The sequence below is a fragment of the Coenobita brevimanus genome, chromosome 109 (assembly GCF_032717465.1).
Source record: "Coenobita brevimanus isolate Jiangsu-jjx chromosome 109, ASM3271746v2, whole genome shotgun sequence".
NCBI lineage: Eukaryota > Metazoa > Arthropoda > Malacostraca > Decapoda > Coenobitidae > Coenobita > Coenobita brevimanus.
The window spans coordinates 29192387-29264475 of record NC_137062.1 but is presented as its reverse complement, the minus strand read 5'-3'; the positions used below and the strand labels follow the sequence as shown (position 1 = coordinate 29264475).

At 42.6% G+C, this 72089-nt stretch overlaps 1 protein-coding gene across 1 annotated transcript; it reads left to right on the top strand.

The window, feature by feature from the left end:
• The first annotated feature begins 23995 nt into the window (after positions 1 to 23995).
• LOC145417107 (programmed cell death protein 6-like) lies at positions 23996 to 36152 on the top strand. The gene is made up of 2 exons (XM_080285893.1): positions 23996 to 24031; positions 35829 to 36152. The coding sequence occupies exons 1-2, from the start codon at positions 23996 to 23998 to the stop codon at positions 36150 to 36152; spliced, it is 360 nt and encodes a 119-aa protein (XP_080142019.1).
• The last annotated feature ends 35937 nt before the right edge of the window (positions 36153 to 72089 follow it).

Genomic DNA, 72089 nt, shown 5'->3' with positions numbered 1-72089 from the left:
TACATAAATATAGATAGATAGATAGATAGATATACATGTATGTATGTATATATATATAAAATGTCTATAAATATATATAAACATATATATATATATATATATATATGTATATATATATGTATGTATGTATATGTCTCTATCTATCTATAGCCCGACGCCCTAATCCCGCAAAGGGTGGCCGCAGACAAAACGCCTCAAGTCACTCTGTCACCCACCATTTGACTCCCCTCCCCCAACTCACCCCCTCCCTCATATACCTCTCAACTCCATCCCTCCACCTCATCCTCAGTCTACCCTCCTCTCTCCTCCCTCCACCTCACCTCTACACCCTCTTAGTCAGTCTTTCATTCTCCATCCTCTCCACATGTCCAAACCACCTCAGTGTATTTCTCCCTAATCTTTTCAACCACATCCACATCTACCCCACAACGTTCCTTCACTTCTTCATTCGTCAACCTGTCCCTCCATGTCACTCCACATGCTCCTCTCAAGTAACTCATTTCCACTGTATATGTATATTTATATATACATATATATATATATATATATATATATATATATATATATATATATATATATATATATATATATATATATATATATATATATATATATATATATATATATGTATGTATATATATACATATATACAGTATATATATATATATCTATCTATCTATCTATATATATATAGATATATATATATATATACATATATAATGTCTAGAGTGGAGCTGTTTGCGGAATCGTTTAATCTCACCCAGCTGGTAAAGCAATCAACCAGAATACCTGATAATCCTGACCATAATGCCCATCTCTTGGATTTATTCTTGACAAATAATCCAGATCAATACAGGATAGAGGAACTGTCACCACTTGGATCATCTGACCACAATCTCATCAAAGCCTCATTAGTTAACTCCCCCACACCTCCTTGTTCTGAAAATCTCAGGATGACCCGATGGCACTTTGATAGGGCAAACTGGGATGGATTTAGGAATTATCTTGCTGACATTCCATGGCAGTCTTTCTTCTCTAGTGATCCTAATTCTACCTAGTCCTACACCTGCGACTTAATACTAGCTGGTATGGATTTATTCTTACCAAGTCAACAGCTCACTAAAAGATCGAACTCTCCAAAATGGTTTGATGGCAACTGTGCCAAAGCAACAGCCCAAAAGTCATTAGCATATACCTCTTACTTAAAATCAAAAACATCTGAATCACTCTCCCAATTTAAAATTGCTAGAAATCATGCAAAAGCTATATTAAATCTATCTAAATAAAACTTTCTTCAAAAGCAAGCATCAAAACTACTTAACAACCCTAATGACAATAGAATATTCTGGTTAACTCTTAATTCTTTCAATAATAACTTTAATAAGTCATCTTCCATTCCCCCACTAAAATCTTCAGATGGCAATATTACAAATGACCCACGTGGGAAAGCAGATATCTTTGCCAGTACCTTTGCCAGAAACTCTACCAGAGACGATAGCAGCCAGAATGTCCCAGTACTGGAACTTGATTCTCCCGAAATTGCCCCACTTAAAATACAGACAAGATACGTAAAATCCATCCTAGACAATTTACCTACCAACAAAGCTCCAGGCCCAGATGGAATTCCGCCAATTGTTTTGAAAAAGTGTTCCCTTGAACTTGCCTCTGCCCTAGCTAAATTATTCAGACTATGCATACGTACTTCTTTATTCCCAAATACATGGAAAGAAGCGAATATCCACACAATTCCTAAGAAAGGAAGTTCGTCTGACCCCTCCAATTACAGACCAATAGCTGTCACATCTTCTCTTGGTAAGATATTTGAAACTTTAATAAGCACATTGTTAAACATCTTGAATCCAACAACTTAATTAGTGATAGACAATACGGTTTTCGCCACGAAAGATCCACCATTGACATACTCAATCTCTTAACTCATACCATCCATCAATCAGTTGATCTTTTTGGAGAAACTCATGCAGTAGCTCTTGATATCTCTAAAGCTTTCGACAGAGTATGGCACCTTTCCCTGCTGTCCAAACTCCCTTGCTATGGACTAACGTCTTTTGTTCCTTTGATTTCTTCATATCTTAGTGACAGGAAAATAAGAGTAAAAGAAGATGATGCATATTCCAATTTCCACTCAATTAACGCCGGCGTGCCACAGGGATCAGTTGTGGCGCCAACCCTATTTCTGGTTCATATCAATAATCTCTTATCTGTCACCCACAATCCCATTCACTCATATGCAGATGACTCAACACTACATAGTTCATTCACACTCAGACATCCATTTACAAAGTCTAATATCTCCACCTCTCAACTAAGTACAGCCATCTCCATAAATCAAGATCTATCTACAATCAGTGGATGGGGACAAAACAACCTTGTCTCTCAATGCTAGTAAAACTAAATATATACAGTTTACTAATAGACAGATATTACCAGATTCGTACATTACTTTCAGTGCTACTAACATTCCCATCTCCAAAAGTATTGAAATTCTTGGTGTCTCACATAACAGTGCCCTCAGCTGGACCTCTTATGTCAGATCACTTGCTAAAACCGCCTCAAAGAAACTTGGATTATTGTACAGAGTCCGTAACTTCTTCGCCGATGAGCAGTTAGCTATAATTTATAAGAGTCATGTGCACTCTCAGCTTGAATATTGCTCACCCTTGTGGAATGGTTGTGGAGAGGTTTGCATAAGACAACTAGACAAAATTCAGAACAAAGCTGTTAGAATCATTAACAACCCTGCCATTACATATAAACTACCTCCCCTGCAAGTAAGAAGGAATGTTGCCTCCCTTGCATTATTTTACAGATATTATTTTGGCAAATGCTCAGACGAAGTTGCGTCCATGGTGCCACCTCTCCAAGCCTTCCATCGTGCTACAGGGGCATCTGGTAGCGATCATGACTGGAATGTCACTCAGCCATATTGCAGAATTTCTGACTATCAGAATTCTTTCATTCCTCGAACTGCATCTCTCTGGAACTCGCTTCCCCAGAGTTGTTTCCCTCCAAATTTCAACCCACAACTGTTTAAGTCTAATTATTACAGATATTTTATGAACAGAGGACACCAGTAATCTGGTGTATGGATTATTATTTTTATTTTACTCATTTGTTTTTCCTTCCTCTGTTCTGTTATTCAGAATATATATATATATATATATATATATATATATATATATATATATATATATATATATATATATATATATATATAATGTATAAAAAAATATATATATATATATATATATATATATATATATATATATATATATATATATATATATATATATATATATATATATATATATATATATATATATATATATATATATATACATATATATATATATATATATATATATATATATATATATATATATATATATATATATATATATATATATATATATATATATATATATATATATATTATATATATATATATATATATATATATATATATATATATATATATATATATATATATATATATATATATGTGTGTGTGTGTAACTTGCAATACTTTGGTGATAGAAACTCCGTGTACAAACAGCTAGATAAGGAGTTTATTACAAGCTCACAGTAAAACAGTCTGCCCTTCTCGGCTGTCTGCTAAGAACTGATGCAATAACGCCGTCTTCAGGCGTGGGAAAGGGTGCTGACCTAGCAAGATTAGTGGGGGCATGTATGCATTGGGGGGGAACATATATACATCGGGGGTAGACATATTGTGGAGGGGGTACACTACTCCCCCGGGTAGCTGAGATAGTGTCTCCTGACACCGGGAGTTAAATGGTGTTTGATTATAGGAGTAAGGCAGGACCGGGAGGGTTGTACAAGGGATAAGTATGATACAGGGGCAGTAGGGGAGACATGGCCATGGTGAGGGGAGGGAATTAGAACGATATATACAGATGAGATATACAAGGATTAATAGGTACAAATCCAGTAAGGGTCGAAGGTATATATAAACATAATGGGAATTACACAATAATAGGTTGATACATGATAAACAAAGAGTAGATATGAGAGTTCTATTGTTGTTCTTCCTTCATTTTTTTTTTTTTTTTTATTTTCTGTAGGATACACTGTCACTCAGTAATGTATGAAAGAAATACCATCATTTTCTAGTAGGCAGAGTGCTGTTCACAGTTTGGTTAATTGTTAGATGGCAATGGTAGTCACGGAATGTGAGGGCACTAAGTACGGGGAGTTTCTACGTCGTGTGTAGGGCGTACTATGCCGGTAGCGACTCTGATTTCCTGGAGTCGACGTTCCATTTTTCTGACACAACAATGCACTGCACAGATGATGAGTAGAAAACCTATGAAAGCGATAACCACAGGGGGAAACACAACTGTTGGATGAACCCATGAACGGCTGAAGGCCAGAGAAAATTGATCCATAATGAAATCACTGTCATTGAGGAAGGTGAGCATGCGCAAGTGAGGGGAGGTGATGGTAATGTTGGCAGAAGGTAGGGTTGAAGGCATGTCGATTGGTTGCAAGATGTCATAGGAGTGTTTACGAACAGCTTGGTGATAGCGAGTGGTGTAAGTGATGACGGACTCTGATTTGACGGTACAATAGTCAGGTGCTTTGTAGAGACCACTAGCGGGGACGGAGCGAATGGAAGAACCAGGACACATGATTGTGACAGAGATGGGAACAGCAAAGAAGAAATACTGGACATGGTTGAGGTGAGCATGGTGGACCGGGAGGTCAGGAGCTGGGACAAAAGAAAAGGCCGAGTAGATGGAATGGTTGCGAACTAAAGCAGACTCACAGGGTGTAGCACTGCTAGGGAAGATAGCGAAAAGGTGGGCAGCACAGAGACGAGAGGTCGGAGTAAGGGAGGAACATTGCTGGAGGTCTGTGGAAGAAAGGAAGGCAATGGAAAGATGATCATGGGAGAGGAGGAAATATTCTGAAGGAACAGATACCTGTAACAAGGAGTTGTTGAGGCAGAAAGGGAAGGGAATGATGTGGAAAAGGTTAAAGGTTATGGCAGAACGGAGAGGAATATGGACGACGACGTATGTAGTGAGAAGAGTGGCTTCGAGAACAGGATAATAATATTCAAGGGAGGAGTAAGGGAGGACTGGGGAGAGACCGAAGGTGGAGGGAGCCCATTCCAGGACAGAATGGAGAGCTGAGACAGGTACTAAGTCGGCAGTGACACGTCCATTGATAGCATCGACCAGGATACGAACCAAGGTAGAGACTTGAGACAGGAGAGAGTCAACGGCCAGTTGGAGATTATCCATGTTGAGTTTGAGGTAGAAGAACTGAGAGATAATGTTGAGATCTGAAAGGTGGCATTGTAAGATATCAGCGAAATTGTTTAGAGTGGACGTGACTTCATTGAGTTGGGTTGTGAGCTTCTGTAACATAGTGTGTTGGATTTTAATAACTCGGCATTGTGATTCTAGGGCTGAAGCTAAATGAGTGAGATCAGATTTGAAGCCAGAAATGTCACGGGCTGTAGCAACGCCAAACAAGCCACGCAGAATCTCACCGCCGAAGTCGAAGAGACCTCGTTTCACACGAGAACGACCCACGGGTGTCTGAATGGAAAATGTGTCATTGAGCTCAGTGAATCTGTTACTTATGTATTGCAATTGCCAGGAGAGTGGGAGGAAAAGGTTATAGAGATACTCATTCGGGTTGTGTGTCCCCATGAGGGCCGTGAGATGGTTCCTGATTCCTTGGAGCTGGTGCGCATAGGCAGGTAGGGCAATGGCTACGTCGGCCAGGGGCGCAAGATCGTAGCGCAAAGAGGCGATGTCGTCGATAAGCATTACCTCGCCTCCCGAGCCGACCAAGGCCCCGGGACGTGCTCCACCATCGTCCTGACCCGACCCAGACCCCAGGAGGGTCAGCACTGCCAGCAGGGAGATCGCTAACACCGTACCTAGAAAATCAGGGTAGAGTTAATGGGGGAGGTCGTGAAGAGGTTGATGGGCAGAGCGCAGTTTGGACCGATATTGATTGATTGATGAATGAGCAGGTGGAGATGGAGATGAAGGAGACTGAGGGATAGGTGGAGACAAAGTAGACTGAGGGATGGGAGGAGGGGAAGAGGGGGCAGGAGGTTGTGGAAGTGACTCTTCCAACACGAGACCAAGGGGTGCTCGCTTTAAGTCATTGACATGGACCCATCTGGTGTCCTTAGTGGACAGGTCCTGGAGGTGAAATTTGTTGCCTTGTTGAGTGAGGACTCGGTGGGGCCCTGTAAATTTGTCATCCAACTTGGAGGAACGCGTATGGGAATGAGCAAAGACAAGATCGCCTACATTGATAGTGATAGGAGAGGCGGACTTATGTTGGCACTGCAGCATGTCCTCCTGAGAGGAAGCCAAAGTGGATTTTTTTTTTTTTTTTTCATAATAATCATGGCGGCGCAACTGCCAGGGTCATATGCTGCCGTATAACAAAGTAGTAAAAAGCAAAAAACAAAAAATAGAGGATAAGCCACACAATAAAAAAGGAGAAATTCTAAATATCCTTAAGAAATCCTGCCTCCTTCACAAAGGAGAGGGTTGCCCCTCCCAAGGCACAGGCATCCTCCCCAAGCACGGAGGGAAGATGATACACACCTCCATCCGTTTGGTGGTCAGAGAGGAACCGACGCCGCAAATCCTCAAGACTAGGACACTCCACCAACAGGTGCCGAACAGTCAAGGGAACCATACAGTCATCACAGAATGGAGGAGGAGCCCTCTCCATTAAAAAACCGTGAGAGAAACGGGTGTGGCCAATGCGGAGGCGGCACAGAGCAGTCTCCCATTGACGAGGGAAGCCCTGGTAACTGAATGAGCCCACCTTCTGGCAAATCGAGCGCAACTTATTGGCACCCACAGCATCCCAATGCTCCTGCCAACAGCACCAAACCTTGAAGGCAATAAAGGAGCGCATATCTGCAGCAGGCAGACGATACAGAGGGGACTGTGCAAGAGGGGGACGAGCCGCTGCCGCCTTGGCCAGCTGATCAGCTCGTTCATTCCCTGCCACTCCTACATGAGCTGGAACCCAACAGAAATCTATACGACGTCCACGACGCCCTAAAAGGAAAAGCCACTCTAAAATGGATAAAACCAAAGGATGAGAGGGATTAACCCGCCCCATCCCGGCCACTTTTCGACCACTGGTACCCCCCAATCCCGGGCAATTTTTGACCTTTTTTTTTTTGCTAAAACTTTCGCTTTTGGTGAGAAACATCGAAAATTCATAAAGAAATCGCTCACCTGAGGTTTAAAATACTCATTACAGGTAGGAGAGCCTCCTTACCTTACTGGGTTTTCTATCAGGCTGGCACCAAAGAAAACGAGTTCTATGGGAGGATAACTATTTCACACCACTCATAAACGGTATTTATTTATTTACTGTTACGAATTTATATGTAGTACAAGAGTATATTGGTTTTCAAGCAGTAATATAGGCATTATAAGCATTGGTTCACTCACTAATACCTGACCTTTTTTTGCCACATTACCTGATCACCATTTCTAACTGTTACTTCCTCTAATGCTATGTAAAGTTTGTCCTCCACATTGTCATTGATTGGGGAATCACTCTGGCCCTGAATTTCGTACCGTGGCATGACATGGTTATACTGGCCAGGTCACTGATAACAGGTGAATTGCTGAGAAAAGGGCATGCAGGGGGGGGGAGGAGGTCATGCTGGGTAAGGCATTGTCTCTGCCTGGCTTCTTGTTGAGGAAGGTGTCCCGTGTATACGTACCAAAAATGACTCGCGAAAATTGAAAATTGTGGAAATTATGAACCTTGCAATTGCAGGACGTTGAAGTACGTCCTCGGGATTAGCTGTGACAAAACGTGAGGACGTGGAAGTACGTCCTCGGGACGGCGCGGGTTAAAAGACTCCATTGCGGAAAGAGCACTTCGTGAGTCACTAAAAACGGTAAAAGCAGTGTGGGGGAGAGTGAAGAGAATCTGAAGGGCAAATAAAATAGCAGTCAACTCAGCCGTAAAAACAGAAGCAGTCACAGGGAGGCTCCCCCCTCGACAGAAGGTGGGAAACACCACACCAAAGCCCACACCCACATCAGACTTAGATCCATCAGTATAAACTGGTATGGAGTCCCCATGAGAAGAGGCATGCTCTAAAAACAGAGAAAATAAAACCTGAGAAGGAAGGGAGGCCTTACTGGATGAGAAGAAACGACAAAATGTCACCCTGGGGAGAAGCCAGTAGCCCACCCTCGGGACACGGTGGGGAGTGATCGGCACAGAAGGAACAGAGAAGCTAGACATAATCGACTGCACCCTGAAACCAAAGGGCTTTGGAATGGATGGCCGAGTGGCAAAAATAGGTGACCGAGAATCTTGAGAGACCTTGAGAAAGGGCACGGAGTCTGGGAGACGAGATAAGCGATACCAACATCTCATCAAAAGGGAAGAGCGGAGCAAGTCTAGAGGAAGGACACCAGAATCAGCCAACAAACTCGAAATCGGGGAAGATCGGAATGCCCCAGTGGCGAGAGGAACACCAGCATGATGTATGGAATCTAAAATACGAAGCCGGGCTTCTGAGGCAGAGGAATAAACTTCACATCCATAATGAAGTTTGGATAAAATCAGAGACTGATGCAAGAGGAGGGTCTTGCGATCAGCTCCCCAGTATGTGTGCGCTAAAACTTTCAAGAGACCCAGTGCTCTGAGACACTCAGCTTTTACGTACCTCAAGTGAGGGACCCAAGTCAACCGGCTGTCAAAAATCAGCCCTAAAAACCGGGTTTCCTTTAAACACGAAATATGACGCCCATCTAAAAAAAGGTTTGGGTCAGGGTGGACTCCACGAACGCGGCAAAAATGCATGGCAACGGTCTTCTTGAAGGAAAATCGAAAACCTCGTTCATCAGCCCATCTAGAGACATGGTTGAGAGCCATCTGCATCCTCCTTTCTGCCATTGACATCCGTGAGGCAGTGACAGAGATTGATAAATCGTCAATATAGAGAGAGCCACGAACACCATCAGGGAGCACAGAAATAACACTGTTAATTGCCACTGCGAAAAGGGTAACACTTAGTATGCTCCCTTGTGGCACACCATCCTCAAGGGGACATGCAGTAGACAGCTCACTCCCGACTCGGACCCGAATGAAACGATTAGATAAAAACTCCTGGATAAAAGTGGGGAGTTGCCCATGGAGATCAAACTCATAAAGAGATTGCAATATACCATGACGCCAGGAAGTGTCGTACGCCTTCTCCAAATCAAAGAACACTGTGATATGATGCTGGTTAGTTGCAAAAGCCTGGCAGATGGAAGATTCTAAAGAAAGGAGAGCATCTGTGGTTGACCACATCTTCCGAAACCCAAACTGGACTGGAGACAAGTAACCACCCTTCTCTAAGTACCACATGAGCCGACTATTCACCATCTTTTCGAGGACCTTACGAAGGCAAGATGTCAGCGAGATAGGGCGATAATTAGTGGCCTGCAAGTGATCCTTACCCGGCTTAGGGATGGGGAGAACCACAGCAACACCCCATGAGGTCGGAAACCCACCATTGCACCAAATTCTGTTATACAGTGACAACAGAAAATGAAGAGCTGCATCAGGCAAGTGGTGTAAGAAGGCATATGGGACATCATCCAAGCCTGGAGATGAGTCGCGACACTGCGACAATGCCGTCTGAAGTTCAGAAGCAGAAAAAGCAACATTATACGACTCCTCTGCAGTAGATGGAAAACTAATGCCCAAAGATTCCAGGTGCCGTCGGCAGCGTGCCGACGGGGATGAGGTGTCCTTCCTAGAGACATTAGCAAAATGAGCTGCAAATATCTCGGCAACAGACGAAGAATGAGCCACCACCACACCTGCATGAGATAAAACAGGAGGAGAGGGAAGAGGAAATTTCCCTGAAATCTTCCTCACCCGTTTCCACACTTTTGTGAGAGGAGTCTGTGAAGAAATTGAAGAAACAAATGATGCCCAAGACTTCCTCCTAGCCTCCTTCATAACCCGCCGGGCATGAGCTCGGGCCCTCCTATATGCCGCTAAGTAACCAGGGTCACCTCGGTGATGACGAAGTCGGGAGAAAGCAGCACGTTTAGCCCGAACAGCAGAAGCACACTCATCAGTCCACCAGGGAACTGGACGGCAAGGAAAGTGACCAGCTGTTCTCGGAATACTCTGCAGTGCCGCCGAGTGTAGTAAGTCTGTGAAATACTCAACAGTAGCATCAGTGCTGACAAAATCCTCCACACATCGGTTCGGGGAACACAGCCTCTCAAAAACCGGCCAGACCGCCCTATCCAAGTGCCAGCGGGGAAGACGACGCCGAGGCGCACTCTGTGTCGATCTTAATAAAATAGGGAAGTGGTCACTGCCATGTAAGTCTGGTAACACAGCCCATGTAAAATTCAGGGCTACCCCTGCAGAGCACAGAGACAAATCAATAGAAGTAAATATACCCATTTGACTATGGAAGTAAGTAACTTCACCAGAATTTAAAATGTACAGGTCCACATCCTCCACAATGGAGGCTAACATAGTACCTCTAGCATCAGCTGTGGAGCCACCCCACAGGGGATGATGACTATTCATATCAGCCAGCAAGAAATAGGGTGAGGGAAGTGCACGAATAAGATTTTCAAGATCAACCCTCTCAATAGTGGCACTAGGAGGGAGGTACAAAGAGCATACAGTATAACGACGGGGAAGGAAAATCTGGAGAGCAACAGCCTGCAGTGGAGTGTTAAGATTCACAGCAGTGAAAGGTATGTCACTGCGTACTAGAATAGCCACACCCCCACCATGACCCTGTCCAGGAAGAGGATCTGAATAAAAAACCTGGTAACCAGGTGGACTGGGAGGCGCAGCATCACCAACCATTGTCTCTTGTAGGCAAACACACACAGGTGAATACTCAGCCAGAAGCCAACGGAGTTCCTCCCAGTTGGCTCGTAAACCACGGCAGTTCCATTGAATAAAATTAGCCATTAAAACTATTGAAATAAAAAGGGGCAGGGGAGAGGGACAAACAGAAAACCATAAAAAAATACTAAAAATATTAAAATGGAGGAACTATATATACAAAAGAAAGGGTCACCTAGTGGAAACCACTGAGCGACCCTGGGAGACAATCTTCTTGGGAATGCGGATACGCCCACTAAGGGGCTTGCCACGGGCAGCAGCATGGCTAGAACGAGGGCCTGGGGTCTGCAAAGTGTTGGGAGACTTCACAGACACCCGTCGCTGCCCAGCAGGAGAGGAAGAGCTACTCCGAACCCTGCCCAGGGCCCCCAGTGAACCAAGAGGTCGAGCAGGAGGGATTGGGGTCCTGGCCTCCAAACGTGGAGGGGGCAGGACAGGATCCTCAGAGGTAACCGGAGGAGGAACATCCGATTCCCCGGAGGAAGAGGTGCCAGACTGACCTGACACCCCAGAAGCCCTCGAAGACCCAGAAGCAGGGTCAGAGGGCTGTTGCACAGATGGACTAACTACAGAGGATGTGGACTCCACGACCGACACCTTGCTTGGAGGATCTTCAAGACTCAAAGACTCTGAGGAACCACGATGACGTTTAGCATATGAAGAATGTGCACCATGACTACTAGGGGATACCATAGATGTAGAGGTCGAGTCTTGAACTGTAGCGGCAACCGTCGCAAGTGTGGGAGATTGTTGCACTGGCATGGGATCAACAGATGAAGGCATAGGAGCTGACACAACAGGAGGAACTCGAGTCTGCTGCTGGACAGGACGATGAGGACGGCTATGACCGGACAAAACTGACGCATAAGACACTCCGTTACGGAAAACAAATGACATGGCTCTACTCCTGGCCTCAGAAAAGCTTATTTTATCATGATTACGGATGAGGAGGATCTCCTTCTCCAAGCAAAACCGGGCACAGTCTTTAGATGAAGCAGGATGTGCCTCGCCACAGTGCAAACAACAAACAGGTCCAGGACAGTCCTGTCCTGCATGAGTGCATTCTCCACAACTGACACACACCACTGGGAGGCCCTGTTGCAAACGACGACAGACTCGCCCAACATGCCCGTACATCTGACAATGGTAGCAGCGTCGTGGGTTTGGTACAAAGGGTTTGACCCTAAGGGACAACCAAGCCACCTTGATGGATGAAGGGAGAACATTACAGTCGAACGTCAGCAACAAGGATGGAGTTGGGGTAAGTACACCATCAACCTTCTTCCGAAACCTCTCCACTTTAACCACCCTGTGGACCTGGAGTTCTTCAAGGAGCTTCTCTTCACTGTATCGGAGTAAGTCTTTTGAGAAAACAACACCTCGACTCTGATTGAAAAAAGCATGAGGGACACAAGTAAATAGCGCATCCGGGTCATTACTCGTACACTGGGCAGCCAGCCGGGAACCCTCTTCAGGGGATGTAACCTCCACTAGGAGGCTACCATCCCCCTGAGGTGAAATCTTTGGCTCTCTCTGACAGATTGATACAATGTGCCGATGAACAGTAAAAATGTCCAGATTCCCAACAGGCTGACCATCCAAAGTACGAATGGTGTAGTACCTTGGGAAATCAACCCTCTCATAGACACCTGGCAGGACCTCACGGGCATGTCCACAAGATGTTGTTGTCTGTTGCCGGCTCTTCTTCTTTGTAGTGGCCACTGACCGGAAACCACTGGAACCAGGCAGGTATGATTCCAAGGTGGCAATGTGGGCCTCACCAGCCAGAGGCACATGAGGCGCACAGGAAGGAGACTCTGCAGGATGGTCAGGGACGGAACCAGGGTCGTCAGCTGAAAAAATGTTAGAAGCCATAATCAAACATAACTACCTTCATTCCCCCACCCCTCCACCCACCATGGAGCCCAACAAGGGGAGGCCATATGCCAGGGAAAGCACCACTGGCGACCCCAGAGGTAGTGGGGAAGTATACGCAGGTAACCACCAAGGGACCCTGACAAGGGTGACTCAAGGACGATAGGAGCCACCAGGTCCCCCAGTGCCCGCTTGACCCTAAAGCCACTAGGTGACTAGCCTGGATGGCTAGCCTGTGACCAGCCGATTGACCTGGTCGGGCCCAACCAGGCCACCCGTCTAGCCAGAATAAGGGACCAAAGAGGTGTATTGCTAGCTGCAGGGCGCACCGTGCAGCATCGCTCAACCACCAGGACTCCCGTCTCCCAGCATTACGGGACGCCACGCACGCAAACACGTGGGGAGGCAACAGTCCCGCCCTAGATGACAGATGGGCAGGGACTGACATCACCAGTAGGCCTCCTCTACCAGTGATGTAGGGGGTGCTTGGTCCACAAGGCCGACAAATGCCAAACCCCACAAAGGTAGGCTTGCCTCCCAAGTAGGTGGCACTGCCAACCATGCTTCAAGCCCCACCACCACGTCAAGGTGACCCCCTACAGTGGGGCCAAAGTGGATTGGACATACTGGTGGATTGTCTGGAAGATGGCCAATTTTAGTTTAACATAATCATCCATGTTGTAAATGGGTTCTGGCTTTGAGGATAAGAGAGAGTATGGGAGGTCCTTGTCAAAACCAAAGAGGACGAAGAAGGGAGATTCAGCAATGGATGCATTGATGGAGCTATTGATGGAAGATGCCACTTGGGGAATCCAGTCATCCCAGGACGAACTATGGGAGCCTAGATGTCTGAGGCACTCTAAGATTTTTCGGTTGTGGCGTTCTTCAAGGCCATTGGAAGCCGGATGGTTAGGCACGACATTGCACTTACTGATATGAAAGTGGCGACAGATCTCATCTAGAAGGCTATTGTTGAATTCTGTACCGTTTGTCATTAAGAATGGTATGAGGGGTACTGAACGGGCAAATTACGTGATCTACAAGGGCATGTGCAACGCTCTTCGCAGTCTTGTCGGAGAGGGGTACGAGGACACAGTAGCGGGAGAAGTGGTCGACCGCTATGAACAAGTACTCAGCGCCAGATTCTGTGAGAGGTAGTTTTAAGAGATCGATTGAGACGGTTTCCCATGGTCGTGATGGGATTGGGTATTGTAAGAGAGGTGCTGGTAAGCCGGTTGATCCTTTGTGGCGGTGGCAGGAGAGGCAAGAGTCACAGTGGACATTGATATCGCGGTGCATGGTTGGCCAATAGTATTTGAGACGTGCTTGGCACAAGCATCGGTCTTTACCTGGATGGGAAGCTTGAGGAGTATTATGAACAATATGAAGAACCTTTGGTATCAGGGCAGTGGGGACAACAAGTTGGCGTACTTCGCGATTGGGCATATCTTTGCCTGTTAGCAGTGTTTTCCTGTACAAGAGATCATCATCTAGCATGAACTCATCTAGTGATACTGGCAGGGTAGGTAAGGTCGAGGCATCGCCAGATTCTAGGAAATAAATGACTTTGGACCACATGGGGTCTTGGCGTTGAAAGTTTCGAACAACTTCTGACGTTAGTGTAGTATTTTCAGTTACTTCAGGCTGCAGTGATGTTATAGCTGCTGCTACGTGACGTGAGAGTGCGTCTGCGACTACATTCAACTTGCCTGGTACATATTGAAAAGTGGGATTAAAGTCCTGGATGATGACAGACCATCTAGCTAACCTACCTGTTAGGTTGCGATTCTTGAACAAATCACATAGTGGAAGGTGGTCTGTTTGGATATGCACTGGATAACCATAGACAATATCTCTGAAATGTTTCAAGGACCAGATTACCGCTAGCGCTTCGAGATCTGTGACACTGTAGTTATGTTCAGCAGTTGTAAGGGTGCGACTAGCATACGCTATTACGCGCTTCCTTGATGCTTCATCGAGTTGCATCAAAACGGCACCAAGTCCAGTGCCTGAGGCGTCTGTGCAGAGAAGGAATGGTGTGGTATAATCAGGGAACGCTAGAACAGGGGCATTTACAAGAGCTGTCTTTAGCTTTTGGAAAGCCTGTGACTGGTCGTTAGTCCAAACAAAGGGCACATTCTGCTCGAGTAAGTGGGTCAGAGGAGCAGCGATCTTCGCGTAATTCCAGATGAAGCGACGATAATAGCCACTGAGGCCCAGGAAACTTCGTACAGCGTCGGTAGTGGTAGGTTCTGGGAAGTTAATGATCGCCTTAGTTTTATCCTCATTAGTATGAATGCCTTGTGCATCTACGACATGGCCTAGGAATTTGATTTTCTTTCGCAGGAAGTCACATTTACTGAGATTGATTTTCAGGCCTGCGAGCTGGAGGCGTTCAAAGACTTGCTGGAGTTTGGTAAAATGATCAGGGATGGATTTACTCACAACAATGATATCATCTAGGTAAGCAAAAAGAGAGTGTCCCATCATACCGCTGAGGACTGAATGGATAAGTCGCATGAACACGGAAGGAGCATTTCTCAGACCAAAAGGGAGTCTCTTAAACTGAAAATGTCCGGAAGGGGTGCTAAAGGCTGTGACTGGGCGAGAGGACTCTTCCATTTCGACCTGCCTGTACCCGCTGAGGAGGTCTAAAGATGAAAAGACTACGTTATTGTCACCAAGGGATTCTAGCAAATCAGTGAGGACAGGTAACGGGAAACGGTCTGGAACAGTGACAGAATTGACCTTACGATAGTCGACTACTGGTCTAAAGTTGCCGTCCTTCTTTGGTACTAAGAAAAGTGGGCTATTCCATGGACTGACGGAGGGTTCAGTAATGTCTAGGTCTAACATGTTTTGTACCATTTGATCTGTCTGCTTTCTCTGGCTGTGAGGCAATTGATACACTGGTATGTAAATCGGCTGAGTTCCTGGGAGTAGTTCAATCGTATGTTTGACAAGGTCTGTTCTACCCATCGGTTCACCGGGTAAGGCAACCACGTTTCTGTACGAGATCAGAAGGTCGAGGAGTTGAGGCGTATTTTCTGGGAAATCTGTGCAAGTGAGATGTGAGAGCATATCGGGTGAATGCGTCGGCGCAGATCCCGTAGAGTTAATAGTACATACACCGATTGGCATATCATCAGTCTGAATAGTAGGAATTGAGGAATCCTGGCACACCTTTATGGCTGCTGGGTATACTAGGAAGTCTCCAATCTTTACACCACTTTTAAGTTTTAGTAGAGCATTTGTGACATTGAGCAAGTACAGGTAGCATAAACTGTCCTCTAAGACTGTACACCACGCTGACTCATAAGTCAAGCCATTCACACAACACGTCTCAGGTAGGGTTAGTACATCCACTCCTTCTTTCACACCGGCAACACAAACAGAGACTTTGGTGAACTCATGCGGTAACAAAATTGTGCACGTATTCGTTACTGCACGTTTCGTCTCTGCGTGTTGGAGAAGATCATGCAGACTGTGTGAGGTAGGTAACTGAGACATGTCTGAGTCAACGATAGTGTTGTCGGGAGAGGATGTAAGAGCCATGTTTGAAGGATGAGATGATGTTTCAGGAGACATTGAGGAATTTATGTCCTTGCTCGCAGTCAGTAAGGGAATGATCTCTGTATTCTCAGATGATGATAGTGGTGGTTTGGGCTGGGTTGGACTTTTTGGTAGTGATAGGGACAGAGGTAATTGAAGGACTGATTTGATCGGAAGAACAGGACGGGGACATTCCATAGTGTAAACCGGGAATCCAGAAATGTCTATACTACCACAAGCAGGTAATAATGCAATGGAATGTTGTGCCATGGTGGAGAAACCAATAAGGGCATCTGCGGGATACTGCAAGTCATTAGTGACATGAAATTCAATGAGGATAGGGGGCAAGTCTCTGTGGAGTTTGACTTCAAGGGTGACTCTTCCCTTAACCTTAAACTCTGAGCCGTTGACACCACATAGGCGAATGTCTGGTGGTTCTAGGAAACTGACGTGGCTGTGATGGCGATGAATAATTTGTAAGGAATTTTCGGAGATGAGATTTACTATAGATCCTGTGTCCAAGAAGAATGACGTTCGTATGTCATGACTGCTTCCGAGAATGACTAAACCCGAGGATGTTATGGGACCTACATGGCGGATGGGGAGTTGGGTTTCTGGTTCTACGTGATATTGGTCCGATACGGGCGCGGCGCTTCCCCCGACTGTGGGCAGTTGAGGTAACGACATTCCTCAGTGGTGTGAGTCGTGCTTGATTTGTGGTATTTGCAGTGTGGACGACGTGAGCGGGAAGGCGTACGCTGTCTGGTTTGGGAGTGAGGACGTCTGTATGTACGGTCGCAACTGGATGCTCGATGTCCAGGATGACCACAGTACCAGCAAAGAATCGAAGATTGTCTGTTTCATCGGGCGCTAGATTGATCACGACCTGCGGTAGGAGAGCGATGTGTGGCAGGTCTGCTGCGTGTGGTGGGACGGGAGCGAGATTGGTTTGGGGTAGTGGAGGTGTGACAGACTGAGGAGGCCAAGGGTTGGGTGGTGCCCTGACGCGTGTAGTTCGAACCTGTTCTTTCATGAATGGCTTTAGTGACCTGAATAATTTTATCTCCTGGATTGAAACCGATTTCCAAGGCTAGCTCTCGCTGTTTAGGAGTAAGCCAGTGAAGGAATCTGAGGTAACCCATTAAGTCAGCAAAGTTGGTGAGTGAAAGCATTGGAACACCATTCTTGTGCCTACCAGTAATTGGAGCATCTCGCTACTAATTGCTTTCATGGCGGCGGCAGCTTCGCGGAGCTTGGCATATTGCGTTGGGACGCGCAAGTCCTCATCTAGTTGGTTTAGGAGATTAATGAATCCCATGAGAGACGTGGTATTCGAATGCTGGTAACAAAGACTGATGAGTTCCGTGCGAAAATCAGCAAAGGTACGAATGCTATCGAAATGTCCTGCACGGATCGCGGATCCGATGTCTGATTTACCGTGGTGCAAGTGACCGAGGAGGTAAGCTACTTTGAGCGATTCCTCGGTAATTTGTCTATTGTTTATTTCTGTTTCGACTTGTCTGAGGAAATCATAGACAGACCAAGTTGGGTCCTGGCCGGTAAATTTGGGACTATTGGCATCGTCGAGATAGATAGACTGTGGAGGGTTGGTCATGGCTGGAAGTGTAGAAGTGGCGGCAGGAGAGGTGTGCGAGAGAGAGAAGGTATTGGCAGTTAAGGGCGAGCAAGACAGGGTATGAAGGGAGGCAGGAGAGGGAAGGACAGGGGAAGGAGTAGAGGAAGAAGAAGGGAGTGTAGAGGCAGGAGTAGAGGAGGAGGTATCCGGATTTACGAGGGTAGGACGGGTAGTAAGTGATTCTGCGGGAAGTGAAACGGGAGTCTCAGGTACAGGGCGGTGGTACTCTTTGCCACTTCGTAAATGAGTGATTGTGTTAGAGTCGGCGGACGGGGTATGAGCAGGTGATGTTTCCGGGTCGAGAGGGCGGGTGGTAAGCGGTTGACGTGGAAAGTATGACATTTAATGCGGCAATGGAAGATGAAAGGATGAAGATGGATACGTAGGTGGAAATGTATAAATAACAATGAGAGAACGGAATACACGAGGTGTGAAAATGAATGAAGGTGCGGGCATGGATGGTTTAAATAAAATGCGAAGGATGAGATGGAGTATAAATAAAGTAGGTGAAGATGAAAACGGGGTAATGAAAATGAGATGGAATATTGACAATAACCAATCTGTAGAGAAAATCGAGGATAATCTCTATAGAAAGGAAAGATATACTATAGTTACACAGTAGAAACGGGAGTGTCGAGATGTATGACGTGCAGGGTGGCTGGACGTAGCTGGGCTGGGGCAGGGCGGGGCGGGGCGGGGCGACGGGGCGGGGCAGGGCGGGGCGACAGGGTGGGGTGGCGGTGGAGAGACAGCTGGGTGGAGAGGAGAAGAGACGCCGCGATGAATCACCGGCAGGGAGTGGCGGTCTTAGGAGGCTCCGTAATGCAGACCAGATGCGGGCGATGGCGGAGGCTGGTGGTGGGTGGGGAGGGCAGATGTCGGCGCAAGGCAGGTGTAGAGCTGGTGAATTGCAAAGGCAGGGAATGGTGGTGGGCAGGCAGCGGGCAGACAGTGATAAGTGGCACCGTGGGGGCAGGAGCTATGATGAGTTCGGAACAGGTGCTGGGAACAGGTGCAACAGGTGCGTAGGTCGGCGACGGTGACACGTGCGGTCAGGAACAAGGCTTATGGGTGCGGTTGTTTGAGAGGTGAGCACTGGTGAGAAAAATGGTACACTCGAAAAGCACAGCCAAGGTATAGAGGCACGGAGGAGGGGCGAGGCTGGCAGATGCGAGTCGTCGTGTATCTTGTTGTAGCACTAAAAATCCAAGGAGGCAGTCAGAATGTGAGGGATCGAAACACCGCTGCTACCAAATGTAACTTGCAATACTTTGGGGATAGAAACTCCGTGTACAAACAGCTAGATAAGGAGTTTATTACAAGCTCACAGTAAAACAGTCTGCCCTTCTCGGCTGTCTGCTAAGAACTGATGCAATAACGCCGTCTTCAGGCGTGGGAAAGGGTGCTGACCTAGCAAGATTAGTGGGGGCACGTATGCATTGGGGGGAAACATATATACATCGGGGGTAGACATATTGTGGAGGGGGTACATATGTGTGTGTGTGTGTGTACTGTATATATATACATATACTGGATGTTTCAAAAGTCCTTCATTATTTTTTAAAATTTATTAAAATTGCAATTACAAAAGGAACCATATGAGAATTTGGTTGCTGAGTCTACGTTTCTTCAGAATTTTGGTGGCATCAAACTTGGCTTCATAAGTTTAGTGGAAAGTCACTGGTACACCTGAACGTGGGCACCATCTTTTTCGAAACGATCAAGCCACTTTTTTAAGCATTCTTGGCCGACATTGGACAACATTTCGGGAATAACAGCACATGCATTCCTGATCCGTTCTTCTAGCTGGGGGAGATCTCGCGACTTGGTGGCGTACACTTTGCTCTTAATGCAGCCTCACAAAAAGAAGTAGCATGGTGTAAGATACGGCGAGTGAGCAGCCCATTTGATGGGACCACGGCGACCAATCCACTGATCTGGGAGCTGCTTATCCAGAAATGAGCAAACCTCATGCGTGTAATGGGCGAGGGTATCGTCTTACTGGAAAATGACTTCTTGCATGTCGGCTACAGCTGACAGTTCGGGGATGCAGAACTCCTGAAGCATACGAAGGTAATTGTCTCCACTGAAGTTCACGGAATTTCCATGTTTGTCCAGGAAGAAGAACAGACCGATCAGCACAACTGAGAGATGGCACACCAGACGACCAATTTCTGCTGTCCCTTTCATGTTCACAGATTTCCACAGAATTGTGAGTTCCCCAGATGCATTTGTTGTGCCAATTGACGCAACCAGAAAGGTGGAAGAGAGCTTTGTCACTGAACCAAATGTGCTCCAGGATCAATGGGTCTCTTTCGTAATGATGCAGCAGTTTCTCACACATGTCCACTCAGCAATCGTAGTCCTGAGGTTCCAGCTTCTGAACCACCTGGATCTTGTGTGGATTCAGCTCGAGATCACGCCGCAAAATCCATTGGATAGATGTCATGCTCATGTTCAGTTCTGGAGCTGCTTGCCGAATGGACTTTCCTTGACTCTGAGCAAAAGCCTCACTGACAGTTTTGACATTCCCCTCATTCTGCCTACTTTGAGGTCTTCCTGATTGGTGTTCGTCCTTATTGGATCCAGTTTCCTTAAACTTCTGCTGGGTGGCAACGATGGTGTTCCTATCGGGTGCATAATGCTCTCTGTAGACTGCCCGGATTGTTGCTGCACTTCAACAACAGATTCCAAAACCTCTTGCCATGCAGTGATTTTACACCTCTGCTCTAGAGTCAGCATGGTAGCAGAAGAAAACGGTGCAAAACTTCAAATGTAGACTCAAAAAAATTCTCAACTACTGAGTAAAAGTTTACCCCAAGATGAAAGTCGTTGGTCGATTACCTGCAAAGAAAACTGAAAATCAAATTAGTGAGGGACTTTTGAAACACCCAGTATATATATTGTTACTGGCGTAGTTAACCCCAGTAGCGAATGGTTGAAATAGAAAATAAGTGATAACGTAAGGAGACAGATGAGCCACCAAGAATATAAATTCTTTTCCATATCAGTTTTGTAGGTTGTAAGGGTCCCCAGCTGCATTTATTTAGCTGTCACTGGACTGATAACACACCATGTTTTTCTCACAAAATACACAGAAAATCCCTCTTGTCTTTGAACTGTGGATATAACTTATAGTGTGGGAGGAGCTAAAAGAGAGTATTTGCCAAAAGAAGCTTAAATAACTTGGCTCTGCCTTCTTAATGGCAAGTCAGTGGTAATTTGTGTAACTTCGCCATTGGCTCCCCTTGGTAGCAGGTGCCTCTGTACTTGGTGAGTGGGTGTAGATATTCCATAAGACAGCCTAGTAGTTAATTAGCTGAAAGAGGCAGAGTGAGTCTGCTTTATAAGGTCGAGGAAAATGTGAAGAGACACATTTTGTCTCTTTTTGTACAGACACACATTTTTGTCACATTTTGTACACACATCCCTGTACACATTTTTGTCTTATTTTGCACACACATCCCTGTACACATTTTTGGCTAATTTCTTGTACACACATTTTTATACACATTTTGTCTCATTTACTGTCACGTTACACTTTTGTCACATTGTGTTGCACTTTTCCCCAACACTACTCAGTATATGACTTTGATTACAAAACACACTGTTTGTGCACCATTTCCCAGTTTTGGTTCACTCCTCCATTTACACTAGTGTGTGATTTATATCTGGATTATTTCACTGAAGTCTCCACGTTTCCTCAAGCTTTGTGAGTACATAGCCTCCACTGAGTGTATTCTGGTTAGGTAAGAAATAACTAGTTTTATATTTGTATTCTGAGGCCTATATGAATCCTCCTTTTGTAAAATGAATCCTGGTTTCTTCTTTGGTTGTGTATGTTATAGTGTACAGTAAAGTTAAGTTTGTTTTCTTGTAAGCTTTACCTTATCCCTTTTGGTGATTAAGGGCTAAGAGTGCATGAGTGCACCATAAATATACACCCCCATAACAATATATATATATATATATATATATATATATATATATATATATATATATATATATATATATATATATATATATATATATATATATATATATATATATATAAAACTTTTCTCAGTTAAAACTGCCCTTGCACTGGCTGTATTTGCCTCCTCTGTACAATGACAGCAGACGTATTTGGTGGGGGTAGGTTTGGGGTACGATCTTCTGCTGGTTGTAGAGATGGGGAAGACGGTGTGGTGGTGGGGATATGATTTAGATGGCATTTGTGGTTAAGAGAGGAAACGTTGTATTGGTATTGATAGTGGTGGTAGTAATGGCGGCAGGGATGGTGGTATTTGTGAAGATAACAGCGGCTCTATTAGTGACTTTAGTCGTGTTGCTGGAAGGGATGACAGTCGTAATGGTTTTCATAGTAATAGTGATAGTAATGGTGGCGGTAATGGCAGCAACAGAAGTGGTCATGTTTGAAGTTATAATATTAGTAATAAAAGTTGTTCGGGTGGTTGTAGTAGCAGTGATGATAAGGGTGGAAGTAGTGTGATGGCAAGTCTGGTGGTAGTGGCGATAATGTTAATGACGGTGGTTGCAAGTGCGATAATAACTACAGTAATGAAGGAAGTTTTGATGTTAATGACAGTGATGTCAGTGCTGTGTTATGATAGAACTCAGTTACGAAAAAGTGATGATAGTCGTGACAGTGATGGTGAAAGTTATGGTGAGGGTGGAAGAAGTAAAAGTAGTGCTGTTGGAGTGGCATTTATGGTGTTTGTTGTGGTTTTTGAACGGATGATGAATTTGGTTCTATCTTATCTTATATTCTTTCGTGGAGGGAACAATCTTGCCGGCTTCCAGCCTTTGGTTCCTCCTTCCTTGTATAAAAAAAATAAATAAATAAAGTTTGTGAGGGTGGCAGTAGTGCCTGTAGTGGTGGCGGTAGTACTTGTAATGGTGTCAGTGATAGTTGCGTTGATGTGGTAGTGTGAAAGTGGTTGTAGTTGTGTCATCATTATCAGGTTTGGTGGAAGTTCCTTATGTAATGTTAATTAGGTCTAATGCAGTTCTTTCTCCTCCTCGACGTCCTCCTTTTCCATCTTTTCTTTTTACCTGCTCTGCTTTATCTCCATTTCCTTCCTTAGCTCTTCTCTTCCCCCTTCATCTACTTTAAGCATGATCTGTCTCTTCCTTCTCCTCCTAAGCCTCCTTCTTTTCTTCTTCCTTATCGTCGTCTTCCTCCCTTGTCTTGCCTCATCTCTTGCTTTTATCATTCTCTGCATCTTCCTCCTGCTTCTGCTTCTTTCTCCTACATTTTCAATCTCATCCTTTCCCCTCCTCCTCCTCCTCCTCCTCCTCCTCTTCCCCAGTCTGTAGAAGGTTAAGGCGATTATTCGCAATTAGGTGGAAGGAAAGAGTATTATAGACTCCCTTGCCTCCTCCTCTATTTTCTCCTCCTTCTCCTCCTCCTTTGTTCTCTTTCTCCTCCTCCTTCTCCTCCTCCTCCTCCTCCTCTTCCTCCTTCCCCTTTTTCTTCTTCTTCCTGACTATTCATGCTCTTCTTCTCCTTCTCCCCCTTTCTCCTCTCTTACGTTTATTGTCAAACGCTACATGATAATAAAAAGTAAAAAGAGAGGAGGAGGGGCGAGAAGAAGAAGAAGACTATGAATAGTCATGAAGAAGAAGAAGAAGAAGAAGAAGAAGGAGGAGGAGGAGGAGGAGGAGGAGGAGGAGGAGGAGAAAAAGAAGAAAGGAGGAGGAGGAGGAAGAGGAGGAGGACTGGAGAAGTAGAAGCAGGAGGAGGAGGAGATGAAAGGAAGAGGAGGAGGAGGAGGAGAAAATACATGAAACAAGGAGGCCTATAATATTCTCTCCTTCCACCTTATTCATGTGCCCCCCTCCACAGACACACCCATACACACACATCTAAATACGTCTCTGACTTATACATGCATTGGTCTCACTTCAGATTTCCCTTACCGATTTTTTTTGTTTTACTAGCATAGGGAAGTGCTAACTCTGTCACTCCCCCTCAGAGAAGGCTTGTTCTGAAGATTCATCATGGAAACTGATGCAAACACAGGTATAAAACACAAGGTATGTGATTAGGTAATTCTTCGTCCCCAGCGTGCAAAATTTAGTCAATATGCAATTATTCCTGCCTTATATTTCTTCATTTAATTTTCATGGAAAGGCATGTTATGCATATGCCCTTCCCGGAATCTTTTAGCCTCAGCTTTCTCATATACTTTCTTATAACCTCCACCCTTGAATGTGTGAGTATAAGTGGTTGTGAATTTGGGTGTAGGTGTTTTTTTTTTTTTTTTTTTTTTTTTTTTAAATAACAGAACGGAGGAAGGAAAAACAAATGGGGGAAAAAAAAAATCCATACACCAGATTACTGGTGTCCTCTGTTCATAAAATATCTGTAACAGTTAGACTTGAACAGCTGTAGGTTGAAATTTGGAGGGAAACAACTCTGGGGAAGCGAGTTCCAGAGAGATGCAGTTCGGGGAATGAAAGAATTCTGATAGGCAGAAGTTCTGCAATATGGTTGAGTGACATTCCAGTCATGAGCGCTACCAGATGCCCGAGTAGCACGAGGGAAGGCATGGAGAGGTGGCACCATGGATGCAACTTCGTCTGAGCATTTGCCAAAAAAATATCTGTAAAATAATGCAAGGGAGGCAACATTCCTTCTTACTTGCAGGGGAGGTAGTTTATATGTAATGGCAGGGTTGTTAATGATTCTAACAGCTTTATTCTGAATTTTGTCTAGTTGTCTTAATGCAACCTCTCCACAACCATTCCACAAGGGTGAGCAATATTCAAGCTGAGAGCGCACATGACTCTTATAAATTATAGCTAACTGCTCATCAGCAAGAAGTTACGGACTCTGTACAATAATCCAAGTTTCTTTGAGGCGGTTTTAGCAAGTGATCTGACATGAGAGGTCCAGCTGAGGGCACTGTTAAGTGAGACACTAAGAATTTCAATACTTTTGGAGATGGGAATATTAGTAGCATTGAAGGTAATGTACGAATCTGGTAATATCTGTCTATTAGTAAACTGTATATATTTAATTTTACTAGCAATAAAAGAGACAAGGTTGTTTTGTCCCCATTCACTGATTGTAGATAGATCTTGATTTATGGAGATGGCTGTATTGAGTTGAGAGGTGGAGATATTAGACTTTGTAAATGGATGTCTGAGTGTGAATGAACTATGTAGTGTTGAGTCATCTGCATATGAGTGAACGGGATTGTGAGTGACAGATAAGAGATCATTAATATGAACCAGAAATAGGGTTGGCGCCAGAACTGATCCTTGCGGCACGCCGGCGTTAATTGAGTGGAAATTCGAATATACATCATCTACTTTTACTCTTATTTTCCTGTCACTAAGATATGAAGAAATCAAAGGAACAAAAGACGTTAGTCCATAGCAAGGGAGTTTGGACAGCAGGGAACGGTGCCATACTCTGTCGAAAGCTTTAGAGATATCAAGAGCTACTGCATGAGTTTCTCCAAAAAGATCAATTGATTGATGGATGGTATGAGTTAAGAGATTGAGTATGTCAATGGTGGATCTTTCGTGGCGAAAACCGTATTGTCTATCACTAATTAAGTTGTTGGATTCAAGATGTTTAACAATGTGCTTATTAAAGTTTCAAATATCTTACCAAGAGAAGATGTGACAGCTATTGGTCTGTAATTGGAGGGGTCAGACGAACTTCCTTTCTTCGGAACTGGGTGGATATTGGCTTCTTCCCATGAATTTGGGAATAAAGAAGTACGTATGCATAGTCTGAATAATTTAGCTAGGACAGAGGCAAGCTCAGGGGAACACTTTTTCAAAACAATTGGCGGAATTCCATCTGGGCTTGGAGCTTTGTTGGTAGGTAAATTGTCTAGGATGGATTTTACGAATCTTGTCTGTATTTTAAGTGGGGCAATTTCGGGAGAATCAAGTTCCAGTACTGAGACATTCTGGCTGGTATCATCTATGGTAGAGTTTCTTGCAAAGGTACTAGCAAAGATATCTGCTTTCCCACGTGGGTCATTTGTAATATTGCCATCTGAAGATTTTAGTGGGGGAATGGAAGATGACTTGTTAAAGTTATTATTGAAAGAATTAAGAGTTAACCAGAATATTCTATTGTCATTAGGGTTGTTAAGTAGTTTTGATGCTTGCTTTTGAAGAAAGTTTGATTTAGATAGATTTAATACAGCTTTTGCATGATTTCTAGCAATTTTAAATTGGGAGAGTGATTCAGATGTTTTTGATTTTAAGTAAGAGTTATATGCTAATGACTTTTGGGCTGTTGCTCTGGCACAATTGCCATCAAACCATTTTGGAGAGTTTGATCTTTTAGTGAATTGTTGACTTGGTATGAATAAATCCATACCAGCTAGTATTAAGTCGCAAATGTGGGACTGGGTAGAATTGGGATCACTAGAGAAGAAAGACTGCCATGGAATGTCAGCAAGATAATTTCTAAAGCCATCCCAGTCTGCCCTATCAAAGTGCCATCGGGTCACCCTGACAGGTTCGGAATGGGGAGGTGTAGGAGGGTTAACTAATGAGGCTTTGATGAGATTGTGGTCAGAGGATCCAAGTGGTGACAGTACCTCTATCCTGTATTGATCTGGATTATTTGTCAAGAATAAATCCAAGAGATGGGTATTATGGTCAGGATTATCAGGTGTTCTGGTTGGTTGCTTTACCAACTGGGTGAGATTAAACGATTCCGCAAACAGCTCGCACTCTAGACCAGCGTTGTCAGTCCGGGCAGAATGCAATAACCATTCAACATTGTGTATGTTAAAATCACCCAAAATGGTAATTTCATTGCCAAGGGCAAGGTCAAGGTTACTCAACTGAGTGGATATGGAATCAAATACACTGGGTTCCGAAGAAGCAATGGGGGAACGATAAACTACACAGATATATTTGGTAATGTTTTGGCAATTTAATTTATATAATGAGTAATCAAAACTGGATGAAGTGAAGTTTAAAATAGTATCAACTGCATATTGGGATTTGATATAACAACAGGTGCCGCCCTTGTTTCGAAAGTTTGTAAGGAGATGGTAACCGGGAAAACAAAATGGAGATATATCGGTAGAGGGTGAGATTTGTGGTTCTGTGAGGAAAAGGGCCAAAGGGGATATGGACTGAAGGAAAAAATGAACTGAGTTTAAATTTGTGGTAAGGTCGCGGATGTTGGTAAAGAATAAGGCCGCACCGTCACCTCTTCGCCGATGAGCATTCCCGGAAATAGCAACAGTGTGAATGAATATGAGTTTAGGTGTAAGTGGGGTGGGGGGTGCAGGTGAGTGTAGGTATAATTGGTTGTTGCAGGACCGTGCGCAGGATTTTTTATGGGGGAGGGGGGGGAAACGCTTTTTTTCATAAAATAGTTTATTCCCTTTTTTTCATTCATTCATTCATTCATTCAATCATTCATTCATCATCTAATCCTGTTTTGCCCCATGAGGAGCGGAGGAGCCCGGGGCTAGGCAAGTTGGTCCTGACATTTAGGATGAGAATCATGAGCCTCACTCATCTCTGAGTGGCGTTACGTGAGCAATAAACCCCAACCACCCCTGGGATATAACTTGCACAGGCTCAATCTGGACCCATTAAACTAAGCACGGTAAATTTAGGTACTGTAACTGGCTGAAGTACTGAAAGGGTACAAACTCAGGATAATTTACATACTGAACTCTATTGATCCTTGGAAGTAAAACAAAGAATTCGGTCGTTTACTTAACGTCTGTCACTAAAAAAAAAAAAAAAAAAAAAAAAAGGGGAAAAACAAGAGACATCACTTCTCCACTCGCTGATTTCTGACCGCAAATTAACTCCCTCTGCACAGAAGTACCGTTTATATAACCTCATTAAACATTCTAGATATTTCCACTACCAGTACGTTCTACAAACGTCTATTTTTTCAATAGCCTTCCATGACCTTCCATTCATTCACTTTGGTAAAATAGCATTCTAGGACCTTCTTGAAACTTCTTAATTCGTTCAAGCTTATATTATGCAGAACGTTTTAACTCTTTTCTATAACTTTTTCTATCTTGTAACATTCTTAAAATGATTTATTTGATTTGATAAGTTGCATTTTTTGTATTATTTTCATTCGAATTTTCATACTTTCCAAATGGGAGGGTTAACCCCCCCCCCCTTGTGAGCATGGCCTTGGGTTGTTGCTGTCACGATCTAGGTGGATATGGATATGAGTGTGGGTCCAGGTCGGTTTGGATGAGGGTTGGTGTAGGTGTAAGTGTTGGTGAGGTGTGGGTATAGATATGGGTAAGAGGGTGAGTGTAAGTATATGGGTGAGTGTTTCATGGAGAGAAAGTGCGAAATGTGGTTGTGGGGGTGTAAGTAAGATGCAGGAGTGTAAGGGAGAGAAACAGAAGATTTTACTGAGTTATCGAAGAAAAAAATAAATTTTAGAAAATTGCTCAATGATCAGCCGAGAGAAATAAATTTGCTTCGTTTGTATATCATTAAATTATATTGCATCCTTGGGTGCGAAGAAGAGGTCGTGATGATGGTAATGATGATGATGATAATGATGATGATCTCTTTTCATCTTTTCTCCTGAATGGTTGTGAATGTGGAAAGAGGGTATAATTATGTGAGGCGTGTGTAGGTGTGGCTGTAGACTGCAGGGTGAGATGTTTTGTGTTTTGGTAGGAAGTATGAGTGTAAATGTGGGACAACAATTGGAGGTTGTGTGTGTGTGTGTGTGTGTGTGTGTGTGTGTGTGTGTGTGTGTGTGTGTGTGTGTGTGTGTGTGTGTGTGTGAGAGAGAGAGAGAAAGAGAGAGAGAGAGAGAGAGAGGCGGAACGGGAGGGGAGAAATAGAAACTCTACACCCAGGCATAGTCACATCCTTTGTTGTATTATTTTATTCCACTTAGTAACAAACGGTATCATTCAGCTGAAATTGAGTCACTGTGTAAAAAGTGATCTCCATTAACTATTTCATACTGTGTGACATCTCCAGAACTCTTTTGTAGCTAACATCAAAGGATTTTAATGTGCTGAGAGTAAGTCATAGGAGCCAAAATGTAAATACGGTCCTCATAACACAGTCTTGGTTGGAGACATCACTGCTTTTCTCGGCTTAAGTCAACGATTTTTTTCCCAGCTGAGAGGGAGTCGTAGGAACGTAACTCTTAAACAAAACATACGGTACATTAAGACAGAAACTCAGACCTCCCCTCCAACTCCTACGAGGAAGATGAAAAATGGTGAACTTGACGAGGGAGGGCTCAGATAGCTGGTAATAGCCTCCTGTACAGCGATGATTTCTTTGTCTGGTTTGTTCTAGCTATTCCAGACGATTTTATACATAATAGGAGAGGTATTTCCTCTGGATGTATTAGCTATAGCCTTCATTAACCTCTCCAGTATAAGATGATTTTCCTGAGCTGAATAAAATCATTTGAGGGTGAATAAAAAATGAAACGGGAGGCTTCAGTGGTTTACAGGATTCGAAGCAGTATGATGAACTGGGGGAGGAAAGGTCCAAGCAGTCGTTATAAATATTCCCACTGTGATTACTTCTTCTGTCTCGTTTATATTCACTCTATTCTTACTTTTTTTTTTACATTCACTTATTCATTTTAATTCATCACATCATATTTCTTATCCATTTTTTCTCCCTCTCCCATCTTCCTCTACTTCCCTGTACACTCACGATCACTATTTTCTGCCCAGGGGTGCCAGCTTCCTGCCCCTGTATACCTAGGGAAGAGGGGAGAGGGGGACGAAGTGAGCTCCACCCGTCACTACCCCAGCTCCCGACCCTCCCCCATAACCCTACCCAACCCCCCATTCCACCCGACATTCTTAACTGGCAGTTACATCTCAAGCTGATTTCACGCTTAACACTCTTGGTCCCACTATTAATACAAACTTAAAACACTAGGAAATGTTAAAAGTATATACCGGATAACTATCAATACGTTGCAGCAAGAAATTAGTACAATATGACGACAGTATAACAAAAAAGTTCACAACAGCCACCTCAGGCCTCATGTGTTGGGTGCATTGCTTTGCAAACACACACACACACACACACACACACACACACACACACACACACACACACACACACACACACACACACACACACACACACACGCAGCCACAAACACGCAAGCACGCAAGCACCCACCGCATAAGACCTGGGATGGCCGTTGTTAACACTTTTGTTTTACTGTCAATGTTATAATTCATTAATTTCTTGCTGCAGCGTGTTCAGTGTTATGTTATATACTTTTTACATATCCTAGTGTTTTGTTTGTGTATTAGTAATGTGACTATGAGGTTAGGTTGAGATGGACAGTACCTGCCAGTTAAGAATAACGAGTGGGATGTTGGGAGAGGTAGGGATATGGGAAAGTGTTGGGAGCTGGGGTAGACGCGGGTGGAGCTTGTTTTGTCTCCCTCCCCCCTTCCCTTCTCCCTGGGTAGGAAGGGGCACCCCTGAGCAGAAATTAGTGATCGTGAGTGTACATCATTCCTTCGCTTGCCTCCCTCTAACTTTTTCTCACCTCACCATCCCTCCCCTTATGGCTTCTCCCTTTCCGCCTTCTGTCTAGTCTTATCACCTCCTCATCTTCACTTTCAATCATTCCCTTTCCTCTATAGTCATACCAATCTCTCTCTCTCTCTCTCTCTCTCTCTCTCTCTCTCTCACACACACACACACACACACACACACACACACACACACACACACACACACACACACACACACACACCTTTTCTCTTACATTCTCTCCATCTACTCCTCCGTTCCCCCATGTAACCTTCTCTCCCCGATCGTTCCCAGTACCATTCTGCCTCTTCCCCTCTCTCTTCTCTCACTCCTCCTACTGTTGAGTTTTTTATCCTCTCGCCTATCCTTCCATCACCCTCTCTCCCTTTTCTTCCTTCTCCCCTTCCATTTCCCCTCCCGTTATCTCTCTCAGTCCTTCCTTCCTTTCAACCCCCTCCGTCCCTCCTCTTTCTCCTCCCTGCTTTTCCCTAACCCCTCTCGCCTCTCCAGCTCTTCTGAAAACCATTAAAACTTTCTATTGAAGACAACGTCGAAAAAATCGCCTGAAATTGCCACAGTTATCTTGTGTTTGTTGTTTTTGTGCCTCTGCTTGTCTTTCCAGAACGGCCGCGTGTGGCAGGCCGCAACAGAGGGGAATTTTTTTCTGTACATTTTATATATATATATATATATATATATATATATATATATATATATATATATATATATATATATGTGTGTGTGTGTGTGTGTGTGTGTGTGTGTGTGTTTTCATTTATATGATATGTTAGTTTTAATTCATATTTACTACTCTGAATTTAGCTCAAACTATTTGTTCCCTGAGGGACACTTTTCTATCAGATTTGTCACCATTTTAGTGTTAATAAACACCATACATACTGAAAACTTGCCACTGTTGTAACATTCAGGATTGGTGTGGTGGTTCTAGCAAGGGAGCTTTAATGACATTTCAGTGTTCTTGTGGGAGATCAGTTAAAATTTTTTAACGAAGTTTAAGTCGGAAGCCTTTTACCTGGGTCAGGCTGGGAATACTGCCTTTAGGGCTTACTCAATAGTGGCACGGCACATATTAGTAACATGATTATCTTTTGTTTTTAACATACTCGTTCGATTTTACTGACTCAGGCGGTTAGAGCTGGAAAACAGAAGAAAGTAACCCATTAATACAGTCGGGTGGTTATCATAACCCCTGTTAAGTGATAACATGGGAATGGTGTTTGTCCAAAGGCCTGGTTAGTGGCCTTAGTACTGCCTCTTCAACATAAACACTATCTATTCCCTGGAGATAGGGAGAAGAGGAATTACACCAGTGATATCCCTGTGGCAGCTTGGGACTGGATATCCTTCTGACCTTGAAATATGACATTTCACACACACACACACACACGCACACATATATATATATATATATAAAGTATATCTATCTATCTATCTATATCTATATCTATTTATCTATCTATCTATCTATCTATATATAATAGATTTTTAGTTCTTTATGACAGGAGAAGATTGTAGTGCTACTTACTGGTACCAATGCTGAATGATATTCTCTACGCTAGGAAATCATTTACTATTTCTTTGCCACGATATTAATTCTCGCACCTCATTATTATTGCAATCCCCAGATGATTCAGTTGAACTTATAAGAGTCCTCTCTCAGTAAATGGGTTTCAGTCAAACATAAACCGTCTAACACCCACATGTCTCCACCTAACCGAATGTTATCATCTGGTGATCGTATTACTAAAACAAATACACAACATCATACAGAAAGGGAATTGTGTTGTAAATGGCTGGCCTGTACCCATTGCGATTATGATGAACCCCTTCCAGTCCAACGTGTCACTGACGTTCCCTTGCTGATAACAGATAATACTACTCAGTTTAGAAGAACGCACTGGTAGAAAGAGAGAGGATTAAGGAAGGATCTGTCCAACCTCTTCAGTCCAAGCTTTGTTTTCCGAACGGAGTAAAATCATGTGGCAGCAATAACAATGAAATGAGAACAAATGACTGCTTCGTGCGAGAGTCGTTAATGAATGCTATGTGTAACCCGTCAAGTTGGAGAAAGTAAATGGCATGGCAGCACCACGCATAAAACACGCATAAAACACTTATGGATTAGAATTGATGCACATGACCCGTGCCCTTCACCCCGACGGATTACGGTGTGTGTGTTCTTACTTAACTGGATCTTTACAGCAATGAGTCAAGCTTGTACTGTCCCGTGTTTTGAAACATTTTTATCATACATGTCATTAAATTTATGAATTTCTTGACACACACTATTTCATTCGGTAGTGCATTCCACTGATCAACTGCTTTATTTGGGAAACTGAATTTCCTTACATCTTTATCATCTCTTATTACATACAGTCTTCTGCAGTGTCCCTTTAATGTTGCTTACCCATAGGTTACGTAGTCATTTTCGTCTGTTTTCTCTTTTCCTGTGATGTATTTATTTAACATAATCATGTCTCTTCTTTTCCATCTCTCCTGTAATGTTGCCAAGTTTAATTTTTCGAGTCTTTCATCATAGCTTAGGTCTCTGAATCTTTGTGCCCATCTTGTAGCAGCCCTTTATGCCTTTTCCATTTTATCTATGTGTTTTTTGAGATGCGGATTCCAGACTACTGATCCATACTCCAGAGTAGGTCTGATGAATGATGTTATTACCTTTCTCAGCATGTCTTCATTTATATATGTGAATGCTACCCTCATATCAGCAAGCAGTGTGTACATGTTCCTTACTTTTTCATTTATGTGGTCAGTCGGTGATAGTCTGTTATTGATAATAACTCCTAAATCCTTTTCCCTTTCTGATGTTTGTAGGGATGAACTTCCTAATTATAGTCCTAGTCTGGTCTTTTTTTCACTTACCAATTTTGTCCACACTGAATTTCATTTGCCATCTATTGCTCTATTCATGAAGCTTATTTAATTCCTCTTGTAGCTCTGTGCAAGACTCTGTGTTTGTAATTTCCATTTGTATTTTTGCATCATCAGCAAACCTATTTAGGTAGCTTCCATTTCCAGTGTTGCTGTCTACGTCATTTATATGTACTAAAAACATAACTGGCGCCAGTACAGAGCAACTCCACTTGTCACTTCTTTCCATGATGAGTAATTTCCCCTTAGCACTGTTCTCATTCCCCGTTTACTGAGAGAATCTTGCACCCAATCGAACAGACTACCTTGGATTCGTCCTTGATTTTGTGTGTGTATGTGTGTGTGTGTGCGTGTGTGTGTGTGTGTGTGTGTGTGTGTGTGTGTGTGTGTGTGTGTGTACTTACCTTGCCTGTTGACGTATTTTTAAAACCGTGTGCATGCCAGACACTTCCGTGTAGAGGAGGGAGGAGAAGAGAGAATGAAGAAGACGGAGAGTGCTCAAGGACAAAGGAAGGATGAACGGAAGGAGAGAGAGAGAGAGAGAGAGAGAGAGAGAGAGAGAGAGAGAGAGAGATTAGAGGCAGGGGGTATGAGCTTCAACAAACACTACTTCCCAAATTAGACCCCTGTCGCCGGCTACAGTATGTGATATAAGTCATCACTGATCTGATTTATAGCAGTATGATTCTTCTTTAGGATCTGAACATAATTCTTGCATTTGAAAATAAACAAAAGCATTCTGGGGGGAATTCTAATCGCCCGCCAAAATATGTTGGTGGATAAGGTACAAATGACCTACAAAGCATAAATTTGAAAAATAGAAAAACTCGAAGTTATTCAGTCACCGCATTTCGCAAAAAGCTCTATTGAAATACATGGCGGCTGATATTTGGTCGTCTTTGATCAAATTCTCGCCAAACGTAATTGGCTTCTGCACATCCACATAGATGCTGTTTCCTGAAGGTTGGTGGTAATTTGTCCACAACTTTTCGAAATATTTTGGCATCTCTCTCTCTCTCTCTCTCTCTCTCTCTCTCTCTCTCTCACACACACACACACACACACACACACACACACACACAAACAAACAAACAAACTATATCTCATGGCCTTGCTAAAGCTGGCGATAGTTAGCCTGGGATTAGCGTCCGTCAGTAACATAAGTGTATGAGAGCTAGAGCTGAGATTGGTGAGAGTGAGTGATGTTAGAGAAATGTTGCAGAATATTTCCTGCAACCATCCTAGCTGTCCACTCACTTCAAGTATATCAGCTGAAAAGAATACAGAAGAAAAACAGCGGCAGTCTTAATGTTGCTTTTTGCAGTACATAGGAAACACAGACAAAAGGAAGCCTATTGGCCCATAACGAGGTTATCTGTTTGGAAACAAGTACTTCTACAAATAATCTAACCAACGCGTGAAGAAAGATAGAAGAGAGTAGGGCTCTCATTCGCTCACCATACTCCGTAGTAAACCGGCAGGGAAAAGGCAAAAAACACCATGATCGTTGGAAAAAAATATGGAAGTTTTCACAGGAAAGAAAAAAAATGGAAATATTATGCACTGCTCAACTTCTAATCTACAGTTCTGTCAATAAGGAAACATATGCAACCCTAGAATGCTTTTATAATTAACTAGCCGTCTCATTGTCGGTAGGATACATGTCAAAATGGAGATTAATACAATTAGATACTGCTTAAAATCTCGAAATACTTATAAGTATTAAATGTGTCTTTGGCACGGGAATTAACAACTACTTTATTTGCTTGGTCTTCTATGCATATATCTGAGTATTTTTCATGTTAGTGGTACATCGCTTACCTTTCAGTTTCATCCCTTTATATCTAGTCACAGTAGTATTTGGCATGTCGAACAAATTTTGATAACTGATGTCTTCCAATTTGTTGAGTATTTGAATAACTTCAATTAAATTGCCACGAAGTTGGATTTGTTTTCTGTGAAAACCTATGTACTTTCTATAGTCGTTCCTCTGAGTACACATTTCACAGAAATGGCATCAGTACAGAGGATCTTCGCTTCACTGTTTTAGATGTGTCTTCGTCTTTAATATGGCTCAGTAACCAGTACTGCTCACAGTAATCTAAACTTGGCTTAACTATGGATACTATTTCAGATATTTTGTAAAGTTCCTTGCATTAAAGCCGAACATTTTGTTTGCCACGTTACTCACTGCTATGGACTGTTTAGTATATTTTGAAGACTTTGCTAATAGTAACTGCTAGAACTACCAAAATACATCACTTAACAGTTGTGTATAAATAAATAAATAAATGGAGAGAGAGAGAGAGAGAGAGAGAGAGAGAGAGAGAGAGAGAGAGATGGATAGATAGATAGATAATTTGTATATATGATCAGTAGGTTTGATCATGACCGTACAGGCACTATCAACTGACAGGAGTTTAGGCAACAGTTCACATTTATCAACCATTGGACTGACGTGTACCGTCGCTATGACCATGATAACTCTGGCACCATTGATGAGAGTGAAATGGGCACTGCCCTACAGCAGGTGGGATATCGGCTGAGGCCTAAATTCGTAGGGTTCCTGGTGACCAAATTTTCACAACGGTTGCGTAAAATAACCCTGGACAACATCATATGCAACATCCAGCTGCGTAACCTGAGAGAAGCCTTCAAGGCGCGTGACCGAGAGATGAAGGATGTCATCACCATCAACTATGAAGACTTTGTCAACGTGGCCTTCACTAGTCTGGTGTAGGGCAGAGGGTAACCTGGATCTAGTCCAGGGACAGCAAGGAAGCTGATTCTCACTCTGGAAATAGCAGTGAGAGCTCAGCCCCTTCAGTCAGTTAATGTGTTTAAGCTGCAACCGCCAGAGAGGTTTGTTACAGCTTCTGATAATCTGTTAATCCATACATTACTTTTATAATCTGAACAGAATAATTTTGAAATAGCAGAATAAAAAATTGAAATGAACCGAATGGGCTAAACTAATGAGTATGGTACCGTAGTATTTATGGTAGAGAAGTTTCAAATTCAGGTAATATCTGTTGGTTCATTAGATGAAATGGCATTTTTGTTTCCTTTGAATCCATGTATTCTTTGTGGTGGTTGAGGGCGCCTTTGTGGTGGGTGGGGGCGCCCATCATCCATTCACTCAATGTAGAGTAATGCTATATGAACTCTACGCTGAGTGACAAGCCAAATGGTTTCCTGTACCCAGGAATATACTATCATATACTACGCTGGGTGGTAACCATATAACCGGGGTTTATGGCAGGGTTAAGTGTCCCTCAGATTCCCCTATCTAAAATCACTTATATAATCATGGCATCGTTTCAGAGAGCCTCGGAGGGCCCATTACCTGGGCATGGCCCCAACCAAATGGGCAGATTCGAATGGCCATGTGAACAGTGAGAGGTGTGAATGAGGAAACCAAGAGGGTGGAAGCAGTGAATGTGTTCAAGAGTGCGAGATATGTTGTGATGGGACTGTGTGAAACGAAGATGAAAGGGTGCGACGTGGAGGAGTGGGAGGGTGTGAAATGTGTAAGATCGGGAATGAATGGGCGAGGAAGATGCAAAGAAGGAGTTGCTTTGTTGATGGATGTGTGGCAGAGGGGAATGAGAGACTACAAATGTGTCAGCTCAAGGTGTATGTATGTCAAGTTCAAGTTTGAGAAGGTGAAAGTGGCAGTAATTGTAGCATATGCACCGTGTGAGGACAGGAGTGAGAATGAGATAGAAGGATCTTGGGATGAGATGGATGAAGTAGTGGAAGAAATGCCCAGGAGCTGTAAAGTGATCATAATGAGGGATATGAATGGAAGAGAAGGCACTGGTCCTGAGGATGACAAAATGGGCTGTTATGGAGTACCAGGAGAAAATGATAATAGGAAGCGACTAAAGGATTATGTGTCAGGAGGAGGTTGTGTATTTGTAACTCGTATTTCAAACACAAAGATGCACATAAAAATACATGTTATAGAGGAAACGGGGATCGTGTTGAAAGAAGCCTGATTGATTACGTGCTTGTAGAGAGGTCGATGATGGGAGTGGTTGCTGATACGAAGGCCGTGAGAGGACGATGTGGAGGTCTGTCAGATCATATGATTGTGGTATGCAAGATCAAGCTGAGAGGAGTGAGGTGGATCAAGAAAGAGAGGAGCAGTCAGGGAGAAAGACTGAAAGTCGAGAAGCTGAGGATCAAAGAAATGGCAGATGATTACAGGACCAAAGTAGAGGAATCAGTGAACTGGAATGAAATGCATCTGGACAGCCTGTGGAATACATATGGAGATTGTTTATTTAGGAATGCTAAAGTGGTGTGTGGTGTGGCAAGAGTAACAACAAAGAAGAAAGGTACGGCATGGTGGGATGAGGAAGTTAAGAGAGTGATGGAGGAAAAGAGGAAGAAGTTACTAAAGTGGTTCAGTTGAAATAAGAACTGATTATACTGAGAGCAAGAAGCATGTAAAGAGACTAGTGAAGAGGAAAAAGAAGGAGGTAAATGATGATCCAGGAAGAAAAATGAATGCGAACTACTCTGAAAATAGGAAGTTTTTCTGGAAAGAGGTGCAGAAATGTAGAAGTGAAAACGGAAAGAAATGTGATGGTGTGAAGGATGTAGGTGGTAGATTATTAACCCATGGGGATGAAGTAAGGACCGGATGGAAAGAATATTTTGAAAGCCTGATGAATGGGAATAGAGAGAGCAGAGCGACTGTAAACATGATTGGTTTGGGGGAGGTGCAGAGAAGGAATGCAGTGCCAGGAGACATGACACTAGCACAGATGAAGAGTGCTGTGAAGCAGCTAAAAAATGGGAAAGCAGCTGGGGTTGATGAGGTGTATGTATGGAGAAATACTTCAGTATAGTGGAGAGTGGAATGAAGTGCTTGTTGGATATGTAAGAAGGCAAGGATGAGTGAAACTGTGCCTGCAGAGTGGAAAAAGGCTGTGATTGTACCCCTGTACATAAAGGTGATCGAAGTGAGTGCAAGAATTATCGTGGCTTAAGTTTATTGAGTGTGGTAGGGAAGGTATATGGAAGGATTATTATAGAGAAAGTAAGAGAAATATCAAAAGTCCTAGTGAGAAGAGGATGTGTGGATCAAATATTTGCAGTGAGACAGATAACAGAGAAGGCTTGTGAGAAGGACCATAAGGTTTATATGGCATTCATGGATCTGGAAAAAGCATATGACAAAGTAGACAGAGAGGGACTGTGGAAAGTTTTCCGGATGTACTGTGTAGATGGTAAGCTGCTAGGTGCTGTGAAGAGTTTTTATGATGGTAGCGAAGCATCTGTAAGGGTTAATGGGCATCTAAGTGAATGGTTCACAATTGGTGTGGGAGTGCGACAATGTTGTGTGATGTCCCCATGGTTGTTGAATGTATATGGATGGGGTGATGAGAGGAGTAAAAACACGAGTAATGGAGAGAGGGATGCCGTTGGTAATGAACGGTGATGGATGGAATATCTCAAAATTGTTTGCTGCTGATGATGCAGTACTGTTTGCAAGTACCGGACAAGAACTTGGTAGGCTAGTGCAGAGTTTTCCTGATGTCTGTTTTTTTTTTTTTTTTTTTTTTTTTAATGTGTCCGACACTGGGCAAAGGCTTCAGGGCCTATATCTTGGGGGCAGTAGCCTAACCCAAGGCCCAGTAGTCCTCCTACACCTCCACATGTCACCACTTCGGCGCTAACACCCACCGTCCATATTGAATACATGCTAGGGCTGTCTCATACAGGACTGGTGTATTGGTATTAGCGGGGGTATTTTTACAACATGTCGGCGGGTCATCTGGTAGATCAGGAAAGTCTGCTTTTAATGAAATTCAAATCCTTAAACTGTCCCCTGCCCCAGCCAGGATTCGAACCTGGGTCCATCAGGACTGCAAGCCGCCTCTCTACCGATTCAGCCACCGCCTTGAGAATAAATGTAGAAAAGAGTAAAGTGATGGTTCTCGAAAGAGAAAGTGACTCCCAGTGTGATGTTACAGTGAATGGAGAGAAACTGGAACCGGTGAGAGTTCAAATACCTGAGTTCAGTGATAGAAAAGAGAGGAAAATGTACAATAGAAGAGGAATGTAGAGTGACACAAGGAAAAAAAGTACCTGGTGCAATAAAGGCCTTGATAAGAAACACAGGCTTGAGTGTTGCAGCTGCACGAGGCTTACATGAGGAAGTGTTAGTGCCAACTTTAACATATGGATGTGAGACTATGGTGTGGCATGAAAATGAAAAGTCAAGCATACGAGCAGTGGAGATGGAACTGCTGAGGAATGTATATGGAGTACAGAGGGTGGATAGGATACAAAATAATGTGATTCATGAAAAGTGTGGAGTAAGGAAGTCAGTGGACACCAGAATCGAAGAAGTGCACTGAGATGGTATGGTCACGAGGAAAGAATGGATAACAATAGCACCGTGAAAAAGGAATAACTGAATGAATTTGAAGGAGGGAGGAGGCGAGGTAGGCCAAGGAGAAGGTGGAGAGATATGATGGATGAGTGTGTCAAGAAGAGAGGTTTGGAAGTCGGTGAGGCTAAGGAACTAACAAGAGATCGAGCTGGCTGGATGAATGTTGTGAGAAGTGCATGATCAGGGATTTTGGCACCCCTTTTTAACGTGGCAGCGTCCGGATTGACTCAATCAGATACGTTTATGTGGAGCTACAGAACGTGGTGAATGTTTTCTTTTTTTGGTGTATCCGATAGAGCCATGATTCCGGGGGCTTGAATGATGACTGAATGGAAGCGTCATTGGATTGGGCAAATTTGGGCTGTCTGGACACTGCTACTCCTCATCCTGCCCTTGGGTGGGAAAGGAGGTCCGTATGATGATGATGATGATGATGATGATGATGAATATATATATATATATATATATATATATATATATATATATATATATATATATATATTTCAGACAGCCTAAGCCAATTGGTTGAGATATTGGCTGTATCTCCCGACTTCGGTTGAGATAGGCCAGTCCTGCAGTGGATACTCAAACGGCTGATGATGATGATGATGATGATGATGATGATATATATATATATATATATATATATATATATATATATATATATATATATATATATATATATATTTTATGCGAGGAAGAAGGAACCAAAGGCCATGAGCCCGCAATAACAGTTCCCTCCAAAAGAAAAACAAAATACAAGAGAAAGCCAAATTCAAGATCCATTCATTTCGAGATGCCTGGACACACTGAGTTTGAAAGACTGGAGATCATAGGCAGCAGGAAATACAGACAGAGGGAGACAGTTCCAGAGTTGACCTGTTGCATAAATGAAGGACTGGGAGTAACGGTTAACTCTTGCATTAGAGAGCTGGACAGAAAAGGGATGAGAGTTTGCTGCTAGACGGGTGCTACGCACCCATCGTAGAGGTGGAGGAATGCATGCAGACAGTTCAGAGGAGCAGTGACCATTAAAGTAGCAATAGAAAAGAGATAAAGATGTAACAGTGCGGCGAAGAGACAGAGGTTGAAGGGAGTCAGTAAGAGGAGGAGAGTTAATGAGACGAAAAGTCTTTGACTCCACCCTATTGAGAAGAGCTGTATGTGGGGAGCCTCCCCACACATGAGAGTTGTACTTCACACATGGGTGGATAAAATCACTGTATAGAGTCAACAATTGTGCAGGGGTAAAGGTAGGGAGTAGGCTTAGCATACCCAATCTCTTGGAAGCAGATTTCACTAGAGATAGAATATGATCTTTCCAAGATAAGTCCCAAGTAAATGAAACCCCAAGCATGTTCAAGGATGGTGCAGGATTAAGCTGGATATTAAACATTAGTGGATACACCTGTGGAAGATTTTGTCGGGTTGATGGGTGTAAAAACTAAGTCATTGATTCATTAATAACAACCAGATAATTTTTACCCCAGCCAGAGATCCGAGCCAAGTCAGACATTTGGTGTGCCACAGCCTCATCCCTTGTTTCTTGAAGTAACTGCTGAGATGGACGTTGCAGAAACCGAATGGAAAAGTGAAGGATGGAGTCATCAGTGTATGAGTGGATCGGGTTAGATGTACAGCTTAGAAGGTCATTGATGAATAAAAGGATGAGAGTTGGTGATAGGACAGAGCCTTGAGGAACACCACTGTTGATAGATCAAGGAGAAGAACGATGGCCGTCTACAACAGCGGCTATAGAACGACCAGAAAGGAAGCCAAAGATGAAGGCACAGATAGAAGGATACAAACCGTAAGAGGACAGTTTGAAAATTAAAGATTTATGCCAGACTCGATTGAAAGCCTTTGAGATGTCAAGTGCAATGGTAAAGCTTTTGCCATTCTCGAAAGGAGGATGACCAGGAGTCTGAAATGCAGGTGAGAAGATCGCCAGTGGAGCGTCCCTGACGGAACCCATACTGACAATCAGAAAGAAGGTTGTGATAGGAAAGATGGTTGAAAATTTTTCTATTAAGAATTGACTCAAAGACTGAGATACAGGATGTTAAAGCAATTGGACGATAGTTAGAGGGTTGGGAATGGTCACCCTTCTTTAGGACTGGCTGAATGAGACCAAACTTCCAGCAAGAAGGAAAGGTACAAGTTAATAGACAAAGGTGAAAGTGTTTCCCCAGACAGGGTGTAAGCACAGAAGCACAGTTCTTGAGGACAACATGAGGGTCTCCATCAGGCCCATATGCCTTATTAGTATTGAGGCCTGTGATGGCAGAAAATACATCAGCTGAAGAAATTTTAATGTCAGCCATGAGGAAGTCAGAGAGGGGAAGTGACGGAGGAACAGCACTGGAATCATCTAAGGTGGAATTGGAGGAGAAAGTCTAAGCAAAGAGATCTGCTTTATCAGTAGAAGAAATAGCTACAGAGCCATCAGAGTAGAAAAGAGGAGGGAAGGATGATGAGGTAAAGTTGTTAGAAAGGCTTTTGGCAAGGTACCAGAAGGAGCGGGAAGAATTCGAGTTAGAGAGTTTAGAGCATTTAGTACAGATGAAATTATTTTTAGCAGAGCGAAGAACAGACTTAGCGTGATTCCAGGCAGACAGGTATAAAAGATGTGATTCAGGGGTGGGTTGGCTCCGGTACCTCTTATAGGCCCTCTCCTTGTGGACAGCATTAGAACAAGCATGATTATACCAAGGATTTCTTTCAGTAGTCAAAGGATATGAGAAAATAATGTATACTTCCATGCCCGAGAGAATAACTTCCATAAAGCGCAAGGCACACCCAGATGGCTCCCAGCAATGGAAGCAATAATCATTCCAGGGAAAATCAAAGAAGTACTGCCTGAGGGCCTCCCAATCCGCAGCTCCAAAGTGCCACAGACGACGTTTGTTTTGGGGGTCTGCAGGCCGTACCGGAGTGATAGGACAGGTCAAGGTGATAAGGTTGTGATCGGAGGAGCCCAAAGGAGAGAAAAGATGAACAGTGTAAGCAAAACGATTAGTTGAAAGGAAGAGGTAAAGTATGCTGGAGCTCTCTCCAAGGTGGTCAGGGATACGGGTAGGGTACTGTACTAGCTGCTCTAGGTCATTAAGGGTAGAAAAGATGCAGGCTAGTTCACCAGGTGGATCATTGAAAGGAGAGGAGAGCCAAAGGTGGTGGTGACCAATGAAATCTCCTAGAATGGAGATTTCAGAGAAAGGAGAAATGGATAGAAAGTGTTCCATTGTAGAAGTAAGATGGTCAAAGAATTTTTGATAGTCAGTAGAATTAGGAGATAAGTAAACAGTGCAGATATATACAGTCAGAGAATGACAGCAAAGCCGAAGCCAGAGTGTAGAGAATTCAGAAGAATCGAGTTCAGGAACACAAGACCAAGATAAGTTGTTGCGAATATATACACAACAGCCACCTTTGGCTTTGAAATGAGTATAGAGAAAGTAGGAGGATACAGAAAAGGGTCTGCTGTCAGTTGCCTCAGACAGGTGAGTCTCAGTTAGAAAAAGAACCTGAGGTTTAGAGAAGGAGAGGTGGTGCTCAACAGAGTGAAAGTTAGAGCACAGGCCGCGAGATTGCTGAAATGAAGAAGTCATGCAGTGGCTCCAGGCATCTCAAGTCGTCACCGGGAGAGGAGCGGATGGTGGGGGCATTAATGGTCCCCCCCCTGGGGACTCCCAGGTCAGGTGTTTTGCTGCCATGACTTTTTTTTTTTTTTTTAAATTTTGGAAATGGAAGTGTGGTGTATACTGTGCATGTAGTTTGGTGATGATAGAGAAACTTGTATTGGAGAGCATGCTGGCCTACTTTCTGTGTTACTGAGACACTGAAAAAGTTCAGCAAAGGGGGGATGGTCGGGATCTAGTCCTGAGGGCTGATGAAATGGAAGCAGTTCTGGCAGTTCTTCGTTTTCATCGTCGGGGTATTCATAATATAGTCTCCTAAACCTGTCTAAAGACTGTCTAATCTTCTTTCTTTTTGACCTCCCATAGAAAATCCCCAGGGAGTTGGTGTAGGATGCGTCAGAGGACCTAGTAGAAGGTGCAGGTGAGGGGCTTGGTGCGGGCAGCATCAACATTGTTTTTTGTCTCTTACCTTGTGCCACTTTTCAAGGCCACCTCTTCCTCCTCGCTCAAGTCTCTGCTTTTGTAAACTGCTGCAGGTGTGACATGGGTCTCCTCATCACTTGCACCGTCAACGTCGAACAATAGGTCGGTTATTTCGTCGTCAGAGAGGTTCCTTTGAGACATTGTCGAAATCTGAAAAAAGTCAAGAAAGAGCAAATTTTGTTAGTAATCGGGGTACTGTGGCAAGACGCGGCAACACTGTAGCAAGCCACACATTCCATCATCACCCCACCTGACCCACCTATGTTGCCACGTAGTAGTATCAATGTGGCTCTGTTACAGAGGGCTATCGGGATCAAATTGGAAAGGTATATCGAAATGTGGATTTGTTACAAGTTAAGTGTTATGGTACCCACCTGGTGACCGAGCAGGCTTAATAACACGAAAACAAGTGGAGAGAGAGAGGTGGCACATCTCCATCCGCTACCGTCAAACACGCCAGACTGCCCATTCGTCGATCAAAGTCCCACCCATAGGCCTCTGTGCATGAAATCTCGCACAAAATCGTGTTTTGCCCATGCGTGCGGACCCCATATGGGGCCAGTTTACCTGAGCAGGCATAAGTAACAAAAAGAATTAGAACAAGAGCTATAGCTTCAGGGACTCCATTAGCCACTTTTAACCAATCTGATGATTCATCGTTATTACTCATTGTTGGCGGTTTGTTAGTCCATAACAGACCTATGAAACCTACTATATTTATAACATGATTAGTATTAATTTTCATATTAGTCTTATGAAAAAACTTTTGAAGGACTCTTTTAGGACTGTACTACTGTAAATTATCGTGAAAGTGATCGAATGTTGAGTTTAATAAAGAATCTATATTGTCCTCTCAGGGACGTAGCCAGGATTTTTTACAGAGAGGAGACAAAAAAAAGCTGGGACGAGTTCATAGGGTGTGATCTCATTTATAAGGCCAGTATGGAGAGCCACAATTAGGTGATCAAGGCTGACGCATGCATGTTGGACTCTATACGTATAAACGATACAAATATTTGAGATATACAGTACATTATATATATATATATATATATATATATATATATATATATATATATGCAGAGACTTCCCTTCACCATGAAGATATGTATGCAAAATAACCACAGGAGAAATGAAAGGAGCGACAGTGAGTATCCTACTTTCGTATATTACATCTTCAGACAAAGTTAGAAACGTGAAGGGTAAAGGTCTTTTATGCACACCCGCAGCAGGTAGTGTCACACAGAACAAAGGATGACCTGAATTTTTACCTGCGGCTTAACTTATGGTCGCCTGCAGCAGGGAGTGAAACACAACAAAGGATGACCTAAATCTAAAAATGGGTGATGGGTGATAGGTACCTTTCTTTTTTCTTTCTTAGGGACGCACGTGACAAAGGAGGAGGGAGTAGGAGGGAAGGCAAGGGGAGGGGGAGGAGGGGGAAGGGGGGGAGGAGGGGAAGGGGGAAGGGGAGAGGGGGGAGGGAGGAGGGGATAAATACTGCTGCTTAACTTAAGACCCAGAGGATTAATGCTAGGTGTGTCCCAAACAGGTGTGACTACACTAACAGGAGATGACAGGGAACAATCACGTGTTAGTCTGGGGGATACTGCTTTAAAATTAATTCAGTTAACAATTTATCACACTTAAAATGACCATAGCTCAGGTTTACATTCTTTTCATATGTGCCAGAAATTAGACAAGATTCTATTACATTTCTTTCATCTAAGCTTTTTGATCTTGCTAGAATCTTGGAGCCTGTCCAGTCAATATGGTGATCACTGGATGCTTTGTGCTGAAATAAACCACTACTCTGTTGGGCTGTCCTTACACTGTATTTATGTTGTGAGATTCTAGTTTCCACATCTTTTCCAGATTGTCCTATGTAAAATTTGTTACAGCTTTTACATGGGATTTTGTAAACAACTCCTGAATTACTGAAAGGGCTGTTCTTGATGAGGGTTTTTTTGATGGTGTTCTCATATTTATATAGTACTTGTACATTAAGTTTCCTCAGTATGTGAACAACATCAAGAAAATTTTCATGGAAGGGGAGGACAAGGGTTCTTTGAATGTTCTGGCGATCTGGCTTATCAGTTTTCCCTTCAAGGAATCGTTTCTTGGCTGTATTGTGGCATTGAGTTAGTATGCTTTGTGGATATATTAGCTTCTTTCCAATACTCTGAATCATTTTTAGTTCATCATCTATAAATTCTGGGTCTGAAATTCTATATGCTCTTAGGTACATGGATATGAACACAGATCTTTTTACATTAATATGATGGTTTGAATAGTAATGCATATGTGACATAATATTTGTAGGTTTTCTGTATACTTAGTCTTCAAAACATTTTGGTCCCTGACAACTTTTACATCCAAAAATGGCAACTGATTAGCCATTTCCATCTCATGAGTAAACTTAATCGATGGAACTAACGAATTTAATTTCAGAAGAAATTCATCAATGGGAAGACTGTTAGGCCAGAAGCACAGGATATCATCAACATATCGGAGCCAAACTATGTTTTGCTCCTTTATGGAGGTCAGTAAATGTTTCTCGAAGTATTACATGTAAATATTTGCCAGAACTGGGGAGAGGGGATTACCCATGGCCATACCAAATTTTTGTGTGTAAAATTTACCTTCAAAGGTAAGAGTTCACAATGCACAATTTAATTAGCTTGATAATGTTTTCAGAGGGATTACCATAAATGTTACTACCCAGAATGCTTGGCAGGAAAGTTAAAACATCATCAAAAGGGACATTTATGAATAATTATTTAACATCAAAGCTGACTAATTTGTAGGGGTACAACATGATGTTTAGAGATTTTAACTTTCTTACCAAATCCTCATTGTTTTGTACAAATGAATCAGAGATAGTACCTACAACAGGGGACAACAGTGTTACAAGCCACTTGGAGAGCTTGTATGTCGTAGAGCCTACAGAGCTTATGATTAGCCTAATGGGGTTGTTTGGTTTGTGAGTTTTAATCAAGCCATACATATATGGTGCAGATGGATTTTGCACAGAGAACTGTTTGATCAGGTCATCCCCTCCCCTTTTTTTCCCTCCTACTCCCTCCTCCTTTGTCAAGTGCATCCCTAACCCCTTAACCGCGGGGCGTCACTTTCGTGACGCTTGGGAGCAAGGGACCATACCGCGGGGCGTCGCTTTTGTGATTCTGTGTTATTTTGAATTCACCCGGGCTTCCAAGTGGGGGCTTGTATCATCTATCATTACTGCCAGTGTCCAACACTAGTCAGCACTCCTAATCTCATCTGTACTCCCATCCATTGTTGACAATTTAGCCATTTCTCCCCGTTCTTGACTCCCCTCCCTACCCCCTCCTCCATTACCCTATCCTCTCACCTGCCCGGCCGTGCTATGCTAAGTAAATCTTCCCTGGAATTTTTCACTGATTTCATCCATTGAAATAAGCTCTATGCCCTATTCTTATACCAAATAATATATACAAGAAAGAAATAAGGTAAGTGAGAGTGCCATACACCTGGAATTGGCTAATTATCACCTGACAACACCTCACGTGCACTCGTTCGCTAATTTTCGCTGTTTTTTCCCCTTGAAATATGCCGTATAATCTATTTTCGTAAGGAGGGAAGGGAGAAGCCTAAGTGATATTTACATTCACCTGGAACTACCTAATTTATAATGTATTGTCTAGATTTCCTGCCAATCATTTCAGTGCTATACATAGCTGTTTCAAGAGCGAACATTGGTAGCACTGAATATCCCCTAAGTAGGCCTCTACCCCGGCCCTCCGTTATCAGTTTACTCTCATCTTCCGAAGTAAAGGTACGTCTGCTTCTTCTTGCTGACTTCAGGGACTTTTTCACCCCCATGCAAAGGGCCCTGTGACCTTTACCCCCTACTAAACCTCGTGTGCAAAGAGGTAAAGGGCTGACAATTGATAAAAGAGTGACTACGATCTTTCTATTGAGTAAAACAGTGCAAGTGGAATTGTAAATAATGTGTAAATAATGTGTAAACAGCAAGTGAAAGTAATGAATGTAAATATACGTGAACAATGGAAAATAGTTTTATAAGTTACTTCAAGTGACAGTGCATAACACAGTGTAAATAAAATAGAAATGTAAATAACGTAAATAAAATAGAGAACGTAAATAGAAATGTAAATGAGTAGTATTATAAGAATACGAGTATATACCCTAGGAGTAATGAAAGTGAAAGTTTCACTCTAGCATGTCTGAATACTACGAGTTATGAGAGTGAAGATGAAAGTGACATTCACTCTCAATGCTAGTATACAGGACGAGAAAGTGAATGCTGCGTATTTTACTGAAAGAAATTGAATCCCTACAGTTACAATAAACTAATACTACTGAAGGAAACTAATGGATAAAGACTGTAGATATATATAAGTGTTATATAGTAATAGAAATATAAAGTGTGAGGGGTTTTATGAATAATAAATGACAGAGTACCAAGAGCAAACTAGCGAAAGTGCGACGGTCAGACGCGCTCGTAATTTTCATTGCTTTCACAGTGTTTTTTTTTTTGGAGTATGGATCCCAAACTACTTGAAAATCATAGAGTAGTGTTTATAGTGTTAATATCTGGCTGTGGTAATCATATTACGGGTTGTCGGGAAGTGTAAAGTGGAGACTTCGTTACCCAACTTCAGAGGTCTCCACAAGTCCTACGGTAACTGACGAAGGCTCAACAAACATTCCAGGAGAAAGCTGAAGGTATGTGCCATAAGCATATTTAATTTTAATATTCTAGGACTAATAACTGATTTTGGGCAAATATTTTTTGAGAGTCTGTCGGAGCCCGAATAACCCCGCGGCACACGCAAAACATCGGTAAACATGCCCGCGGTGTAGGGGCTAAGGAAGAAAAAAGAACGGTACCTATCACCCATCACCCATTTTTAGATTCAGGTCATCCTTTGTTGTGTTCCACTCCCTGATACAGGTGACCATAAGTTAAGCCGCAGGTAAAAATTCTGGTCATCCTTTGTTCTGTGTGCCACTACCTGCTGCGGGTGTGTATAAAAGACCTCTACCTTTCAAGTTTCTGTCTCACTCTGTCTGAGGATGTAATATACGAAAGTACTCACTGTCGCTCCTTTCATTTCTCCTGTGGTTATTTTGCATGCATATATATATATATATATATATATATATATATATATATATATATACTGTACGTATGTATTGTTAAATTCAGCAGTGTATCTGACAGAGCAGCATTTGTTGTCATTAGACTGTGCAAAAAATATACCCTGTAAAATAATACAAGTATATGCACCAACTTCTCAAAGTTCAGATGAAGAAATAGAAATATTCTATGATGACATCCCCCAGATTATGCAAGAAGAAAAGACAACAGAGACTATACTCATGGGAGACTTCAATGCAAAAGTTGGGAAGTCGAAAAATGGAGAAGCATGTATGGGAAAATTTGGAGTGGGAGAAAAGAATGAAAGAGGAGAAATGTTCGTAAATTGTGTTGAAATTTAACATGAGAATAATGAACACATTCTTCCACAAAAGAACAGGGAGAAAGTGGACCTGGAGAAGCCCAAATGGAAAAACAAAGAATGAAATCGACTTCATTATAGCAGATAAGAATAACACGATCACAATTGTCACAGGTATCAACAAAATAAATGTAGGTAGTGATCATAGAATGGTGGGATGCACAGCCAGATTTAATTTCAGAAGTGAAAGAAAGAAGATGATTGAAGATAAAAAGATATGCCCAATGATAATAAACGAAAAGAAAGCAGCCTTTCAGTTGGAAATAAGGAACAGATTTCAGGCTCTAAGTAATGCTGAGTGTGACACTGATGAGCTGAATGACAGACTATCAAAAGTGCTAAGAGAATCAGCGGAGGTAATAGGAAAACCTAATACAACCAATCCCAAGAAATATTCAGAACAGACACTCGAGCTTATGAAGAAAACGAAAGGAAATGAAAGTAAAAACAAAGACGAAATAGAACGAGGGGAATTAAATAAGCTTATCAACAAAAGACAAAGAGAAGAAAAAAAGAAAGAGAAACATGGATCAGATCAAAGAAACCATCAAAAATGGAAAAAGTCTGAAACAGGTCCGAAGTAAAATGGCACTAGGAAAGCAACAAATTACATCACTGAAAGAAAAAAAACGGTGAAATCATTAAATGCATAAATAAGATGGTGAAGAGAGTTGAAGAATTTTACAAAGAACTATATGCATCAAAGACAGTAGTACCAATAGCTAACTTTTCGGTTGACAAAAGTGAAATACCTGAGGTAACACCAGACAAAGTAAATACTTCTCTTAAAACTATGAAAAGAGGGAAGGCTCCGGGAGAAGATGGAATAGTAACAGATTTACTGTTGGATGCCGGAGCAGAAGTACAAAATAGGTTTGCTCACTTATTTACCCACTGTATAAAACAGAAGAAAATTCCCAAAACATGGTGTAATGCAAATAGTTATTTTATTCTACAAAAAAGGTGACTCAAAAGATCTTAGTAACTATCGAGCCATTACCTTATTATCAGTCATTTACAAACTGTTCACTAAAGTCCTTACGAACAGAATATCAAAAATTTTGGAGAAAAACCAACCTCGTGAACAGGCAGGATTCCGAAGCGGGTATTCAACCACCGATCATCTACATACAATGAATCAGCTAATTGAGAAAACTACAGAATATAATAAACCACTATGCTTAGGTTTTGGTGATTACGAAAAGGCTTTTGATTCAGTGGAGCACATAGCGATTATAAATTCACTGCGAGAACAAGGAGGGAATGAGAACATTGTAAAACTGCTCGAAAACATATACAGTATAAAGAGTGAACTGCTACAGTTAAATTACATAAGGCCTCGGAAAAAAATAAGATTGAGAAGGGCGTGCGTCAGGGAGATACAATATCACCAAAATTATTTACAGCATGCCTAGAAAGTATTTTCAGAAAGCTAGATTGGGAAAATAAAGAGGTAAACGAAGATGGAGAAAAGCTAAACCATTTAAGATTTGCAGATGACATTGTCCTAATCTCAGAAACAGCGGAGGCATTGCAAGAAATGTTAATTGACCTGAACAGAGAAAGTCTGAAAGTAGGACTGAAGATTAACCGGAGTAAAACTAAAGTAATGTTTAATCCACAAACACCAAAGAGCGTCATAGAATATGCGATGAAATTCTTGAAGATATTGAGGAGTACAACTACTTGGGACGAATACTAAAATTAACAAAAGATCATGATAGCGAAGTAAAAAGACGCATTACAATTGGATGGAGAGCTTTCGGTAAACATAGAGACATTATGAAAAGTAGCTTGCCAGTTTGTATAAAACGAAAAGTATATAACGAATGTATAATTCCAGCTATGACGTATGGTTGTGAGACCTGGAAACTGACAAAATCAACGGAAAATAAATTAATTCGTTCTCAGAGAGCAATGGAAAGGCCAATGTTTGGCATATCTTTAAGAGACAGGAAAAGATCAACTTGGGTGAGAGAGCAGTCAAAGATATTACTGAAGTTATAAAGGAACAGAATAGGAGGTGGGCAGGCCATATAGCAAGAATAAGGGATAACTGATGGAGCAAGAGGCTGACAGACTGGACACTAAGAGATTGTAAGTGTAGCTGAAAAAGGCCAGACACGAAATGGAGAGATGAGATAGAGAAATTTGCAGGGAAAAAGTGGCAAAGATTGGCTCACTCAAGGAATTCGTGGAAAAAGTTGGGAGAGGCCTTTGTTCAGCAGTGGACTATTTATGGCTGCTGTTACTGCTGATGATGATCATATATACAGTATAAATATATATATGATGATGATGATGATGATATTATACAGTATATATATATATATATATATATATATATATATATATATATATATATATATGTGTGTGTGTGTGTGTGTGTGTGTGTGTGTGTGTGTGTGTGTGTGTGTGTGTGTGTGTGTGTGTGTGTGTGTTCTTACCTAATTGTATCTTTACAGGAATGAGTCAAGCTCGTACTGTCCCGTGTCTTAAACCATATTTATCATACATATCCTTAAATTTGTGAATTGTTTTGGCACACACTATTTCATTCGGTGGTGCATTCCATTGATCAATTGCTCTGTTTGGGAAACTGAATTTCCTTACGTCTTTATCACCTCTCTTCTTATGCAGTTTTTTGCAGCGTCCTCTTGCTGATGCTTCTCCATATGTTATCATTTATGTCTATTTTCTCCTTCCCTGATATGCACTTATATAGCATTATCATGTCACCTCTTTTCCTTCTCTCCTGTAGTGTTGGTAGATTAAGTTTATTTAGTCTTTCTTCGTAGCTTAGGCCCCTTAAGATTGGTATCCATCTTGTAGCGGCCCTTTGAACTTTTTCAATCTTGTCTATGTGTTTTTTGAGATGAGGACTCCAGACTACTGATGCATATTCCAGGGTTGGTCTAATGAATGATGTTATTATCCTTCTTAGCATGTCTTCATTTATGTATGTGAATGCTATTCTCATATTTGCAAGCAGTGTATACATGTTCCGTACCTTCTCGCTGATGTGGTCAGCCGGAGATAGTCTGTTATTGATAATCACACCTAGGTCCTTCTCTCTTTCTGATGTGTATAGGGTTTTATTTCCTAACGTATAATCCCAATCAGGTCTTTTTCCACTTTTACCAAACTTGATTACATGACACTTGTCCACATTGAATTCCATTTGCCATGTATTACTCCATTCATGAAGTTTATTTTATTCTTCTTGTAGCTCCCTACAAGAGTCTGTGTTAGTAATTCTCCTTTGTATTTTTGCATCATCTGCAAACATATTCAGATAGCTTTCATTTCCAGTGTTACTGTTTATATCATTTATATACACTAAAAACATGATTGGTGCCAACACTGAACCCTGTGGTACTCCACTAGTCACTTCTTTCCATGATGGGTAGTTTTCTCTTAGTACTGTTCTCATTTCTCTTTTTATGAGAAAATCTTGCATCCAACAAAATAGTTTGCCTCGAATTCCTCCTTGATGGTACAGTTTCCATAAAAGTCTTTGGTGTGTCAAATGCTTTCTTGAAATCTAAATAGATACTGTCCACCCCTCCTTCTCTTTCCTGTATTGTGTTTGTTACTCTGTCATAGTAGCTCAACAGATTAGTTACACATGACTTTCCTTTTCTGAAACCAACCTGTTTTTCTGTTATCATACTGTGTTCTTCTAGATGATTTACCCAAGGTTTTCTTATGAGCTTTTCTAATACCTTGCTTAAAACACTGGTCAGTGATACTGGTCGGTAGTTGAGTGGATTTTGTCTATTTCCTTTCTTGAATAAGGGGAAAATATTTTCTTTCTTCCAAATATCAGGTAGTTTACCTTGACTCAAGGATTTCTTGAAAATTAAAAATAATGGTTTACTTAACTGCTTTGCACATTGTCGTAGTACCCAACATGAAATTTCATCAGAACCACTTGCTTTTCCTCTGTCTAATTTACTTAACTCCTCCTGTATTACTTTTTCTGCTATTTGTATATCTGGTAGTATGTGTGGACATGCATGTTCCATATAGTCTCTCTCAAAAATTTTTTCTTCTGTAAAAACTAATTGGAAATTCTTACTTAGCGCTTCACAAATATCTTTCTCTTGTGTATAAGTGATTCCCTCGTCCGTAATGGATTGTATTATATCTTTTACTTTGGTTTTGCTTCTGATGTAGCTGTAAAACAGCTTTGGTTGATCACTACTTTTATTTATTATATCCTCCTCAAACTGTTTTTGGGCTTCCCTCCTTATTCTTGTATAATCATTTCTTGCCTGTTTGTAATTATTATACGCTCTTTCACTATTGTGTCTCCTGTATCTATTCCACAACAAATCTCTTCTTTCTTTTGATTTTTTACATTCTGTATTGAACCATTTCTGTATTTTCTTATCTGCTTCTTTGTGCTGTGGGATGTACTTCTGGACTCCTATTTCATAAAATTCACAGAATTTTTTATATACAGCACTTAAATCTTGTCCTCTAAGCTCATTTTCTCAATCAACTTCTAAGAAATACTTCTTTAGGTCTTGATAATTTCCTTTTATATATATGTGTGTGTGTGTGTGTGTGTGCGTACATATATATAAATGCTGGGAACGCTACTAATAAAAAGTAGCGGCGCTCCCATTCCTGTTACTAGCTCGAAAAATTGGTGACGTTACTGGTTTCGCTACTTGATACGAAATGTAGCGGCGCACCCGCTACTTTGGATAAGAAAAAGGTAAGCGAAGGAAAGGTTAACAAAAATCTTCATATGGCAATACACTATATACTGTTTTCGATAGTATTAGTCCGTCTGAGTGGTTACTTTGTGTACCAATTATGTCAGTATATACTTATATTGAAAAAAAAAAAAAAAAAAATCATCTACAGTACATGTCGGTGTCACTTTAATGAAGCTTAGAGGCGAAGGTACAGGAAAAAGCTATTTACTGTATAATGTAACAAATGTTCTTTTATATTGTTACATAGTATACCTACTGATAGTAACATACGTAAATAAAAGGCAAACAAATGGGGCCTACCATTGATACATATTATACAGATTTATTATATTTTCAATGATACATATTTCAGATATGTACGAAAACGAAAATAAAAATGAACTGGGGCTTTCTTTTAAAGGACATTTATACAATAGCAATTTTTTTTTTTCCATTACTTTAAACTGTAAGTAACATACTGTTACGAAATAATAACGTAGTGATTATGAATTAGCCTGAAAGAGAGAGTGGGGGAGACAGCGGGAGTAAGAGACGGGGATAGTTAGAGGTGTGTGTGTGTGTGTTGCCTACTCCTAGCTGACATCCTAATTTATCTTTACTTAATTTTAATGATCGATATTTACTAATTAATAATAATTAATCAACTACTGATGTAAATCTAGAACAGACGTCATTAATTGACAGAATTGACGGAAGTATTATTTTTCATCATTAATAAATACAACCAAACCGGTGGCATATCTGTATGTACTCACCGACTCCGGACCTGTATTAGTCGCGTGAGCAGCGAGGAGCGCGGTAACGCTTGAGTACAGCCAAGAAGTAGTGGCGCTCTCAGTTCTGCTACTGGCTAGAAAAGTAATGGCGTTACCACCATCCCTATTAAAACAGTAGCGGTGCCATTCCCAGCTTTGATATATATATATATATATATATATATATATATATATATATATATATATATATATATATATATATATATATATATTATATACACAGATATTTCCACTTCAGCCCCCTCCACCTTACTTTGACATACTGGAAATTTATATCCCTAAACTTTTCTAATGGAGTGGTTGATATATATATATATATATATATATATATATATATATATATATATATATATATATATATATATATATATATATATACACACACACACACAGATATTTCCACTTCAGCCCCCTCCACCTTACTTTGACATATAGGAAACTTATATCCCTAAACATTTCTAATGGAGTGGTTGACAATCATTTACCTTAGAACGTTGAACGTGGGTATAACACACCCGACGCATCTGACATCTTGCGCATTTTGTTGTGTTACTGTGGAGGCAGGGGGCTGGGACCCCCTATAGCTTCAGCCTTTCATGTGCCTTAACAGAGGTAGGTCATGTCGCTCCGCTCCGCTTCTGTTTTTTTTTCCATTGACCCGTGTTCGGGTATACTGTAACTGTGTTTAGTGATAATAGTTAAAGAAAAATAGGGTATATCATGCCCGAGTTTAATGTTAATGTAATAATTGGAATTGTAGTGATTAATTATATCCGTTTCTACCCCTGCTACCCCTGCCACCCCTTCCTTCTTTGGTGCTGACCCTGCCTCCCGTGCCTCTGACTCTGCCTCCCCTGCCTACAATGCTGTTGACCCTGCCTCCCTTGCTGCTACCCCTGTCACCTCTGCCTCCTCTGCAGCTAACCCTGCCTCCCTTGCTGCTGACCCTGCCACCCTTGCTGCTGACCCTGCCACCCTTGCTGCTGACCCTGCTGCTGACCCTGCCACCCCTGCCTCCCCTGCTGCTGACCCTGCCACCCTTGCTGCTGACCTTGCCACCCCTGCCTCCCCTGCTGCTACCCCTGCCACCCGTGCCTCCCCTGCTGTTGACCCTGTCTCTCATGCCTCCCCTGCTGCTGACCCTGCCTACCCTGCCTCCGTTGCTGCTGGCCCTTCTGCCTACCCTGCTGACTCTGATGATCCCAATTACCCTGCTGCTACACCCCTGCTGCCATCCCTGCCACCATCCCTGCAACCACCACTGCTGCTGCTCCTGTTGTGAATAGTCAATATATATCACTTAGCACTCATTTACAAAGGCCAAAACTGCATTATAGAAAAAAAAGTCAGTTTTCGGTACCTAAAAAAGGCTCTTCTTTTGCCTCTCTTCCCTACGGTTTGCACATCGACTATTTACTGGTGATCCCCTGAGAACAGTGTCAGCTTACCTGGGAGGGGTTAGGGGAAGTTTGAGGAAAATTGGTGGTAGATTTTTTTTTTTTTTTTTTTGAGGGGGAGGGATTTTTTTTTTGAAAATTTGTCAAAATTTTTTTTACACTTCTAAATTCAGTACTTATCTCGTTTAAAGAGATTAGGAGTTCCTAAAAGGGTTAAATAATAGTAAGGTGGTTTAACTTGAATGTGTAACGATTTGGAATAAGAAATACTTAAATTTACTATTTCTTTTTAATTTCCCAACATTTGGTAAAACATATCCGATTTTAGTGTACGTGTGACCGGATTTTAAGTTTAGTGTTCTAGGGTTACAAACTACCCAATGAAACTGGTCAGGCCAACCAACTGACGAAACTGTTCCATGCCATTTGTCCATGGTGGGTGGACAGTTTTGTCTGTGCCATGTGCTTTGATACAATTACCTTCATCACAGAGCAGTCATTAGGGGCTTGTTTGATTTTGGAACAGCTATAGGGTATTCATCTTCTACACTTCGATTGTCAGCACCACATGCTTGAGATGGTCTTGACCGCTGCCTTAGCAGAGTGCCAGAGGCCCATCAGGCTCAGCACACCGGCACTCCTCGTTTTCGAGTGATTCCGAGTACAATGGCTATCGATAAAAAAAAAAAAAAAAAAGAAGTACAATGATGCCTTCTTGGACAAGTTCACCACCTTCAAGCTCAGTGATATCAGAAATGAACATGTGGCATTCGCTGAAAAGCAACTATGGAACCACCAACCACGAGAAGATTATCTCGAAACTCTACAACTAATGATGTTCTACTTGGGAAACACACCTACTTATGGGATGACGTTCCAAGCTCCTGGACTTATGCATCAAGCTTGTCGGATAGCAAAACTTATTTGCAGCCGCGGGGTTTGGCTATTCCCATCACAGTTTCATTACAAGGTGAGGGAAGCCCAGGGACTGCGAACTCATAATTTTTCTCACAAAAGCTTACCTCATCACTTGGGATATGGCACTGTATGCATACCATCAGTGAAATATCAGTGCAGTAGCTGTAGGAATATCGATATCAAAGCATCAATAATTCCGATATCAGCTGTTTACTTCCAAGAATTGATACTGAAGGCTATGCATCGAAAATTTGAGTACAAAGAGGGAAAAATTAAATTTGTTGCAATTATATTATTAACCCGCCATGTCCCGTTAACGTATGGGTACATTATAACGTTTTGTCATGCTGAGTCCCGTCAACGTACCCATACATTTTGCAATTGCGAGGTTCGTCATTTGCACATTTTTCAAATTTCGTACATGATTTTTGGTACATATATGCGGGACACCTTTCTCTACCCGGTACGTATACACGGGACACCTTCCTCAATCCAGTACGTATACACAGGATACCTTCCTCTACCCACCACCAGGCAGGGGCACTCCCTGACCCCGCGTGACCCCCGTGCGCCATTGTCTCGGTCACTCACCTGTTAGCAGTGACCCAGTAAAGACATGGTGCACCAAGGTCTCTCTGATGATGAAATTCAAGCTGCCCTTAACACCTTCACAGGCGACAGCGATTCCCCAGTCAATGACAATGTGGAGGACAAGGCTTACTTGGTGCCTAACGATGAAATGAGCAGCAGTGATGAGAAGGTACCGTTGCTAAGAAAGCAGCGGTATGTTATGCACCGTAAGGCTAGGGAAGGCCTGCCTGGACCCAAACCATGTGCACACACCTCTCTTCAGCCTGTGGACGAAGGATCTGACGAGGACGAGGACGAGGATGGAGCCACAGGACGTGGTGTTCCCTCGTGGTTGGGGAGGGAAGGGATTTCGCCGCGGGGAGCTGAAAGGGCGGTGAGGAGGAAATTAAGGTATGGGGATTGTGCTTTGTCTGGGGAAAGCGTGAGTGGTGGGGCAGACATGAGTAGTGAAAGGGAAAGTGGTGGTGGCAGGGAGGCAGCTCCTGGGAGAGCACATGGTGCACCTCGGGAGCAAGCAGGTGAGGAGCAGCTGAGCCCTAGCACCTCTTTCTCCCCACAAGATTCCTGTGCTTCCTCCCTACAGCCCCGTGATGTTGGGAAAGGAAGGAATGGGAAAGGAAAGGGTAAGGGAAAGGGAGAGGGATGAGGAATGTGAGTGGAGAAGGGCACCACTCTCCACCTCCCCAACCATCCCCACCACCCTCTCCTCTCCACCCCGATGAAGGCGACGTTGGAGACGAGGATAGAGACTGTGGTGTGTTGTGGGACTGGGAAGATGGGAGTGTGAGGAGTTTGTGGAGCAGATTGTGGAGCAAAGTAACACATTCACTAGCAGCCAGTGCCGTGAAAGCAAGCATGAAGGAACAACAAGCAGGCACTCCCAACAATATGACTACCCAGTTACCAAAGGTGAGATGTTCATCTTTTTTGCCCTGGTTCTCTTGATGGGTGTTGTACAGAAAAGACAAATTCTGGGATACTGGTCTATGGACCCAGTACCTTTGGGAAGGTAATGGGTCATAATATATTCCAACAAATTCTGAGCCGCCTCCACTTTTACAATGCCGATGTCCCTGCTAATGCTAATAACACTAACGGAACGAGGAGAATAAGCACGGTATTTGATCACCTGCAGGAAAAGCTCTGCTCATCCTTCTATCCTTACAGAGACCTAGTCATAGCCGAGAGTCTCGTGTTGTGGAGTGCAATATTTCTTTTCGGCAGTACATACCCAGAAAGAGACACCATTATGTGTGACTGTAAAACTGGTTATGTGCAAGACATAGTGTTGTACACTGCCGCATAGAAAGACATAACAGAAGATCGAAGTATTGGACTCTCTGGGGCTGTTGTGAAGACAATGATAGTGGAGTACCTTCATCGTGGTCATGTCTTGTACCTTGACAACTGGTACATTAGCCCACTTCATACTTGGTACCTCCACCTTCATGACACTGGAGTGTGTGGCACAATCATGAAAAACCATCAGCATATGGTCAAGGTTGGAAGGAAGCTTGATAAGAACGAGGTGGTATTTTTCAAGGTGAATAACATCCTCGCCACTGTTTGGAACCAACAGGGAAGTTTTCCTCCTGTCGATGGTACACTGCCTCCTGATGCACTGCACCGACTCCATGGATTACCGTAGCGAGAGGAGGCTTCACATTTGGAAACTGGAGTTGGTACTGGACTACAATGTCAACATGAGGCAAGTAGACCAGTCTGACTCCATGATTTCCAGTGTGGAATGTGCCAGGACCACCATGAAGTGGCAAATAAGTTATTTTTCCACTTGCTCGACATCATGGTCATCAACGCCCACTACCTCCATACCTTGACCACGGGAACCTTAGAGACCTACGAGGGGTTTGTGAGGAAGCTGTCTTGGAAAATCATTGCGAAATATGCAGAGGACAGACCCCACCACCACACCCACCCCACCACTGTTGGTCAGACTGCCCTATGCCTCTCAGGACACCACTTCCCCAACACCATTCCTCCTCAACCAAACAGTCCTAGACCCCAGTGCCACTGTCACGTATGCAGCCAATCAAAAGTGAGAGCAACCACTCAGAGAAAAGACACAAGGTACGAGTGTGTGTGGAACGCAATGTAGGATTGTGCATTGAGCCATGTTTCAAAGAATACCACACTTTTAGTACATTACTGATACTGTGTGTGCTTGGAATAACATGACGCTCACTATAATAGGAAGGGCAAAATATGAAGCTCACTGTAATAGTAAGGCCTGTAAATATGTGATAACAGTCATACAAGGTGAAAACTGGTATAATGTTTGTGGAAAAGTATAATGTAAGTTGGAAAATAGAATGTAAGTTGAAACAACAGTCATAGGCAATTGTGCAAGAATATGGCAATTTTCATGTCTTCGGTGACTGAAGCAACGCATATATCACCTATATTTTTGTGTGAAAACCAATATATTCTTGTACTATATGTAAATTTGTACCAAATTAATAAATATCTACCGTTCCTGAGTGGTTTCCAATACTTACCCCAACCATAGAAAACGTAACAGTAGCAGCGTGTCTGCAAAGAACACGGTACGAGGTGTTCGGAAGGTCACCTCTCTAGACCACTTCTAAGCTCAGGTGAGCACTTTTTTTTGTTTCTCATAAAAGCGGATGTTTGAGCCAAAAAAATTTTTTTCCAAAATCTGCTGGGATTGCGGGGGGGGGGGGATCAGTGGTGAAAAATCTATCAGGACATGGTGGGTTAAAAAATGGGAAATGTTGATTATTATTTACTACTCCACTGAAAGGTAGTGTCACATTTATGTTTACAGACTTCATTGCCATGTACCAATTGTAACTTGGAATGCATCCGTTTCAAACAATTTTACTTAATTTTCAGGAAGTTGATCGACTTAACAAGGCTATACTTAAGTAGACCGAAGAATAAACATCAGTAATCTATACCATCGATACAGGCCAAAAAAGTAGTCAGTAATGTATCAAATTGAATCACTGGTATCACTCATCACTGCAGTGCAGGCGAGTCACTTTTTTTTTTTTGACTATCGACCTTCAGCCAAAGGCTCAAGTCATTAAGCCATCTTTATTATATATATATATATATATATATATATATATATATATATATATATATATATATATATATATATATATATATATATATATATATATATATATATAGTAGTCCCTCATATATCTGGACGCTCATTATCCGGACCTGCTCATTATCCGGATGCATTATCCAAATTTTCTTGCTGTTATTCGGACATAAAAATGCCGGAGAACTTTGGCCAGCCAGCAGACATGTTCAAACATTCAGTATTGTGGCTGCTGGGCTTGAACCTTGAGCAGGAAGTACAGTAGTCCATAACCCACAACCAGAGCTAAAATATCCGTGCGCCCCTGTACTGAATGGTCATAGTTGCTCACTCATCCAATCACTCCGAATGAACCTCCAGCACCCAGGCAGTACAGCTATAACCTGCAAGCAGTGTCAAAACATCTGTACGCATCCCCACCAAATGTCCAGTATCGCATGGCCACATGGCTAACCCTTTCCTAACTGCCACTGAGATCGTTACACAGACCACAAAGCATGAGTACTCACTCAGTGACAGCAGCCGTCTGCCTCTCAAACAAACAGCGAAAGTCGTGCAGCCACCAGGCTAAGTCTTGCCCAACCACTACCACCATCGAACAAAGACCACAAGCCACAAGTACGTGTTCAGTGACAGCAGCCGTCCACCTCTCTACTGAACATCAAAAGTCGCGTGGCCACTGGGAGTCTCACACACACACACACACACACACACACACACACACACACACACACACACACACACACACACACACACACATACATACACACAAAGAGAGAGAGAGAGAGAGAGGGAGAGATTCCTTCTCATGATATAATTACGGTATCAGTACAGTAATATCTGCACTAATACATATGATAGTTCTGTACATAGTACAATACTGTATGTGTGTGTGTACAGTACTGTACAATACACTTCCATTCCGTATAGGTATTCATTTCAATACCACAGTCAGCCACCATGGCCAAGCAGCCCTAATGGGATAGGTTAGGTCTGGTTAGGTTAGCTAAGGATTTTGCCTGGGAAACACATTGAGCCCTTTTCGAGAAAAATCCTATGGTTATTTTTGAAAGGATGAGGCAAGTATTATTCCCGGCTGAGGGATACCGGTGGCCACCACGTGTGTAACACAGATGACAAGCCATGAGTAAATGTAAGGTAAAACTGCCTGCCTGCCTCTACACTGAATGGCGGGAGTTCCCCGGCCTCTGTGATTAGTGCAAAACCCCCCACCACGTGTGCCTGTTCGCTTCCCTACCGAATGGTCAGGCAGGCCGCATTAGTCATACACTTCCTGAGGCTTTAATGTGCTGGTCATCACCTGTTGCCTTCATGTACTAACCCTTTCCTGGGCAGACGGAAGTGAACCTTATATGCAGATGTCAGTTTGCTGTATTTTGCTTCCTCTGTGCTCGAAAGCAACCACTGGGTGTGATATGGCAGCACTGTACTGCTTGCCAGTGAACACAAGCACGCACCTCAGTTTCCGTCTTTGTAACCCTCGTGAGAGGTAGCACTTGCAACGATGGCTGTGAATGAGGTTGTGTTTGTGATGGTTCCTTACCTTCTTCAGGTTTTGGCCCTCCTTTGCTGTATTCTTTTGTGTGTGGTGATTGCCCCACCACCACCTGAAAAATGGAAGAGGAAGGTTCTGACCCTGGAGAAGGAACGAGAAATGCTGGGCAAGGTTGACGTGGGCTGGACTACAGGATGCATTCTTCATGAGTATGAGCTAGCCTATTCAACACAGTTCAATATCAAGAAGTCACCCGACAAGCTTACACAGTATAGACAGGGCTTTGCCAGAAGCACACGTCGGGGCGACAAGAAGGTGATGGCCCAGGCCCAGCATGCCATTACTGATCGGTCAACACTGATGTGGTTTCATCAGGAACATGGTGCCGGTGTGCCAGTGCATGGGACTGAGGTGAGGGCTGCTGCCGAGAAGTTTGCACACCTGCATAATGTGCAGGACTTCAAGGTGTCCAAGGGATGGCTCTTTCTCTTCAATCTTCACCATGGACTTACTGGCCATAAGGCACGTGGCGAGGCCTTGGACGGGGGAGTGAAGGAAGTAGACATGTTTTGCCAGAAAGTGCATCACCTGATCAAGGATGATAACCTTGCCCTTGATCAAGTTTATAATGCTGATGAAACTGGTCTGTTCTACCGTTCCTTGCCCACCAACACCCTAGCTGAGTGGAAGTTGTCCAAACAACGTGTCTCTGTTCTGTGCTGTGCCAAACCCATTGTTGTTGGGTATACAAAACAACCACATTGTCTCCATGGGTTGATGAATAGCCTGCCTGCTGAGTAGTACCATTCTGTGAAGGCCTGGTTTACTGCTACAATCATCAGAGATTGCTTCCATAGATATTTCGTCAAGGAGGTTATCCGTTATCAAATTGAGGTCCTTGGTAACATTTGCAACCAGGTGAAGGCACTCCCACTCTGGGACAGTGCCTCTGCGCATCCGTCTGAGAAGGGTTTCGTTGCTTTTGACGGGCGGATTAGGTGCATGTCTCTGCCACCTAATACGACTACTCTGATTCAACCAATGAACCAGGGTGTTATCACGGCTGCCAAGAGACTGTACCAATGGAGGTTCCTGAACGAGGTGATGGTGGTGCTGGAGGACGAGGATGCAGCCAGGGACACACGTGGGGAGCAGACCTTGCAGAATCTTTGGCGTTATGACCTGAAGTCTGCAGTGTTCAACTGGGTGAATGCATGGAAGGAGGTCTCTGTCAAAATCCTCGTCTCCTGCAGGGAATTGAAGCTGAGCACAACTTCGAGGGGTTTGACATGGATGATTTCCACAATCGCCTTAGAACAGCAGGAGAGCAGGTGAATGTCGATGACATGAGGGATTGGCTGGATGACAAAGGTGGCAATCCTGGTTATCAGACAATGTCTGATGAGGAAATAGCTGCTGCTGGCTCTGCGGGCACAGAAGAGGACAGCGGGACTGACAAGGATGAGGATGAGGACCCTGACACTGAGCCCTCTGCAACTCCTTCAATCCCTCCTCTTGGTGTTCTCTGTGGTTACCTGGAGGGGGTGCTGGAGTATGCCGAGCATCCACACTCTGACAAGGAGATAGTGCTGCTCCGCCTCGCCGTGGAGCTGTGGGGAGTCCAGGACGCTGTCATCCTCTGGCATATTCATCGGTCCTATTGTCAGACCAGGATCGACTCGCTCTTCAAGCCTGCGACCGCCACGAGTGCCAGCCCATTCTCACCACCACCACCACCACCAGCTTGTTTCTCGCCTTCACCATCAGACCCTCAACCGAGCATGTTGATAGCCACTGAGTTTCCATTGGACTTAAGTTTGCAGCTGTCTGGGAGTCTCCTGAGGTGGATAGGCCACCATCACCACACCGCACATTACCAGTCATCATCCACCTCCGACAGGTTGAGGATGACAAGGAGGAGGAGTTTGTCGACCTTTGTTAGGCACTACTGTTTGCTACTAGATCACACGGGACAACTCTACACCTGCTGGAGGTGGCGAGTTATGAAGCCTGGTGGTGGTGCACTGGGTGGTAAGTACCCCAACCAAATGTGTTTCAGCAGGTTTCTTCCATAGTTTCCTTGGTGCTAATATTTATTTAGGATAATCCTATGTATGTTTTGATGTCACAATATGGCAGAATGACCCGAAAACAGGGCCAGAAATAAGAGGGGTACTGTACATGCAGTTGTGTTTAGGTAGGGTGTTTTTTGTTTTTCAAGGGCTAATATGCATGGTTTTCTTTGTGTTAAAAATTATTTTGGATAATCCTGTGTATTTTTTCATGTCAAAATATGCCAGAGTGACTGGAAATTAGTGCCAAAATAAGGAGAGGTACTGTACATACAGTAGTGTTTTGGTAGGTGTTTTTTGACTTTCAATGTCCTTTTTTTTTTTCATCATTTTCATGGTGTTGAAAATTATTTTTGATAATCCTATGTATGTTTTTATGTCAAAATATGGCAGAATGACCTGAAGACACACTTTGAAAATAAGGATGGGTACTATACACACGGTAGTGTATAGGAAGGGTATTTTTTTGGTTTTCATTGGTTTTTCTGCATGGTTTACTTGGTGTTAACCATTACTTTCGATATTCCTATGTGTGTTTTGATGTCTAGATATGCCTCAGTGACTGGAAAAAGCTGCCAAATTAAGCACAAGTACTGTACCAATAGGTTAAGTATAGGTTGGAGGTGGGTGTAAGTAAGATCTGGGTATCGTGGGGGAATAGTGTTCATTATCTGGATGGTGCCACTACCTGGACATGCCTTTGGCTCTATTATGTCCGGACTAATGAGGAATTACTTATATATATATATATATATATATATATATATATATATATATATATATATATATATATATATATATATATATATATATATTTTATTTATTTATGGATATATATGGATACGGGAAATCATTAATTAATGTATAAAAATACTAATAAAAACAAACGTCTCAGGAACATTCCATTTACGTCAATCGTCAACCCGACTTAAGAAAACTTAAACAGATGCAAAATAACATATTTAAAAAAAGGGAAATACCTCACCCAACAGTGCACCATCGACTGGAAGTGCCCTGTATTTTTATATATTGGATACTTGCACTCATCAGCTGGTGAATGCCAGGCGAGACACGTGGTTTATGATTGGAGACATCAATATATGAAATAGAACCGCCAGAAGCAGGAACTATACCAGTTACATCAATTGTCAGCCCTAATTACAGTACACAATATATAAATATTTACAGCAGATAAAAACCATAACCAAGGACGATAAAAAAGTCACATCTCTCTGATCAGTCTGGTCTCCCTAAAGAAAACCATCAGTTTATCACTCATAATATGATCCCCGTCATCCAGGATGGTGGAAAAGTGGGAAGGGACGTCGCTGTACCGCAGAAATTTATGAGTGAAGCAGGTTCACAAATAAATCGCCGACAGCTTAGAATGATATGGCCTATAGATAATACCGCACCAAAGATATCACAGTGATATGGAAATCGTCTTTCAGTTTATGACAACATGTTGGTGAGGCTAGAGCAGTTTAAATGCAGTCTTCCCAGTATTGTTTCTTCCAGGCAAATAGGATGATTTGCACTGTCCCCGTTGCCAAGGAGCGGTTTATATGTTGAAATATTCATTCCGGTCCAGTGATCCTGTCACAAAAGATTAATTTATTTCTCTGCGAGAGAGAGACTCGGCCCTAGATCATGAGAAATGTCCCAAGTTTCCTCGATCTCTGCAGCTGACTTTGCAAGTAAGTCAGCCCATTCATTGTTGTAGTTATGACAGTGACCAAACAGCCAGATCAACATGAAGGATTTGTTGCACGAATGCAGTTTATTAATGATGCTGCCCTGGATCTCATTAGAATCAGTGGGAAAAGAAACGATTGCCTGAATGGCTGATTTAGAGTCTGCAAACATGAAAAATGACTCATCCCAGGAATTTAGAGCATAGTCTATGAAAAATGAGTCATGCCAGGAATTTGGAGCATAGTCAATGGCTTGACGAATGGCAAAACGTTCTGAAATAAACACAGATGTATATGTCAGCAGCTGAAACCTGAGGGCCATTCAGTCGACCACACACTAGCACCCACACAATCACTTGACTGGAAGCCATCAGTGTACCATTGGTGGGACACTAAATGACACATGATGATGTTACAGACCAAGTGGTGGACCTACGCTTCCAGCACCTTGATCTTTGGTGCTGAGCATCATAAAGCATCAACTGTAATTCTGGGTTCCTCCCAAGGTGCTATATTCTTAAACACCAATTTGTCACAGTCGTCAAGGTCCACACCATGTTACTGAATCAGTAAGTGGAGATGAATGGCAAGAGACCGACAAACATCCAGCATAAGATTGTGGCATTAATGCAGGGGGACACAGGCCACATTGTAAATATAATTTTCCTAACAGTTTTTATGCTTAATGGTAACAGTAGGTGGTCTCGGCAATTATGGACGGGGTGTACATTTTCCTTTACTTCCATACGAGTTAGACGTGTACATCTCAGGGCTTCAAGACACATGTATATTTATATTGTGTTACATCTAACCTCCTGAATGTGGCATCAGATGCAGACCTATACACCTGTGAGCCATAGTCTAGCATAGATCTACCACTGATAGTGATAGCTACCCCACTGGTAATGATGGGCATTAAAGTCGCCCAAAAGTAAATTACTGAACACACTATGTTAGTAGCCTGACAAGACTTATCGATATGTTCATAAGGTTGACATTTGAAGTGATGAAGGGTATTTGGAATATATGGTCTTACGTTAACAAATTCATAACCTACTTTGATATACAGGGAAGAGAAACTTTGCCAAAGGTCAAAACTATCATTGCTGTCTTCGCCCTCTTGCCATCCAAAATGAATTTTGCATCTCTGACATCTTGTTGAGAAAGTTCACATAAGATGTCATCCACTTCCATAACCATGAGACCCCTACATCTGGTAACACCCTTGCAGGATTTATGGAATGCAGGATCCTCGGTTCGACATCACAGCATTGAAATTAGCACAGCTTATGCAAATCCATGGCCTGAAAAGAATTAACGGTCTTGAAATGTAGGTCTCCACTGGCAAGTTTTTTCTCCTATTAAACTTTGACAGCACAGCCATTAAAAGCCATGATGTCACTGGCAATGTACTAATTTGGATAGAAAACTGGCTTACTGGTCGTAAACAGTTTCAATAAATTTGAAAGAGTCAAGCTGGATGATTCTTACCATTAGGCTGATACAAGTTTCAGTTTTTGGTTTCATTCTTTTTATAATTTACATCACTGATGCTGACAAAGGTTACAATGTAAAATATCCAGATTTGCTGATGATACAAAAATTGGTATCAGAGCAGATACACCAGAACAGGGACAGATAATTCAGTGAGGTCTTGATAAAGTGTTCAACTGGGCCGAACAAGGCGAATGGATTTTAAAACTGTGCTGATAAATGTAAACTCTTTAACACTTAGAGTAAATATGTTAAGTGACCTAATACTGTGAATGGTACTGAACTTGATAGTGTAAACCAAGTTTGGAACAGTCGTAACAAATTATTTGAAAACAAGTAAGCAGTGTTTACAGGGAGTAAAGAAAGCTAACAAACTAGTATGATTTATAGGCAGAGCATTCGAACTGGAATCTGAGAAAATAGCCCTCACCTTATACAGTTCATTAGTGCTTCCGCATTTGAAGTACTAAGTACTTTTTTTTTTTTTTTTTTTGCCGCGTTATTAAAAGAACGATAGAGAGAAACTAGGGAAAGTATATTGGAGGTTAAAAAAATATATATATACCCCGACTGAGGAACAAACCATATGAGGAACGTTTGAAAGAGTTAAATTAACTTGTTAAAGCGAAGGCTCCCAGGGACATAATTCAAAATCATAAAATTCTTAAAAGGTGGTCGATAAGTGGTCCACAGTGGACTGGTCGAATTAAACTACAGATAATGGTTGTATGCAAACGTTTTCAGTCAAACAAAACATATTACCTTCATGACAGCAGTCAACGTCTGGAACTAGCTGTCTGAGAACTAAGTAGGCTGGAGTACAGAATTTACATTTAAAAGTCATTTGGATAAGAGTCTGAATTCGATTCCCCGGTTAAATGCATTCATGGCTGAATAATGCAAAAAATTAACTATATAATTCCCTCTCTTTCAGATCATTGAGACAACAGATGCGCAATGTTGGTACCAGATACCAGCAATGTTACTTTTTCCTTGCATATTAGGATGTAGTTTTTGTTCTCTGTCCTCTCAGTCTTTCCTATGAAATTTCCATGGCAGTTTGTCTCTGGTGCATGATGGCCCTTATCACCTTTTACTGCTGGCCTTGGCTGGAGGGTTTGGTGGGCGGAAAAGAGCGGATAAGGGGATGGGTCTATCAAGATGTGGCAGGGGTAAACCACCTCTGCTGTCAGAAGCGGCTGCAGATGTCGCTGATTTCACCGTGCAGTTAACCCTCGTGAGCTGTGGTGTGGTGAGGATTTGTCTTTTCTCCACCTGGGGCTAAGATATGAACAAATGTGTGTGTGGATGGGTGAATTGGGAGTGTGTCGTCCTGTCTCGGCTACCCCCCGCCCCCCCCCACCATTCTTTGGTTGATGCAGCCTAGCTGTATTGATATAGAGATAGATACTTAGCTTTACTTCAAAGGATCTGAATTAGTCACAGTCTTCTGTAATAAACAGCCTTGAATGGAAGATTAGTTCTGTTGTTATTTGCTTCCCGTTGCACTCCAATGCAAATCGATATTCCCAGAGAGGTTACCTCACCAGGGGTCTAGTACTGTAGTGCCTTCCTAAATCTGGCCCCAGTGGTTCTTAGCCTTTCTCATCGTGTTCACTATTTGATATTTTCTGAGACATCTTTTTTTTTTTTTTTTTTTATGCGAGGAAGAAGGAACCAGAAGCCAAGAGCCCGCAATAACAGTTCCCTCCAAGAGAAAAACAAAATACAAGAGAGAGCCAAATTCAAGATCCGATCATTTCGAGATGCCTGGACACACTGCATTTGAAAGACTGGAGATCATAGGAAACAGGAAATACAGACAGAGGGAGACAGTTCCAGAGCTGACCTATTACATAAATGAAGGACTGGGAGTAACGGTTAACTCTTGCATTAGAGAGTTGGAGAGAAAAGGAATGAGAGTTTGCTGCTAGACGGGTGCTACGCGGCCGTCGTAGAGGTGGAGGAATGCATGCAGACAGTTCAGAGGAGAAGTGACCATTCAAGTAGCGATAGAAAAGAGATAAAGGTGCAACAGCGCGGTCAAGAGACAGAGGTTGAAGGAAGTCAGTAAGAAGAGGAGAATTAATGAGACGAAAAGCCTTTGACTCCACCCTATTGAGAAGAACTGTATGTGGGGAGCCTCCCCACACATGAGAGTTGTACTCCACAAATGGATGGATAAAATACCTGTATAGAGTCAACAGTTGTGCAGGGGTAAAGAAGGTAGGGAGTAGGCTTAGCACACCCAGTCTCTTGGAAGCAGATTTTACAAGAGATGGAATATGATCTTTCCAAGATAAGTCCCGAGTAAATGAAACCCCAAGCATGTTCAAGGATAATGCAGGATTAAGCTGAATATTATTAAACATTAGTGGGTAAACCTGTGGAAGATTCTGTCGGTTTCATAGGTGTAAGAACTGAGTCTTAGCTGCATTAAAAACAACCAGATTGTTTTTACCCCAGTCAGAGATACGAGCCAAGTCAGACATTAGGCGTGCCACAGCCTCATCCCTTGTTTGTTGAAGTAACTGCTGAGATGGGCATTGCGGGAACCAGATGGAAAGGTGAAAGGTGGCGTCATCAGCGTATGAGTGGATAGCTTATATGTACAGCTTAGACCGTTATTGATGAATAAACGGAAGAGAGTTGGTGATAGGACAGAGCCCTGAGGAACGCCACTGTTGATAGATCTAGGAGAAGAACGATGGCCGTCTACAACAGCAGCTATAGAACGACCAGAAAGGAAGCTAGCGATGAAGGGAAAGATAGAAGGATAGAAACCGTAAGAGGGCGATTTGGAGATTAAAAATTTATGCCAGACTCGATCGAAAGCCTTTGAGATGTCATGTCCAATGGCAAAACTTTCGTCAAAGTCCCGAAAGGAGGATGACAAGGAGTCTGAAATGTAGGTGAGAAGATCGCCAGTGGAGCGTCCCTGACGGAACCAGGACTGACGATCAGAAAGAAGGTTGTGATAGGAAAGATGCCTTAACCTTTTTCTATTAAGAATTGACTCGAAAACTTTTGTAATACAGAATCTTAAAGCAACTGGACTATAGTTTGAGGGTTGGGAATGGTCACCCTTCTTTGGGACTGGTTGAATGAGAGCAAAGTTCCAGGAAGAAAGAAAGGTACAAGTTGACAAACAAAGGCGAAAGAGTTTACCTAAGCAGGATGTAAGCACAGAAGCACAGTTCTTGAGAACACTGTGCTATTACAGCTCTGTAAATTCGAGTGAACGGTAAGCAAAATAGCCTATTTCACTGAGCTGCGTGATATCAATATGATTACCTAATATATTTAAAAACTGAGCCTGGTCTATACATATAAAGCTGCCTGATTGTAAATTTCCCTTTCATATAAATGCATTTTTCTTTCCTGTATGGGCCATTTTTCTCTGCTTTCTAACTTGCATCAAGCTGACACATTCTCTTGAAATGCCTAAACCCTGCCGACCCTTCTCAGCACTTCATTCCTTGTTTGGTCAGTATGGACTGTCACTTCCACATTCAGAACTGTACAGCATTTAACTCAGGTACTCATCACACATTCTGTCCTTACACCGAAATCCCCACTTACCCATACGCATTACCACTGTAAATATTTCAAAGCCCAAGCGTCCTTTTAAATCTTCTTACCTACTTCGTTCCCACGCCGTTTTCATTTAATTCGCTACAGTAATAACATCTTCATTAATGTCCATGTTCAAGAACCATACAGCATCGTACCTAGAAGGAGTCCATTCATTGATACCATGGGCAACAGCTCTGTAAACTTATTCAGACCACTGATGACTTTGCATTTCAGCTAGTTTTTGCATTACCTCCAGCACTAACCATATCCCCAGAGCAGCAAAACTCCATTAACATACGAGTAATAGCTACATCTACGTCTTCTCCGGCTTTGGCTGGGCCATACGATCTCCACTGCATACGGCTCATGCCTAATGTTTTATACATTTCAGTTTACCTTTTATGCAGCTTCCGTTTTCACATTCTCACCTTCAATAAACACCTAAAAAGATAGTTACTGCCGCCACTCGTCCCACATACAGTATCGCACAAAGATACTGCCTACTCACCACCAACTAGTCTTTATCCACCCCACTAATAACAGTTTTTGTCATTCCCAGATTAATTTTCAAACTCGGAGACTACATAACCCTCGTCCATTCCTCAGTACCTCGTCGACATTTTGCTCGATATCAGCAGTCAATGCCAATCTACCAGCAAAGAACAACTCTCACAGTAACTCAGACCTGAAATTCCAAGATGTACTTGAAGCACCATGATCACTGGTAAAGGAGTCAGGACATTTCCCTATTGTACACTGAC

Bases quoted from the DNA above. Each gene is read 5' to 3' on its own strand.
- LOC145417107 (XM_080285893.1), top strand. From the start codon at position 23,996: ATGGAAACTGATGCAAACACAGGTATAAAACACAAG. The intron at 24,032-35,828 runs GTATGTGATTAG...ATCAACTGACAG, and splicing joins ACACAGGTATAAAACACAAG to GAGTTTAGGCAACAGTTCAC.